The sequence below is a fragment of the Schistocerca gregaria genome, unplaced genomic scaffold (genome assembly GCF_023897955.1).
Source record: "Schistocerca gregaria isolate iqSchGreg1 unplaced genomic scaffold, iqSchGreg1.2 ptg000198l, whole genome shotgun sequence".
Lineage (NCBI taxonomy): Eukaryota > Metazoa > Arthropoda > Insecta > Orthoptera > Acrididae > Schistocerca > Schistocerca gregaria.
Genome location: NW_026061736.1, coordinates 4,723,734 through 4,795,822, shown reverse-complemented (window position 1 = coordinate 4,795,822; position 72,089 = coordinate 4,723,734).

The window sequence follows — 72,089 nt, the reverse complement described above, 5'->3', positions numbered from 1 at the left end:
TAATAGCCAGTAAGAAGTAGTACAATTCAAGTTATAGGTATCGATTATTGACTTTTTAGCTGGCTTTGGTACCTTGGACATGAGCTAGGACCTTATGATTCTGCATGAAAGGAGGACTAGCAGCCCAGTTGCACGGGAGAATGTGAAAAGTGTTCATATGTAGTAAAAACCTAAGAAATCCGGCAGTTTCCGCCATTTGGTATCGAATCGACTTAAAGCCAGATCGTCACATTGGCCGCTCTTCTCTCTGAAACGGTTGTACTTATTGTCTGCAAAGCTATGTCGCGTGCTGCGGTATGCGGAGACACTAAAAGCACCATAGTAGAACACAGATGAAGCTTCTAAGTTGATGTAATAGCCAGTAAGAAGTAGTACAATTCAAGTTTTAGGTATCGATTGTTGACTTTTTACCCTTCTTTGGTGCCTTGGGCATGAGCTAGGAACTTAAGATTTTACATGATAGGAGGTCTAGCAGCCGCGTTGCACGTGAGAATGTGAAAAGTGTTCATATGTAGTAAAAACCTGAGAAATCCGTCCGTTTTCCTCATTTGTTATCGAATCGACTTAAAGCCAGATCGTCACGTTGGGCGCTCTACTCTCTAAAACGGTTGTACTTATCGTCTGCAAAGCTATGTCGCGTGCTGCGGTATGCGGAGCCACTAAAAGCACCATAGTAGAACACAGATGAAGCTTCTAAGTTGATGTAATGGCCAGTAAGAAGTAGTACAATTCAAGTTTTAGGTATCGATTATTGACTTTTAGCTGGCTTTGGTGCCTTGGACATGAGCTAGGACCTTAAAATTCTGCATGAAAGGACGACTAACAGCCAAGTTGCACGGAAGAATGAGAAAAGTGTTCATATATAGTAAAAACTTGAGAAATCCGTCCGTTTTCGTCATTTGTTATCGAATCGACTTAAAGCCAGATCGTCACATTGGCCGCTCTTCTCTCTGAAACGGTTGTACTTATCGTCTGCAAAGCTATGTCGCGTGCAGCGGTATGTGGAGACACTAAAAGCACCATAGTAGAAGACAGATGAAGCTTCCAAGTTGATGTAATAGCCAGTAACAAGTAGTACAATTCAAGTTTTAGGTATCGATTATTGACTTTTTAGCTGTCTTTTGTGCCTTGGACATGAGCTAGGACCTTAAGATTCTTCATTAATGGAGGACTAGCAGCCGAGTTGCACGGGAGAATGTGAAAAGTGTTCATATGTAGTAAAAGCCTGAGAAATCCGTCCGTGTTCGACATTTGTTATCGAATCGACTTAAAGCCAGATCGTCACATTTGCCGCTCTTCTCTCTGAAACGGTTGTACTTATCGTCTGCAAAGCTATGTCGCGTGCTGCGGTATGCGGAGACACTAAAAGCACCATAGTAGAACACAGATGAAGCTTCTAAGTTGATGTAATAGTCAGTAAGAAGTAGTACAATTCAAGTTTTAGGTATTGATTATTGACTTTTTAGCTGGCTTTGGTGATTTGGACATGAGCTAGGACCTTAAGATTCTGCATGAAAGGAGGACTAGCAGCCGAGTTGCACGGGAGAAAGTGAAAAGTGTTCATATGTAGTAAAAACCAGAGAAATCCGTCTGTTTTCCTCATTTGTTATCGAATCGACTTAAAGCCAGGTCGTCACATTGTGCGCTCTACTCTCTAAAACGGTTGTACTTATCGTCTGCAAAGCTATGTCTCGTGCTGCGGTATGCGGAGACACTAAAAGCACCATAGTAGAACACAGATGAAGCTTCTAAGTTGATGTAATAGCCAGTAAGAAGTAGTACAATTCAAGTTATAGGTATCGATTATTGACTTTTTAGCTGGCTTTTGTGCCTTGGACATGAGCTAGGACCTTAAAATTCTGCATGAAAGGACGACTAACAGCCAAGTTGCACGGAAGAATGTGAAAAGTGTTAATATATAGTAAAAACCTGAGAAATACGACCGTTTTTGTCATTTGTTATCGAATCGACTTAAAGCCAGATCGTCACATTGGCCACTCTTCTCTCTGAAACGGTTGTACTTATCGTCTGCAAAGCTATGTCGCGTGCTGCGGTATGCGGAGAGACTAAAAGCATCATAGTAGAACACAGATGAAGCTTCTAAGTTGATGTAATAGCCAGTAAGAAGTAGTACAATCCAAGTTTTAGGTATCGATTATTGACTTTTTAGCTGCCCTTGGTGCCTTGGACATGAGCTAGGACCTTAAGATTCTGCATGAATGGAGGACTAGCAGCCGAGTTGCAGGGGAGAATGTAAAAAGTGTTCATATGTAGTAAAAGCCTGAGAAATCCATTCGTTATCGTCATTTGTTATCGAATCGACTTAAAGCCAGATCGTCACCTTAGCCGCTCTTCTCTCTGAAACGGTTGTACTTATCGACTGCAAAGCTATGTCGCGTGCTGCGGTATGCGGAGACACTAAAAGCACCATAGTAGAACACAGATGAAGCTTCTAATTTATGTAATAGTCAGTAAGAAGTAGTACAATTCAAGTTTTAAGTATCGATTATTGACTTTTTAGCTCGCTTTGGTACCTTGGACATGAGCTAGGACCTTATGATTCTGCATGAAAGGAGGACTAGCAGCCCAGTTTCATGGGAGAATGTGAAAAGTGTTCATATGTAGTAAAAACCTAAGAAATCCGTCCGTTTCCGCCATTTGTTATCGAATCGACTTAAAGCCAGATCGTCACATTGGCCGCTCTTCTCTCTGAAACGGTTGTACTTATCGTCTGCAAAGCTATGTCGCGTGCTGCGGTATGTGGAGACACTAAAAGCACCATAGTAGAACACAGATGAAGCTTCTAAGCTGATGTAATAACCAGTAAGAAGTAGTACAATTCATGTTATAGGTATTGATTATTGACTTCTTAGCTTGCTTTGGTGACTTGAACATGAGCTAGGACCTTAAGATTCTGCATGAAAGGAGGACTAGCAGCCGAGTTGCACTGGAGAATGTGGAAAATGTTCATATGTAGTAAAAACCTGAGAAATCCTTACGTTTTCGTCATTTGTTATCGAATTGACTTAAAGCCAGATCGTCACATTGGCCGCTCTTCTCTCTGAAACGGTTGTACTTATCGTCTGCAAAGCTATGTCGCGTGCTGCGGTATGCGGAGACACTAAAAGCACCATAGTAGAACACAGATGAAGCTTCTAAGTTGATGTAATAGCCAGTAAGAAGTAGTACAATTCAAGTTTTAGGTATCGATTATTGACTTTTTAGCTGGCTTTGGTGTCTTGGACATGAGCTAGGGCCTTAAGATTCTGCATGAAAGGAGGACTAGCAGCCGAGTTGCGAGGGAGAAAGTGAAAAGTGTTCATATGTAGTAAAAACCTGAGAAATCCGTCCGTTTTCGTCATTTGTTATCGAATCGACGTAAAGCCAGATCGTCACATTGGCCGCTCTTCTCTCTGAAACAGTTGTACTTATCGTCTGCAAAGCTATGTCGCGTGCTGCGGTATTCGGAGACACTAAAAGCACCATAGTAGATCACAGATGAAGCTTCTAAGTTGATGTAATAGACAGTAAGAAGTAGTACAATTCAAGTTTTAGGTATCGATTATTGACTTTTTAGCTGGCTTTGGTGCCTTGGAGAGGAGCTAGGACCTTACGATTCTGCATGAAAGGAGGACTAGCAGCCGAGTTGCGGGGGAGAATGTAAAAAGTGTTTATATGTATTAAAAACCTGAGAAATCCGTTCGTTATCGTCATTTGTTATCGAATCGCCTTAAAGCCAGATCGGCACATTAGCCGCTCTTCTCCTTGAAACGGTTGTACTTATCGACTGCAAAGCTATGTCGCGTGCTGCGATATGCGGAGACACTAAAAGCACCATAGTAGAACACAGATGAAGCTTCTAAGATGATGTAATAGTCAGTAAGATGTAGTACAATTCAAGTTTTAGGTATCGATTATTGACTTTTTAGCTGTCTTTGGTGCCTTGGACATGAGTTAGGACCTTAAGATTCTGCATGAAAGGAGGTCTAGCAGCCGAGTTGTACGGGAGAATGTGAATAGTGTTCATATGTAGTAAAAACCTGAGAAATCCGTCCGTTTTCGTCATTTGTTATCGAATCGACTTAAAGCCAGATCGTCACATTGGCCGCTCTTCTCTCTGAAACGGTTGTACTTATCTTCTGCAAAGCTATGTCGCGTGCTGCGGTATGTGGAGACACTAAAAGCACCATGGTAGAACACAGATGAAGCCTCTAAGTTGATGTAATAGCCAGTAAGAAGTAGTACAATTCAAGTTTTAGGTATCGATTATTGACTTTTTAGCTGGCTTTGGTGCCTTGGACATGAGCTAGGACTTTAAGATTGTGCATGAAAGGAGGACTAGCAGCCGAGTTGCACGGGAGAATGTGAAAAGTGTTCATATGTAGTAAAAACCTGATAAATCCGTCCGATTTCGTCATTTTTATCGAATCGACTTAAAGCCAGATCGTCACATTGGCCGCTCTTCTCTCTGAAACGGTTGTACTTACCGTCTGCAAAGCTATGTCGCGTGCTGCGGTATGCGGAGACACTAAAAGCATCATAGTAGAACACAGATGAAGCTTCTAAGTTGATGTAATAGCCAGTAAGAAGTAGTACAATTCAAGTTTTAGGTATCGATTATTGACTTTTTAGCTGGCTTTGGTGCCTTGGCCATGAGCTAGGACCTTAAGATTCTGCATGAAAGGAGGACTAGCAGCCGAGTTGCAGGGGAGAATGTAAAAAGTGTTCATATGTAGTAAAAACCTGAGAAATCCGTTCGTTATCGTCATTTGTTATCGAATCGACTTAAAGCCAGATCGTCACATTGCCCGCTCTTCTCTCTGAAACGGTTGTACTTATCGACTGCAAAGCTATGTCGCGTGCTGCGGTATGCGGAGACACTAAAAGCACCATAGTAGAACACAGATGAAGCTTCTAAGATGATGTAATAGTCAGTAAGAAGTAGTACAATTCAAGTTTTAAGTATCGATTATTGACTTTTTAGCTGGCTTTGGTACCTTGGACATGAGCTAGGACCTTATGATTCTGCATGAAAGGAGGACTAGCAGTCCAGTTGCATGGGAGAATGTGAAAAGTGTTCATATGTAGTAAAAACCTAAGAAATCCGTCGGTTTCCGCCATTTGTTATCGAATCGACTTAAAGCCAGATCGTCACATTGGCCGTTCTTCTCTCTGAAACGGTTGTACTTATCTTCTGCAAAGCTATGTCGCGTGCTGCGGTATGTGGAGACACTAAAAGCACCATGGTAGAACACAGATGAAGCCTCTAAGTTGATGTAATAGCCAGTAAGAAGTAGTACAATTCAAGTTTTAGGTATCGATTATTCACTTTTTAGCTGGCTTTGGTGCCTTGGACATGAGCTAGGACTTTAAGATTGTGCATGAAAGGAGGACTAGCAGCCGAGTTGCACGGGAGAATGTGAAAAGTGTTCATATGTAGTAAAAACCTGATAAATCCGTCCGATTTCGTCATTTGTTATCGAATCGACTTAAAGCCAGATCGTCACATTGGCCGCTCTTCTCTCTGAAACGGTTGTACTTACCGTCTGCAAAGCTTGTCGCGTGCTGCGGTATGCGGAGACACTAAAAGCATCATAGTAGAACACAGATGAAGCTTCTAAGTTGATGTAATAGCCAGTAAGAAGTAGTACAATTCAAGTTTTAGGTATCGATTATTGACATTTTAGCTGGCTTTGGTGCCTTGTACATGAGCTAGGACCTTAAGATTCTGCATGAAAATAGGACTAGCAGCCGAGTTGCAGGGGAGAATGTAAAAAGTGTTCATATGTAGTAAAAACCTGAGAAATCCGTTCGTTATCGCCATTTGTTATCGAATCGACTTAAAGCCAGATCGTCACATTGGCCGCACTTCTCTCTGAAACGGTTGTACGTATCGTCTGCAAAGCTATGTCGCGTGCTGCGGTATGTGGAGACACTAAAAGCACCATAGTAGAACACAGATGAAGCTTCTAAGCTGATGTAATAGCCAGTAAGAAGTAGTACAATTCATGTTATAGGTATCGATTATTGACTTCTTAGCTTGCTTTGGTGACTTGAACATGAGCTAGGACCTTAAGATTCTGCATGAAAGGAGGACTAGCAGCCGAGTTGCAGGGGAGAATGTAAAAAGTGTTTATATGTTTTAAAAACCTGAGAAATCCGTTCGTTATCGTCATTTGTTATCGAATCGCCTTAAAGCCAGATCGTCACATTAGCCGCTCTTCTCTCTGAAACGATTGTACTTATCGACTGCAAAGCTATGTCGCGTGCTGCGATATGCGGAGACACTAAAAGCACCATAGTAGAACACAGATGAATCTTCTAAGATGATGTAATAGTCAGTAAGATGTAGTACAATTCAAGTTTTAAGTATCGATTATTGACTTTTTAGCTGTCTTTGGTGCCTTGGACATGAGTTAGGACCTTAAGATTCTGCATGAAAGGAGGTCTAGCAGCCGAGTTGTACGGGAGAATGTGAAAAGTGTTCATATGTAGTAAAAACCTGAGAAATCCGTCCGTTTTCGTCATTTGTTATCGAATCGACTTAAAGCCAGATCGTCACATTGGCCGCACTTCTCTCTGAAACGGTTGTACTTATCTTCTGCAAAGCTATGTCGGGTGCTGCGGTATGTGGAGACACTAAAAGCACCATAGTAGAACACAGATGAAGATTCTAAGTTGATGTCATAGCCAGTAAGAAGTAGTACAATTCAAGTTTTAGGTATCGATTATTCACTTTTTAGCTGGCTTTGGTGCCTTGGACATGAGCTAGGACTTTAAGATTGTGCATGAAAGGAGGACTAGCAGCCGAGTTGCACGGGAGAATGTGAAAAGTGTTCATATGTAGTAAAAACCTGAGAAATCCGTCCGTTTTCGTCATTTGTTATCGAATCGACTTAAAGCCAGATCGTCACATTGGCCGCTCTTCTCTCTGAAACGGTTGTACTTAACGTCTGCAAAGCTATGTCGCGTGCTGCGGTATTCGGAGACACTAAAAGCATCATAGTAGAACACAGATGAAACTTCTAAGTTGATGTAATAGCCAGTAAGAAGTAGTACAATTCAAGTTTTAGGTATCGATTATTGACTTTTTAGGTGGCTTTGGTGCCTTGGACATGAGCTACGACCTTAAGATTCTGCATGAAAGGAGGACTAGCAGCCGAGGTGAACGGGAGAATGTAAAAAGTGTTCATATGTAGTAAAAACCTGAGAAATCCGTTCGTTATCGTCATTTGTTATCGAATCGACTTAAAGCCAGATCGTCACTTTAGCAGCTCTTCTCTCTGAAACGGTTGTACGTATCGTCTGCAAAGCTATGTCGCGTGCTGCGGTATGTGGAGACACTAAAAGCACCATAGTAGAACACAGATGAAGCTTCTAAGCTGATGTAATAGCCAGTAAGAAGTAGTACAATTCATGTTATAGGTATCGATTATTGACTTCTTAGCTTGCTTTGGTGACTTGAACATGAGCTAGGACCTTAAGATTCTGCATGAAAGGAGGACTAGCAGCCGAGTTGCACTGGAGAATGTGGAAAATGTTCATATGTAGTAAAAACCTGAGAAATCCTTACGTTTTCGTCATTTGTTATCGAATCGACTTAAAGCCAGATCGTCACATTGGCCGCTCTTCTCTCTGAAATGGTTGTACTTATCTTCTGCAAAGCTATGTCGCGTGCTGCGGTATGTGGAGACACTAAAAGCACCATAGTAGAACACAGATGAAGCATCTAAGTTGATGTAATAGCCAGTAAGAAGTAGTACAATTCAAGGTTTAGGTATCGATTATTCACCTTTTAGCTGGCTTTGGTGCCTTGGACATGAGCGAGGACTTTAAGATTGTGCATGAAAGGAGGACTAGCAGCCGAGTTGCACGGGAGAATGTGAAAAGTGTTCATATGTAGTAAAAACCTGAGAAATCCGTCCGTTTTCGTCATTTGTTATCGAATCGACTTAAAGCCAGATCGTCACATTGGCCGCTCTTCTCTCTGAAACGGTTGTACTTACCGTCTGCAAAGCTATGTCGCGTGCTGCGGTATGCGGAGACACTAAAAGCACCATAGTAGAACACAGATGGAGCTTCTAAGATGATGTAATAGTCAGTAAGAAGTAGTACAATTCAAGTTTTAAGTATCGATTATTGACTTTTTAGCTGGCTTTGGTACCTTGGACATGAGCTAGGACCTTATGATTCTGCATGAAAGGAGGACTAGCAGTCCAGTTGCATGGGAGAATGTGAAAAGTGTTCATATGTAGTAAAAACCTAAGAAATCCGTCCGTTTCCGCCATTTGTTATCGAATCGACTTAAAGCCAGATCGTCACATTGGCCGCTCTTCTCTCTGAAACGGTTGTACGTATCGTCTGCAAAGCTATGTCGCGTGCTGCGGTATGTGGAGACACTAAAAGCACCATAGTAGAACACAGATGAAGCTTCTAAGCTGATGTAATAGCCAGTAAGAAGTAGTACAATTCATGTTATAGGTATCGATTATTGACTTCTTAGCTTGCTTTGGTGACTTGAACATGAGCTAGGACCTTAAGATTCTGCATGAAAGGAGGACTAGCAGCCGAGTTCACTGGCGAATGTGGAAAATGTTCTTATGTAGTAAAAACCTGAGAAATCCTTACGTTTTCGTCATTTGTTATCGAATTGACTGTAAAGCCAGATCGTCACATAGGCCGCTCTTCTCTCTGAAACGGTTGTACTTATCTTCTGCAAAGCTATGTCGGGTGCTGCGGTATGTGGAGACACTAAAAGCACCATAGTAGAACACAGATGAAGCTTCTAAGTTGATGTAATAGCCAGTAAGAAGTAGTACAATTCAAGTTTTAGGTATCGATTATTCACTTTTTAGCTGGCTTTGGTGCCTTGGACATGAGCTAGGACTTTAAGATTGTGCATGAAAGGAGGACTAGCAGCCGAGTTGCACGGGAGAATGTGAAAAGTGTTCATATGTAGTAAAAACCTGAGAAATCCGTCCGTTTTCGTCATTTGTTATCGAATCGACTTAAAGCCAGATCGTCACATTGGCCGCTCTTCTCTCTGAAACGGTTGTACTTATCTTCTGCAAAGCTATGTCGGGTGCTGCGGTATGTGGAGACACTAAAAGCACCATAGTAGAACACAGATGAAGCTTCTAAGTTGATGTAATAGCCAGTAAGAAGTAGTACAATTCAAGTTTTAGGTATCGATTATTCACTTTTTAGCTGGCTTTGGTGCCTTGGACATGAGCTAGGACTTTAAGATTGTGCATGAAAGGAGGACTAGCAGCCGAGTTGCACGGGAGAATGTGAAAAGTGTTCATATGTAGTAAAAACCTGAGAAAGCCGTCCGTTTTCGTCATTTGTTATCGAATCGACTTAAAGCCAGATCGTCACATTGGCCGCTCTTCTCTCTGAAACGGTTGTACTTAACGTCTGCAAAGCTATGTCGCGTGCTGCGGTTTTCGGAGACACTAAAAGCATCATAGTAGAACACAGATGAAACTTCTAAGTTGATGTAATAGCCAGTAAGAAGTAGTACAATTCAAGTTTTAGGTATCGATTATTGACTTTTTAGGTGGCTTTGGTGCCTTGGACATGAGCTACGACCTTAAGATTCTGCATGAAAGGAGGACTAGCAGCCGAGGTGAACGGGAGAATGTAAAAAGTGTTCATATGTAGTAAAAACCTGAGAAATCCGTTCGTTATCGTCATTTGTTATCGAATCGACTTAAAGCCAGATCGTCACTTTAGCAGCTCTTCTCTCTGAAACGGTTGTACGTATCGTCTGCAAAGCTATGTCGCGTGCTGCGGTATGTGGAGACACTAGAAGCACCGTAGTAGAACACAGATGAAGCTTCTAAGCTGATGTAATAGCCAGTAAGAAGTAGTACAATTCATGTTATAGGTATCGATTATTGACTTCTTAGCTTGCTTTGGTGACTTGAACATGAGCTAGGACCTTAAGATTCTGCATGAAAGGAGTACTAGCAGCCGAGTTCACTGGAGAATGTGGAAAATGTTCATATGTAGTAAAAACCTGAGAAATCCTTACGTTTTCGTCATTTGTTATCGAATTGACTTAAAGCCAGATCGTCACATAGGCCGCTCTTCTCTCTGAAACGGTTGTACTTATCGTCTGCAAAGCTATGTCGCGTGCTGCGGTATGCGGAGACACTAAAAGCACCATAGTAGAACACAGATGAAGCTTCTAAGTTGATGTAATAGCCAGTAAGAAGTAGTACAATTCAAGTTTTAGGTATCGATTATTGACTTTTTAGCTGGCTTTGGTGTCTTGGACATGAGCTAGGGCCTTAAGATTCTGCATGAAAGGAGGACTAGCAGCCGAGTTGCGAGGGAGAAAGTGAAAAGTGTTCATATGTAGTAAAAACCTGAGAAATCCGTCCGTTTTCGTCATTTGTTATCGAATCGACTTAAAGCCAGATCGTCACATTGGCCTCTCTTCTCTCTAAAACGGTTGTACTTATCTTCTGCAAAGCTATGTCGCGTGCTGCGGTATGTGGAGACACTAAAAGCACCATAGTAGAACACAGATGAAGCTTCTAAGTTGATGTAATAGCCAGTAAGAAGTAGTACAATTCAAGTTTTAGGTATCGATTATTCACTTTTTAGCTGGCTTTGGTGCCTTGGACATGAGCTAGGACTTTAAGATTGTGCATGAAAGGATGACTAGCAGCCGAGTTGCACGGGAGAATGTGAAAAGTGTTCATATGTAGTAAAAACCTGAGAAATCCGTCCGTTTTCGTCATTTGTTATCGAATCGACTTAAAGCCAGATCGTCACATTGGCCGCTCTTCTCTCTGAAACGGTTGTACTTACCGTCTGCAAAGCTATGTCGCGTGCTGCGGTATGCGGAGACACTAAAAGCACCATAGTAGAACACAGATGAAGCTTCTAAGATGATGTAATAGTCAGTAAGAAGTTGTACAATTCAAGTTTTAAGTATCGATTATTGACTTTTTAGCCGGCTTTGGTGCCTTGGACATGAGCTAGGACTTTAAGATTGTGCATGAAAGGAGGACTAGCAGCCGAGTTGCACGGGAGAATGTGGAAAATGTTCATTTGTAGTAAAAACCTGAGAAATCCTTACGTTTTCGTCATTTGTTATTGAATTGACTTAAAGCCAGATCGTCACATTGGCCGCTCTTCTCTCTGAAACGGTTGTACTTATCGTGTGAAAGCTATGTCGCGTGCTGCGATATGCGGAGACACTAAAAGCACCATAGTAGAACACAGATGAAGCTCTAAGTTGATGTAATAGCCAGTAAGAAGTAGTACAATTCAAGTTTTAGGTATCGATTATTGACTTTTTAGCTGTCTTTGGTGTCTTGGACATGAGCTAGGGCCTTAAGATTCTGCATGAAAGGAGGACTAGCAGCCGAGTTGCGAGGGAGAAAGTGAAAAGTGTTCATATGTAGTAAAAACCTGAGAAATCCGTCCGTTTTCGTCATTTGTTATCGAATCGACATAAGCCAGATCGTCACATTGGCCGCTCTTCTCTCTGAAACAGTTGTACTTATCGTCTGCAAAGCTATGTCGCGTGCTGCGGTATGCGGAGACACTAAAAGCACCATAGTAGATCACAGATGAAGCTTCTAAGTTGATGTAATAGGCAGTAAGAAGTAGTACAATTCAAGTTTTAGGTATCGATTATTGACTTTTTAGCTGGCTTTGGTGCCTTGGAGAGGAGCTAGGACCTTAAGATTCTGCATGAAAGGAGGACTAGCAGCCGAGTTGCACGGGAGAATGTGAAAAGTGTTCATATGTAGTAAAAACCTGAGAAATCCGTCCGTTAACGTCATTTGTTATCGAATCGACTGAATGCCAGATCGTCACATCGGCCGCTCTTCTCTCTGAAACGGTTGTACTTATCGTCTGCAAAGCTATGTCGCGTGCTGCGATATGCGGAGACACTAAAAGCACCATAGTAGAACACAGATGAAGCTCTAAGTTGATGTAATAGCCAGTAAGAAGTAGTACAATTCAAGTTTTAGGTATCGATTATTGACTTTTTAGCTGTCTTTGGTGTCTTGGACATGAGCCAGGGCCTTAAGATTCTGCATGAAAGGAAGACTAGCAGCCGAGTTGCGAGGGAGAAAGTGAAAAGTGTTCATATGTAGTAAAAACCTGAGAAATCCGTCCGTTTTCGTCATTTGTTATCGAATCGACATAAGCCAGATCGTCACATTGGCCGCTCTTCTCTCTGAAACAGTTGTACTTATCGTCTGCAAAGCTATGTCGCGTGCTGCGGTATGCGGAGACACTAAAAGCACCATAGTAGATCACAGATGAAGCTTCTAAGTTGATGTAATAGGCAGGAAGAAGTAGTACAATTCAAGTTTTAGGTATCGATTATTGACTTTTTAGCTGGCTTTGGTGCCTTGGAGAGGAGCTAGGACCTTAAGATTCTGCATGAAAGGAGGACTAGCAGCCGAGTTGCACGGGAGAATGTGAAAAGTGTTCATATGTAGTAAAAACCTGAGAAATCCGTCCGTTAACGTCATTTGTTATCGAATCGACTGAAAGCCAGATCGTCACATCGGTAGCTCTTCTCTCTGAAACTGTTGTACTTATCGTCTGCAAAGCTATGTCGCATGCTGCGGTATGCGGAGACACTAAAATCACCATAGTAGAACACAGATGAAGCTTCTAAGTTGAAGTAATATCCAGAAAGATGTAGTACAATTCAAGTCTTAGGTATCGATTATTGACTTTTTACCATTCTTTGGTGCCTTGGACATGAGCTAGGACCTTAAAATTCTGCATGAACGGAGGACTAGAAGCCGAGTTGCAGGGGAGAATGTAAAAAGTGTTCATATGTAGTAAAAACCTGAGAAATCCGTTCGTTATCGTCATTTGTTATCGAATCGCCTTAAAGCCAGATCGTCACATTAGCCGCTCTTCTCTCTGAAACGGTAGTACTTATCGACTGCAAAGCTATGTCGCGTGCTGCGATATGCGGAGACACTAAAAGCACCATAGTAGAACACAGATGAAGCTTCTAAGATGATGTAATAGTCAGTAAAATGTTGTACAATTCAAGTTATAGGGATCGTTTATTGACTTTTTAGCTGTCTTTGGTGCCTTGGACATGAGTTAGGACCTTAAGATTCTGCATGAAAGGAGGTCTAGCAGCCGAGTTGTACGGGAGAATGTGAAAAGTGTTCATATGTAGTAAAAACCTGAGAAATCCGTCCGTTTTCGTCATTTGTTATCGAATCGACTTAAAGCCAGATCGTCACATTGGCCGCTCTTCTCTCTGAAACGATTGTACTTATCTTCTGCAAAGCTATGTCGCGTGCTGCGGTATGTGGAGACACTAAAAGCACCATAGTAGAACACAGATGAAGCTTCTAAGTTGATGTAATAGCCAGTAAGAAGTAGTACAATTCAAGTTTTAGGTATCGACTATTCACTTTTTAGCTGGCTTTGGTGCCTTGGACATGAGCTAGGACTTTAAGATTGTGCATGAAAGGAGGACTAGCAGCCGAGTTGCACGGGGGAATGTGAAAAGTGTTCATATGTAGTAAAAACCAGAGAAATCCGTCCGTTTTCGTCATTTAATATCGAATCGACTTAAAGCCAGATCGTCACATTAGCCGCAATTCTCTCTGAAACGGTTGTACTTATCGACTGCAAAGCTATGTCGCGTGCAGCGGTATGCGGAGACACTAAAAGCACCATAGTAGAACACAGATGAAGCTTCTAAGTTGATGTAATAGCCAGTAAGAAGTAGTACCATTCAAGTTTTAGGTATCGATTATTCACTTTTTAGCTGGCTTTGGTGCCTTGGACATGAGCTAGGACCTTAAGATTCTGCATGAAAGGAGGACTAGCAGCCGAGTTGCACGGGAGAATGTGAAAAGTGTTCATATGTAGTAAAAACCTGAGAAATCCGTCCGTTTTCGTCATTTGTTATCGAATCGACTTAAAGCCAGATCGTCACATTGGCCGCTCTTCTCTCTGAAACGGTTGTACTTATCGTCTGCAAAGCTATGTCGCGTACTGCGGTATGCGGAGACACTAAAAGCATCAAAGTAGAACACAGTTGAAGCTTGTAATTGATGTAATAGCCAGTAAGAAGTAGTACAATTCTAGTTTTAGGTATCGATTATTGACTTTTTAGCTGCCCTTGGTTCCTTGGACATGCGCTAGGACCTTAAGATTCTGCATGAAAGGAGGACTAGCAGCCGAGTTGCACGGGAGAATGTAAAAAGTGTTCATATGTAGTAAAAACCTGTGAAATCCGTCCGTTATCGTCATTTGTTATCGAATCGACTTAAAGCAAGATCGTCACATTAGCCGCTCTTCTCTCTGAAACGGTTGTACTTATCGACTGCAAATCTATGTCGCGTGCTGGGGTACGCGGAGACACTAAAAGCACCATAGTAGAACACAGATGAAGCTTCTAAGATGATGTAATAGTCAGTAAGAAGTACACAATTCAAGTTTTAAGTATCGATTATTGACTTTTTAGCTGACTTTGGTGCCTTGGACATGAGTTAGGACCTTAAGATTCTGCATGAAAGGAGGTCTAGCAGCCGAGTTGTACGGGAGAATGTGAAAAGTGTTCATATGTAGTAAAAACCAGAGAAATCCGTCCGTTTTCGTCATTTGTTATCGAATCGACTTCAAGCCAGATCGTCACATTAGCCGCTATTCTCTCTGAAACGGTTCTACTTATCGACTGCAAAGCCAATGTCGCGTGCAGCGGTATGCGGAGACACTAAAAGCACCATAGTAGTACACAGATGAAGCTTCTAAGTTGATGTAATAGCCAGTAAGAAGTAGTACCATTCAAGTTTTAGGTATCGATTATTGACATTTTAGCTGGCTTTGGTGCATTGGACATGAGCTAGGACCTTAACATTCTGCATGAAAGGAGGACTAGCAGCCGAGTTGCACGGGAGAATGTGAAAAGTGTTCATATGTAGTAAAAACCGGAGAAATCCGTCCGTGTTCGACATTTGTTATCAAATCGACTTAAAGCCAGATCGTCACATTGGCCGCTCTTCCCTCTGAAACGGATGTACTTATCGTCTGCAAAGGTATGTCGAGTGCTGCGGTTTGCGGAGACACTAAAAGCACCATAGTAAAACACAGATGAAGCTTCCAAGTTGATGTAATAGCCAGTAAGAAGTAGTACATTTCAAGTTTTAAGTATCGATTGTTGACTTCTTACCCTTCTTTGGTGCCTTGGGCATGAGCTAGGAACTTAAGATTTTGCATAATAGGAGGTCTAGCAGCCGCGTTGCACGTGAGAATGTGAAAAGTGTTCATATGTAGTAAAAACCTGAGAAATCGGTCCGTTTCCGTCATTTTTTGTCGAATCGACTTAAAGCCAGATCGTCACATTGGCCGCTCTTCTCTCTGAAACAGTTGTACTTATCGTCTGCAAAGCTATGTCGCGTGCTGCGGTATGCGGAGACACTAAAAGCATCATAGTAGATCACAGATGGAGCTTCTAAGGTGATGTAATAGCCAGTAAGAAGTAGTACAATTCAAGTTTTAGGTATCGATTATTGACTTTTTAGCTGCCCTTGGTGCCTTGGACATGAGCTAGGACCTTAAGATTCTGCATGAAAGGAGGACTAGCAGCCGAGTTGCACGGGAGAATGTGAAAAGTGTTCATATGTAGTAAAAACCAGAGAAATCCGTCCGTTTTCGTCATTTAATATCGACTCGAATTAAAGCCAGATCGTCACATTAGCCGCAATTCTCTCTGAAACGGTTGTACTTATCGACTGCAAAGCTATGTCGCGTGCAGCGGTATGTGGACACACTATAAGCACCATAGTAGAACACAGATGAAGCTTCTAAGTTGATGTAATAGCCAGTAAGAAGTAGTACCATTCAAGTTTTAGGTATCGATTATTCACTTTTTAGCTGGCTTTGGTGCCTTGGACATGAGCTAGGACCTTAAGACTCTGCATGAAAGGAGGACTAGCAGCCGAGTTGCACGGGAGAATGTGAAAAGTGTTCATATGTAGTAAAAACCTGAGAAATCCGTCCGTTTTCGTAATTTGTTATCGAATCGACTTAAAGCCAGATCGTCACATTGGCCGCTCTTCTCTCTGAAACGGTTGTACTTATCGTCTGGAAAGCTATGTCGCGTGCTACGGTATGCGGAGACACTAAAAGCATCATAGTAGAACACAGATGAAGCTTGTAATTGATGTAATAGCCAGTAAGATGTAGTACAATTCAAGTTTAAGGTATCGATTATTGACTTTTTAGCTGCCCTTGGTTCCTTGGACATGCGCTAGGACCTTAAGATTCTGCATGAAAGGAGGACTAGCAGCGGAGTTGCACGGGAGAATGTAAAAAGTGTTTATATGTAGTAAAAACCTGTGAAATCTGTCCGTTATCGTCATTTGTTATCGAATCGACTTAAAGCAAGATCGTCACATTAGCCGCTCTTCTCTCTGAAACGGTTGTACTTATCGACTGCAAATCTATGTCGCGTGCTGCGGTACGCGGAGACACTAAAAGCACCATAGTAGAACACAGATGAAGCTTCTAAGATGATGTAATAGTCAGTAAGAAGTAGTACAATTCAAGTTTTAAGTATCGATTATTGACTTTTTAGCTGACTTTGGTGCCTTGGACATGAGTTAGGACCTTAAGATTCTGCATGAAAGGAGGTCTAGCAGCCGAGTTGTACGGGAGAATGTGAAAAGTGTTCATATGTAGTAAAAACCAGAGAAATCCGTCCGTTTTCGTCATTTGTTATCGAATCGACTTCAAGCCAGATCGCCACATTAGCCGCCATTCTCTCTGAAACGGTTGTACTTATCGACTGCAAAGCCAATGTCGCGTGCAGCGGTATGCGGAGACACTAAAAGCACCATAGTAGTACACAGATGAAGCTTCTAAGTTGATGTAATAGCCAGTAAGAAGTAGTACCATTCAAGATTTAGGTATCGATTATTGACATTTTAGCTGGCTTTGGTGCCTTGGACATGAGCTAGGACCTTAACATTCGGCATGAAAGGAGGACTAGCAGCCGAGTTGCACGGGAGAGAGTGAAAAGTGTTCATATGTAGTGAAAACCAGAGAAATCCGTCCGTGTTCGACATTTGTTATCAAATCGACTTAAAGCCAGATCGTCACATTGGCCGCTCTTCTCTCTGAAACGGTTGTACTTATCGTCTGCAAAGCTATGTCGAGTGCTGCGGTTTGCGGAGACACTAAAAGCACCATAGTAAAACACAGATGAAGCTTCCAAGTTGATGTAATAGCCAGTAAGAAGTAGTACAATTCAAGTTTTAAGTATCGATTGTTGACTTCTTACCCTTCTTTGGTGTCTTGGGCAAGAGCTAGGAACTTAAGATTTTGCATAATAGGAGGTCTAGCAGCCGCGTTGCACGTGAGAATGTGAAAAGTGTTCATATGTAGTAAAAACCTGAGAAATCGGTCCGTTTTCGTCATTTTTTGTCGAATCGACTTAAAGCCAGAACGTCACATTGGCCGCTCTTCTCTCTGAAACAGTTGTACTTATCGTCTGCAAAGCTATGTCGCGTGCTGCGGTATGCGGGGACACTAAAAGCATCATAGTAGAACACAGATGAAGCTTCTAAGATGATGTAATAGTCAGTAAGAAGTAGTACAATTCAAGTTTTAAGTATCGATTATTGACTTTTTAGCTGACTTTGGTGCCTTGGACATGAGCTACGACCTTAAGATTCTGCATGAAAGGAGGTCTAGCAGCCGAGTTGTACGGGAGAATGTGAAAAGTGTTCATATGTAGTAAAAACCTGAGAAATCCGTCCGTTTTCGTCATTTGTTATCGAATCGACTTAAAGCCAGATCGTCACATTAGCCGCAATTCTCTCTGAAACGGTTGTACTTATCGACTGCAAAGCTATGTCGCGTGCTGCGGTATGCGGAGACACTAAAAGCACCATAGTAGAACACAGATGAAGCTTCTATGTTGATGTAATAGCCAGTAAGAAGTAGTACCATTCAAGTTTTAGATATCGATTATTGACTTTTTAGCGGGCTTTGGTGCCTTGGACATGAGCTAGGACCTTAAAATTCTGCATGAAAGGAGGACTAGCAGCCGGGTTGCACGGGAGAATGTGAAAAGTGTTCATATGTAGTAAAAACCAGAGAAATCCGTCCGTGTTCGACATTTGTTATCGAATCGACTTTAAGCCAGATCGTCACATTGGCCGCTCTTCTCTCTGAAACGGTTGTACTTTTCGTCTGCAAAGCTATGTCGAGTGCTGCGGCATGCGGAGACACTAAAAGCACCATAGTAGAACACAGATGAAGCTTCTAAGTTGATGTAATAGCCAGTATGAAGTAGTACAATTCAAGTTTTAAGTATCGATTGTTGACTTTTTACCCCTCTTTGGTGCCTTGGGCATGAGCTAGGAACTTAAGATTTTGCATGATAGGAGGTCTAGCAGCCGCATTGCACGTGAGAATGAGAAAAGTGTTCATATGTAGTAAAATCCTGTGAAATCCGTCCGTTTTCGTCATTTGTTGTCGAATCGACTTAAAGCCAGATCGTCACATTGGCCGCTCTTCTCTTTGAAACGGTGGTACTTATCGTCTGCAAAGCTACGTGTCGTGCTGCGGTATGCGGAGACACTAAAAGCACCATAGTAGAACACAGATGAAGCTTCTAAGTTGATGTAATAGCCAGTAAGAAGTAGTACAATTCAAGTTGTAGGTATCGATTATTGACTTTCTAGCTGGCTTTGGTGCCTTGGACATGAGCTAGGACCTTAAGATTCTGCATGAAAGGAGGACTAGCAGCCGAGTTGAACGGGAGAATGTGAAAAGTGTTCATATGTAGTAAAAACCTGAGAAATCCGTCCGTTTTCGTCATTTGTTATCGAATCGACGTAAAGCCAGATCGTCACATTGGCCGCTCTTCTCTCTGAAACAGTTGTACTTATCGTCTGCAAAGCTATGTCGCGTGCTGCGGTATGCGGAGACACTAAAAGCACCATAGTAGAACGCAGATGAAGCTTCTAAGATTATGTAATAGTCATTAAGAAGTAGTACAATTCCAGTTTTAGGTATCCATTATTGACTTTTTAGCTGGCTTTGGTGCCTTGGACATGAGTTAGGACCTTAAGATTCTGCATGAAAGGAGGTCTAGAAGCCGAGTTGTACGGGAGAATGTGAAAAGTGTTCATATGTAGTAAAAACCTGAGAAATCCGTCCGTTTTCGTCATCTGTTATCGAATCGACTTAAAGCCAGATCGTCACATTGGCCGCTCTTCTCTCTGAAACATTTGTACTTATCTTGTGCAAAGCTATGCCGCGTGCTGCGGTATGCGGAGACACTAAAAGCACCATAGTAGAACACAGATGAAGCTTCTAAGTTGATGTAATAGCCAGTAAGATGTAGTACCATTCAAGTTTTAGGTACCGATTGTTGACTTTTTAGCTGTCTTTGGTGCCTTAGACATGAGCTAGGACCTTAAGATTCTGCATGAAAGGAGGACTAGCAGCCGAGTTGCACGGGAGAATGTGAAAAGTGTTCATATGTAGTAAAAACCAGAGAAATCCGTCCGTGTTCAACATTTGTTATCGAATCGACTTAAAGCCAGATCGTCACATTGGCCGCTCTTCTCTCTGAAACGGTTGTACTTATCGTCTGCAAAGCTATGTCGAGTGCTGCGGCATACGGAGACACTAAAAGCACCATAGTAGAACACAGATGAAGCTTCTAAGTTGATGTAATAGCCAGTAAGAAGTAGTACAATTCAAGTTTTAAGTATCGATTGTTGACTTCTTACCCTTCTTTGGTGCCTTGGGCATGAGCTAGGAACTTAAGATTTTGCATGATAGGAGGTCTAGCAGCCGCGTTGCACGTGAGAATGTGAAAAGTGTTCATATGTAGTAAAAACCTGATAAATCCGTTCGTTATCGTCATTCGTTATCGAATCGACTTAAAGCCAGATCGTCACATTAGCCGCTCTTCTCTCTGAAACGGTTGTACTTATCGACTGCAAAGCTATGTCGCGTGCTGCGGTATGCGGAGACACTAAAAGCACCATAGTAGAACACAGATGAAGCTTCTAAGTTGATGTAATAGCCAGTAACAAGTAGTACCATTCAAGTTTTAGGTATCGATTATTAACTTTTTAGCTAGCTTTGGTGCCTTGGACATGAGATAGGACCTTAAGATTCTGCATGAAAGGAGGCCTAGCAGCCGAGTTGCACGGGAGAATGTGAAAAGTGTTCATATGTAGTAAAAACCAGAGAAATCCGTCCGTGTTCGACATTTGTTATCGAATCGACTTAAAGCCAGATCGTCACATTCACCGCTCTTCTCTCTCAAACGGTTGTACTTATCGACTGCAAAGCTATGTCGCGTGCTGCGGTATGCGGAGACACTAAAAGCACCATAGTAGAACACAGATGAAGCTTCTAAGATGATGTAATAGCCAGTAAGAATTAGTACAATACCAGTTTTGGGTATCGATTATTGACTTATAGCTGGCTTTGGTGACTTGGGCATGAGCTAGGAACTTACGATTTTGCATGATAGGAGGTCTAGCAGCCGCGTTGCACGTGAGAATGTGAAATGTGTTCATATGTAGTAAAAACCAGAGAAATCCGTCCATTTTCGTCATTTGTTATCGAATCGACTTAAAGCCAGATCGTCACATTGGCCACTCTTCTCTCTGAAACGGTTGTACTTCTCGTCTGCAAAGCTATGTTGCGTGCTGCGGTATGCGGAGTCAGTAAAAGAACCATAGTAGAACACAGATGAAGCTTCTAAGTTGATGTAATAGAAAGTAAGAAGTAGTACAATTCAAGTTTTAGGTTTTGAATATGGACTTTTTAGCTGGCTTTGTTGCCTTGGACATGAGCTAGGGCCTTCAGATTCTGCATGAAAGGAGGACTAGCAGCCGAGTTGCACGGGAGAATGTGAAAACTGTTCATATGTAGTAAAAACCTGAGACATCCGTCCGTTTTCGTCATTTGTTATCGAATCGACTTAAAGCCAGATCGTCACATTGGCCGCTCTTCTCTCTGAAACGGTTGTACTTCTCGTCTGCAAAGCTATGTCGCGCTCTGCGATATGCGGAGTATGTAAAAGCACCATAGTAGAACACAGATGAAGCTTCTAAGTTGATGTAATAGCCAGTAAGATATAGTACAATTCAAGTTTTAGGTATCGATTATTGACTTTTTAGCTGGCGTTGGTGCGTTGGACATGAGCTAGGACCTTAAGATTGTGCATGAAAGAAGGATTAGCAGCGGAGTTGCACGGGAGAATATGAAAAGTGTTCATATGTAGTAAAAACCTAGAAATCCGTCCGTTTTCGTCATTTGTTATCGAATCGACTTAAAGCCACATCGTCACATTGGCCGCTATTCTCTCTGAAACGGAACACAGATGAAGCTTCTAAGTTGATGTAATAGCCAGTAAGATATAGTACAATTCAAGTTTTAGGTATCGATTATTGACTTTTTAGCTGGCGTTGGTGCGTTGGACATGAGCTAGGACCTTAAGATTGTGCATGAAAGAAGGATTAGCAGCGGAGTTGCACGGGAGAATATGAAAAGTGTTCATATGTAGTAAAAACCTAGAAATCCGTCCGTTTTCGTCATTTGTTATCGAATCGACTTAAAGCCACATCGTCACATTGGCCGCTATTCTCTCTGAAACGGTTGTACTTATCGTCTGCAAAGCTATGTCGCGTGCTGCGGTATTCTGAAACACTAAAAGCACCATAGTAGAACACAGATGAAGTTTCTAAGTTGATGTAATAGCCAGGAAGAAGTAGTATAATTCAAGTTTTAGGTATGGATTAAGACTTTATAGCTGGCTTTGGTGCCCTCGACATGAGCTAGGACCTTAACATTCTGCATAAAAGGAGGACTAGCAGCTTATTTGCACGGGAGAATGCGAAAAGTGTTCAAATGTAGAAAAAACCTGAGAAACACGTCAGTTTTCGTCATTTGTTATCGATTCGACTTAAAGCCAGATCGTCACATTGGCCGCTCTTCTCTCTGAAACGATTGTACTAATCGATTTCATAGCTATGTCGCGTGCTGCGGTATGCGGAGACACTAAAAGCAGCATAGTAGAACACAGATGAAGCTTCTAAGTTGATGTAATAGCCAGTAAGTAGTAGTACAATTCAAGTTTTAGGTATCGATTATTGACTTTTTAGCTGGCTTTGGTGCCTTGGACATGAGCTAGGACCTTTAGATTCTGCATGAAAGGAGGATTAGCAGCGGAGTTGCACGGGAGAATGTGAAAAGTGTTCATATGAAGTAAAAACCTGAGACATCAGTCCGTTTTCGTCATTTGTTATCGAATCGACTTAAAGCCAGATCGTCACATTGGCCGCTCTTCTCTCTGAAACGGTTGTACTTATCGTCTGCAAAGCTATATCGCGTGCTGCGGTATGCGGAGACAGTAAAAGCACCATAGTAGAACACAGATGAAGCTTCTAAGTTAATGTAATAGCCAGTAAGATATATAGTAGAATTCAAGTTTTAGGTATCGATTATTGACTTTTTAGCTGGCTTTGGTGCCTTGGACATGAGCTAGGACCTTAAGATTCTGCATGAAAGGAGGATTAGCAGCGGAGTTGCACGGGAGAATATGAAAAGTGTTCATATGTAGTAAAAACCTAGAAATCCGTCCGTTTTCATCATTTGTTATCGAATCGACTTAAAGCCAGATCGTCACATTGGCCGCTCTTCTCTCTGAAACGGTTGTACTTATCGTCTGCAAAGCTATGTCGCGTGCTGCGGTATGCGGAGACAGTAAAATCACCATAGTGGAACACAGAGGAAGCTTCTATGTTGATGTAATAGCCAGTAAGTAGTAGTACAATTCAAGTTTTAGGTATCGATTATTGATTTTTATCTGGCTTTGGTGCCTTGGACATGAGCTAGGACCTTAAGATTCTGCATGAAAGGAGGACTAGCAGCCGATTTGCATGGGAGAATGTGAAAAGTGTTCATATGTAGTAAAAACCTGAGAAATCCGTCCGTTTTCTTCATTTGTTATCGAATCGACTTAAAGCCAAATCGTCACATTGGCCGCTCTTCTCTCTGAAACGGTTGTACTTATCGATTTCAAAGCTATGTCGCGTGCTGCGGTATGCGGAGACACTAAAAGCACCATAGTAGAACATAGATGAAGCTTCTAAGTTGATGTAATAGCCAGTAAGAAGTAGTACAATTCAAGTTTTAGGTATTGATTATTGACTTTTTATCTGGCTTTGGTGCTTTGGACATGAGCTAGGACCTTATGATTCTGCATGAAAGGAGGACTAGCAGCCGAGTTGCACGGGAGAATTTGAAAAGTTTTCATCTGTAGTAAAAACCTGAGAAATCCGTCGTCTTCGTCATTTGTTATCGAATCTACTGAAAGCCAGATCGTCACAGTGGCCGCTCTTCTCTCTGAAACGCTTGTACTTATCGTCTGCAAAGCTATGTCGCGTGCTGCGGTATGCGGAGACACTAAAAGCACCATAGTAGAACACAGATGAAGCTTCTAAGTTGATGTAATAGGCAGTAAGAAGTAGTACAATTCAAAGTTTAGGTATCGATTAATGACGTTTTAGCCGGCTTTGGTGCATTGGACGTGAGCTAGGACCTTATGATTCTGCATGAAAGGAGGACTTGCAGCCGAGTTGCACGGGAAAATGTGAAAAGTGTTCAAATGTAGTAAAAACCTGAGAAATCCGTCCGTCTTCGTCATTTGTTATCGAATCGACTTAAAGCCAGATCGTCACATTGGCCGCTCTTCTCTCTGAAACGGTTGTACTTCTCGTCTGCAAAGCTATGTCGCGATCTGCGATATGTGGAGACCGTAAAAGCACCATAGTAGAACACAGATGAAGCTTCTAAGTTGATGTAATAGCCAGTAAGATATAGTACAATTCAAGTTTTAGGTATCGATTATTGACTTTTTAGATGGCTTTGGTGCGTTGGACATGAGCTAGGACATTAAGTTTGTGCATGAAAGATGGATTAGCAGCGGAGTTGCACGGGAGAATATGAAAAGTGTTCATATGTAGTAAAAACCTAGAAATCCGTCCGTTTTCGTCATTTGTTATCGAATCGTCTTAAAGCCAGATCGTCACATTGGCCGCTATTCTCTCTGAAACGCTTGTACTTATCGTCTGCAAAGCTATGTCGCGTGCTGCGGTATTCTGAAACACTAAAAGCACCATAGTAGAACACAGATGAAGCTTCTAAGTTGATGTAATAGCCAATAAGAAGTAGTATAATTCAAGTTTTAGGTATGGATTAAGACTTTATAGCTGGCTTTGGTGCCCTCGACATGAGCTAGGACCTTAACATTCTGCATGAAAGGAGGACTAGCAGCTTATTTGCACGGGAGAATATGAAAAGTGCTCATATGTAGAAAAACCTAGAAATCCGTCCGTTTTCGTCATTTGTTATCGAATCGACTTAAAGCCAGATCGTCACATTGGCCGCCCTTCTCTCTGAAACGGTTGTACTTATCGTCTGCAAAGCTATGTCGCGTGCTGCGGTATGTGGAGAGAGTAAAAGCACCATAGTAGAACAAAGATGAAGCTTCTAAGTTGATGTAATAGCCAGTAAGAAGTAGTAGAATTCAAGTTTTAGGTATCGATTATTGACTTTTTAGCTGGCTTTGGTGCCTTGGACATGAGACAGGACCTTAGGTTTCTGCATTAAAGGAGGACTAGCAGCTGAGTTGCACGGGAGAATATGAAAAGTATTCATATGTAGTAAAAGCCTGAGACATTTGTCCGTTTTCATCATTTGTTATCGAATCGACTTAAAGCCAGATCGTCAAACTGGCCGCTCTTCTCTCTGGAACGGTTGTACTTCTCGTCTGCAAAGCTATGTTGCGTGCTGCGGTATGCGGAGACAGTAAAAGAACCATAGTAGAACACAGATGAAGCTTCTAAGTTGATGTAATAGCCAGTAAGAAGTAGTACAATTCAAGTTTTAGGTTTTGAATATTGACTTTTTAGCTGGCTTTGTTGCCTTGGACATGAGCTAGGGCCTTTAGATTCTGCATGAAAGGAGGACTAGCAGCCGAGTTGCACGGGAGAATGTGAAAAGTGTTCATATGTAGTACAAACCTGAGAAATCGGTCCGTTTTCGTCATTTGTTATCGAATCGACTTAAAACCAGATCGTCACAATGGCCGCCCTTCTCTCTGAAACGGTTCTACTTATCGTCTGCAAAGCTATATCGCGTGCTGCGGTATGCGGAGACACTAAAATCACCATAGTAGATCACAGATGAAGCTTCTAAGTTGATGTAAAAACCAGTAAGAAGTAGTCCAATTCAAGATTTAGGTATCGATTATTGACTTTGTAGCTGGCTTTGGTACCTTGGACATGAGCTAGGACCTTATGATTCTGCATGAAAGGAGGACTTGCAGCCGAGTTGCACGGGAAAATGTGAAAAGTGTTCATATGTAGTAAAAACCTGAGAAATCCGTCCGTTTTCGTCATTTGTTATCGAATCGACTTAAAGCCAGATCGTCACATTGGCCGCTCTTCTCTCTGAAACGGTTGTACTTCTCGTCTGCAAAGCTATGTCGCGCTCTGCGATATGCGGAGTATGTAAAAGCACCATAGTAGAACACAGATGAAGCTTCTAAGTTGATGTAATAGCCAGTAAGATATAGTACAATTCAAGTTTTAGGTATCGATTATTGACTTTTTAGCTGGCGTTGGTTGCGTTGGACATGAGCTAGGACCTTAAGATTGTGCATGAAAGAAGGATTAGCAGCGGAGTTGCACGGGAGAATATGAAAAGTGTTCATATGTAGTAAAAACCTAGAAATCCGTCCGTTTTCGTCATTTGTTATCGAATCGACTTAAAGCCACATCGTCACATTGGCCGCTATTCTCTCTGAAACGGTTGTACTTATCGTCTGCAAAGCTATGTCGCGTGCTGCGGTATTCTGAAACACTAAAAGCACCATAGTAGAACACAGATGAAGTTTCTAAGTTGATGTAATAGCCAGGAAGAAGTAGTATAATTCAAGTTTTAGGTATGGATTAAGACTTTATAGCTGGCTTTGGTGCCCTCGACATGAGCTAGGACCTTAACATTCTGCATAAAAGGAGGACTAGCAGCTTATTTGCACGGGAGAATGCGAAAAGTGTTCAAATGTAGAAAAAACCTGAGAAACACGTCAGTTTTCGTCATTTGTTATCGATTCGACTTAAAGCCAGATCGTCACATTGGCCGCTCTTCTCTCTGAAACGGTTGTACTAATCGATTTCATAGCTATGTCGCGTGCTGCGGTATGCGGAGACACTAAAAGCAGCATAATAGAACACAGATGAAGCTTCTAAGTTGATGTAATAGCCAGTAAGAAGTAGTACAATTCAAGTTTTAGGTATCGATTATTGACTTTTTAGCTGGCTTGGTGCCTTGGACATGAGCCAGGACCTTAACATTCTGCATGAAAGAAGGACTAGCAGCCAATTTGCACAGGAGAATGTGAAAAGTGTTCATATGTAGTAAAAACCTGAGACATTTGTCCGTTTTCGTCATTTGTTATCGAATCGACTTAAAGCCAGATCGTCACATTGGCCGCCCTTCTCTCTGAACAAGTTGTAGTTATCGTCTGGAAAGCTATGTCGCGTGCTGCGGTATGCGGACACACTAAAAGCACCATAGTAGAACACAGATGAAGCTTCTAAGTTGATGTAATAGCCAGTAAGTAGTAGTACAATTCAAGTTTTATGTATCGATTATTGACTTTTTAGCTGGCTTTGGTGCCTTGGACATGAGCTAGGACCTTTAGATTCTGCATGAAAGGAGGATTAGCAGCGTCGTTGCACGGGAGAATGTGAAAAGTGTTCATATGAAGTAAAAACCTGAGACATCAGTCCGTTTTCGTCATTTGTTATCGAATCGACTTAAAGCCAGATCGTCACATTGGCCGCTCTTCTCTCTGAAACGGTTGTACTTATCGTCTGCAAAGCTATGTCGCGTGCTGCGGTATGCGGAGACAGTAAAAGCACCATAGTAGAACACAGATGAAGCTTCTAAGTTAATGTAATAGCCAGTAAGATATATAGTAGAATTCAAGTTTTAGGTATCGATTATTGACTTTTTAGCTGGCTTTGGTGCCTTGGACATGAGCTAGGACCTTAAGATTCTGCATGAAAGGAGGATTAGCAGCGGAGTTGCACGGGAGAATATGAAAAGTGTTCATATGTAGTAAAAACCTAGAAATCCGTCCGTTTTCATCATTTGTTATCGAATCGACTTAAAGCCAGATCGTCACATTGGCCGCTCTTCTCTCTGAAACGGTTGTACTTATCGTCTGCAAAGCTATGTCGCGTGCTGCGGTATGCGGAGACAGTAAAATCACCATAGTGGAACACAGAGGAAGCTTCTATGTTGATGTAATAGCCAGTAAGTAGTAGTACAATTCAAGTTTTAGGTATCGATTATTGACTTTTTATCTGGCTTTGGTGCCTTGGACATGAGCTAGGACCTTAAGATTCTGCATGAAAGGAGGACTAGCAGCCGATTTGCATGGGAGAATGTGAAAAGTGTTCATATGTAGTAAAAACCTGAGAAATCCGTCCGTTTTCTTCATTTGTTATCGAATCGACTTAAAGCCAGATCGTCACATTGGCCGCTCTTCTCTCTGAAACGGTTGTACTTATCGATTTCAAAGCTATGTCGCGTGCTGCGGTATGCGGAGACACTAAAAGCGCCATAGTAGAACATAGATGAAGCTTCTAAGTTGATGTAATAGGCAGTAAGAAGTAGTACAATTCAAGTTTTAGGTATCGATTATTGACTTTTTATCTGGCTTTGGTGCTTTGGACATGAGCTAGGACCTTATGATTCTGCATGAAAGGAGGACTAGCAGCCGAGTTGCACGGGAGAATTTGAAAAGTTTTCATCTGTAGTAAAAACCTGAGAAATCCGTCGTCTTCGTCATTTGTTATCGAATCTACTGAAAGCCAGATCGTCACAGTGGCCGCTCTTCTCTCTGAAACGCTTGTACTTATCGTCTGCAAAGCTATGTCGCGTGCTGCGGTATGCGGAGACACTAAAAGCACCATAGTAGAACACAGATGAAGCTTCTAAGTTGATGTAATAGGCAGTAAGAAGTAGTACAATTCAAAGTTTAGGTATCGATTAATGACGTTTTAGCCGGCTTTGGTGCATTGGACGTGAGCTAGGACCTTATGATTCTGCATGAAAGGAGGACTTGCAGCCGAGTTGCACGGGAAAATGTGAAAAACGTTCAAATGTAGTAAAAACCTGAGAAATCCGTCCGTTTTCGTCATTTGTTATCGAATCGACTTAAAGCCAGATCGTCACATTGGCCGCTCTTCTCTCTGAAACGGTTGTACTTCTCGTCTGCAAAGCTATGTCGCGATCTGCGATATGTGGAGACCGTAAAAGCACCATAGTAGAACACAGATGAAGCTTCTAAGTTGATGTAATAGCCAGTAAGATATAGTACAATTCAAGTTTTAGGTATCGATTATTGACTTTTTAGATGGCTTTGGTGCGTTGGACATGAGCTAGGACATTAAGTTTGTGCATGAAAGATGGATTAGCAGCGGAGTTGCACGGGAGAATATGAAAAGTGTTCATATGTAGTAAAAACCTAGAAATCCGTCCGTTTTCGTCATTTGTTATCGAATCGTCTTAAAGCCAGATCGTCACATTTTCCGCTATTCTCTCTGAAACGCTTGTACTTATCGTCTGCAAAGCTATGTCGCGTGCTGCGGTATTCTGAAACACTAAAAGCACCATAGTAGAACACAGATGAAGCTTCTAAGTTGATGTAATAGCCAATAAGAAGTAGTATAATTCAAGTTTTAGGTATGGATTAAGACTTTATAGCTGGCTTTGGTGCCCTCGACATGAGCTAGGACCTTAACATTCTGCATGAAAGGAGGACTAGCAGCTTATTTGCACGGGAGAATGTGAAAAGTGTTCATATGTATTAAAAACCTGAGGAACACGTCAGTTTTCGTCCTTTGTTATCGAATCGACTTAAAGCCAGATCGTCACATTGGCCGCTCTTCTCTCTGAAACGGTTGTACTAATCGATTTCGTAGCTATGTCGCGTGCTGCGGTATGCGGAGACACTAAAAGCACCATAGTAGAACACAGATGAAGCTTCTAAGTTGATGTAATAGCCAGTAAGAAGTAGTACAATTAAAGTTTTAGGTATCGGTTATTGACTTTTTACCCTTCTTTGGTGCCTTGGACATGAGCTAGGAACTTAACATTTTTCATGAAAGGAGGACTAGCAGCCGAGTTGCACGGGAGAATGTGAAAAGTGTTCATATGTAGTAAAAACCTGAAAATCCGTCCGTTTTAGTCATTTGTTATCGAATCGAATTAAAGCCAGATCGTCACATTGGCCGCTCTTCTCTCTGAAACGGTTGTACTTATCGTCTGCAAAGCTATGTCGCGTGCTGCGGTATGCGGAGACACTAAAAGCACCATAGTAGAACACAGATGAAGCTTCTAAGTTGATGTAATACCCAGTAAGAAGTAGTAAAATTCAAGTTTTAGGTATCGATTATTGACTTTTTAGCTGGCTTTGGTGCCTTGGACATGAGCTAGGACCTTAAGATTCTGCATGAGAGGAGGACTAGCAGCCGATTTGCACGGGAGAATGTGAAAAGTGTTCATATGTAGTAAAAACCTGAGAAATCCGTCCGTTTTGGTCATTTGTTATCGAATCGACTTCAAGCCAGATCGTCCCATTGGCCACTCTTCTCTCTGCAAAAGTTGTACTTATCGTCTGCAAAGCTATGTCGCGTGCTGCGGTATGCGGACACACTAAAAGCACCATAGTAGAACACAGATGAGGCTTCTAAGTTGATGTAATAGCCAGTAAGAAGTAATACAATTCAAGTATTATGTATCGATTATTGACATTTTAGCTGGCTTTGGTACATTGGACATGAGCTAGGACCTTAAGATTCTCCATGAAAGGAGTACTAGCAGCCGAGTTGCACGGGAGAATGTGAATAGTGTTCATATGTAGTAAAAACCTGAGACATCCGTCCGTTTTCGTCATTTGTTATCGAATCGACTTAAAGCCAGATCGTCACATTGGCCGCTCTTCTCTCTAAAACGGTTGTACTTATCGTCTGCAAAGCTATGTGGCGTGCTGCGGTATGCGGAGACAGTAAAAGCACCATAGTAGAACACAGATGAAGCTTCTAAGTTGATGTAATAGCCAGGAAGATATAGTACAATTCATGTTTTAGGTATCGATTATTTACTTTTTAGCTGGCTTTGGTGCCTTGGACATGAGCTAGGACCTTAAGATTCTGCATGAAAGGAGGATTAGCAGCGGAGTTACACGGGAGAATATGAAAAGTGTTCATATGTAGTAAAAACCTGAGACATCCGTCCGTTTTCGTCATTTGTTATCAAATCGACTTGAAGCCAGATGGTCACATTGGCCGCTCTTCTCTCTGAAACGGTTGTACTTCTCGTCTGCAAAGCTATGTCGCGTGCTGCGGTATGCTGAGACACTAAAAGCACCATAGTAGAACACAGATGAAGCTTCTAAGTTGATGTAATAGCCAGTAAGAAGTAGTACAATTCAAGTTTTAGGTATTGAATATTGACTTTTTAGCTGGCTTTGGTGCCTTGGACTTGAGCTAGGACCTTAAGATTCTGCATGAAAGGAGGACTAGCAGCCGAGTTGCACGGGAGAATGTGAAAAGTGTTCATATGTAGTAAAAACCTGAAAATCCGTCCGTTTTAGTCATTTGTTATCGAATCGAATTAAAGCCAGATCGTCACATTGGCCGCTCTTCTCTCTGAAACGGTTGTACTTATCGTCTGCAAAGCTATGTCGCGTGCTGCGGTATGCGGAGACACTAAAAGCACCATAGTAGAACACAGATTAAGCTCCTAAGTTGATGTAATACCCAGTAAGAAGTAGTAAAATTCAAGTTTTAGGTATCGATTATTGACTTTTTAGCTGGCTTTGGTGCCTTGGACATGAGCTAGGACCTTAACATTCTGCATGTAAGGAGGACTAGCAGCCGAGTTGCACGGGAGAATGTGAAAAGTGTTCATATGTAGTAAAAACCTGAGAAATCCGTCCGTTTTCGTCATTTGTTATCGAATCGACTTAAAGCCAGATTGTCACATTGGCCGCTCTTCTCTCTGAAACGCTTGTACCTATCGTCTGCAAAGCTATGTCGCGTGCTGCGGTATGCGGAGACACTAAAATCACCAGAGTAGAACACAGATGAAGCATCTAAATTGACGTAATAGCCAGTAAGAAGTAATCCAATTCAAGTTTTAGGTATCGATTATTGACTTTTTAGCTGGCTTTGGTGCCTTGGACATGAGCTAGGACCTTAAGATTCTGCATGAGAGGAGGACTAGCAGCCGATTTGCACGGGAGAATGTGAAAAGTGTTCATATGTAGTAAAAACCTGAGAAATCCGTCCGTTTTGGTCATTTGTTATCGAATCGACTTCAAGCCAGATCGTCCCATTGGCCACTCTTCTCTCTGCAAAAGTTGTACTTATCGTCTGCAAAGCTATGTCGCGTGCTGCGGTATGCGGACACACTAAAAGCACATAGTAGAACACAGATGAGGCTTCTAAGTTGATGTAATAGCCAGTAAGAAGTAATACAATTCAAGTATTATGTATCGATTATTGACATTTTAGCTGGCTTTGGTACATTGGACATGAGCTAGGACCTTAAGATTCTCCATGAAAGGAGTACTAGCAGCCGAGTTGCACGGGAGAATGTGAATAGTGTTCATATGTAGTAAAAACCTGAGACATCCGTCCGTTTTCGTCATTTGTTATCGAATCGACTTAAAGCCAGATCGTCACATTGGCCGCTCTTCTCTCTAAAACGGTTGTACTTATCGTCTGCAAAGCTATGTGGCGTGCTGCGGTATGCGGAGACAGTAAAAGCACCATAGTAGAACACAGATGAAGCTTCTAAGTTGATGTAATAGCCAGGAAGATATAGTACAATTCATGTTTTAGGTATCGATTATTTACTTTTTAGCTGGCTTTGGTGCCTTGGACATGAGCTAGGACCTTAAGATTCTGCATGAAAGGAGGATTAGCAGCGGAGTTACACGGGAGAATATGAAAAGTGTTCATATGTAGTAAAAACCTGAGACATCCGTCCGTTTTCGTCATTTGTTATCAAATCGACTTGAAGCCAGATCGTCACATTGGCCGCTCTTCTCTCTGAAACGGTTGTACTTCTCGTCTGCAAAGCTATGTCGCGTGCTGCGGTATGCTGAGACACTAAAAGCACCATAGTAGAACACAGATGAAGCTTCTAAGTTGATGTAATAGCCAGTAAGAAGTAGTACAATTCAAGTTTTAGGTATTGAATATTGACTTTTTAGCTGGCTTTGGTGCCTTGGACTTGAGCTAGGACCTTAAGATTCTGCATGAAAGGAGGACTAGCAGCCGAGTTGCACGGGAGAATGTGAAAAGTGTTCATATGTAGTAAAAACCTGAGAAATCGGTCCGTTTTCGTTATTTGGTATCGAACCGACTTAAAGCCAGATCGTCACATTGGCCGCTCTTCTCTCTGAAACGGTTGTACTTATCGTCTGCAAAGCTATGTCGCGTGCTGCGGTATGCGGAGACACTAAAATCACCATAGTAGAACACAGATGAGGCTTCTAAGTTGATGTAATATCCAGTAAGAAGTAATCCAATTCAAGTTTTTGGTATCGATTATTGACTTTTTAACTGGCTTTGGTACCTTGGACATGAGCTAGGACCTTAAGATTCTGCATGAAAGGAGGACTAGCAGCCGAGTTGCACGGGAGAATGTGAATAGTGTTCATATGTAGTAAAAACCTGAGACATCTGTCCGTTTTCGTCATTTGTTATCGAATCGACTTAAAGCCAGATCGTCACATTGGCCGCTCTTCTCTCTGAAACGGTTGTACTTCTCGTGTGCAAAGCTATGTCGCGTGCTGCGGTATGCTGAGACACTAAAAGCACCATAGTAGAACACAGATGAAGCTTCTAAGTTGATGTATAGCCAGGAAGAAGTAGTACAATTCAAGTTTTAGGTATCGATTATTGACTTTTTAGCTGGATTTGGTGCCTTGGACATGAGCTAGGACCTTATGATTCTGCATGAAAGGAGGACTAGCAGCCGATTTGCACGGGAGAATGTGAAAAGTGTTCATATGTAGTATTAACCTGAGAAATCCGTCAGTTTTCGTCATTTGTTATCGAATCGACTTAAAGCCAGATGGTCACATTGTCCGCTCTTCTCTCTGAAACGGTTGTACTTAACGTCTGCAAAGCTATGTCGCGTGCTGCGGTATGCGGAGACACTAAAATCACCATAGAAGAACACAGGTGAGGCTTCTAAGTTGATGTAATAGCCAGTAAGAAGTAATCCAATTCAAGTTTTAGGTATCGATTATTGACTTTTTAGCTGGCTTTGGTGCCTTGGACATGAGCTAGGACCTTAAGATTCTGCATGAAAGGAGGACTAGCAGCCCAGTTGCACGGGAGAATGTGAAATGTGTTCATATGTAGTAAAAACCTAAGAAATCCGTCCGTTTTCGTCATTTGTTATCGAATCTACTTAAAGCCAGATCGTCACAGTGGCCGCTCTTTTCTCTGAAACGCTTGTACTTATCGTCTGCAAAGCTATGTCGCGAGCTGCGGTATGCGGAGACACTAAAAGCACCATAGTAGAACACATATGAAGCTTCTAAGTTGATGTAATAGCCAGTAAGAAGTAGTACAATTCAAGTTTTAGGTATTGAATATTGACTTTTTAGCTGGCTTTGGTGCCTTGGACATGAGCTATCACCTTAAGATTCTGCATAAAAGGAGGACTAGCAGCCGAGTTGCACGGGAGAATGTGAAAAGTGTTCATATGTAGTAAAAACCTAAGAAATCGGTCCGTTTTCGTCATTTGTTATCGAACCGACTTAAAGCAAGATCGTCACATTGGCCGCTCTTCTCTCTGAAACGGTTGTACTTATCCTCTGCAAAGCTATGTCGCGTGCTGCGGTATGCTGAGACACTAAAAGCACCATAGTAGAACACAGATGAAGCTTCTAAGTTGATGTAGTAGCCAGGAAGAAGTAGTACAATTCAAGTTTTAGGTATCGATTATTGACTTTTTAGCTGGCTTTGGTGCCTTGGACATGAGCTAGGACCTTATGATTCTGCATGAAAGGAGGATTAGCAGCCGATGTGCACGGGAGAATGTGAAAAGTGTTCATATGTAGTAAAAACCTGAGAAATCCGTCCGTTTTCGTCATTTGTTATCGAATCGACTTAAAGCTAGATCGTCATATTGGCCGCTCTTCTCTCTGAAACGGTTGTACTTATCCTCTGCAAAGCTATGTCGCTTGCTGCGGTATGCGGAGACACTAAAATCACCATAGTAGAACACAGACGAGGTTTCTAAGTTGATGTAATAGCCAGTAAGAAGTAATACAATTCCAGTATCAGGTATCGATTATTGACTTTTTAGCTGGCTTTGGTACCTTGGACATGAGCTAGGACCTTAAGATTCTACATGAAAGGAGGACTAGCAGCCGAGTTGCACGGGAGAATGTGAATTGTGTTCATATGTAGTAAAAACCTGAGAAATACGTCCGTTTTCGTCATTTGTTATCGAATCGACTTAAAGCCAGATCGTCACATTGGCCGCACTTCTCTCTGAAACGGTTGTACTTATCGTCTGCAAAGCTATGTGGCGTGCTGCCGTATGCGGAGACAGTAAAAGCACCATAGTAGAACACAGATGAAGCTTCTAAGTTGATGTAATAGCCAGGAAGATATAGTACAATTCATGTTTTAGGTATCGATTATTTACTTTTTAGCTGGCTTTGGTGCCTTGGACATGAGCTAGGACCTTAAGATTCTGCATGAAAGGAAGATTAGCAGCGGAGTTACACGGGAGAATATGAAAAGTGTTCATATGTAGTAAAAACCTGAGACATCCGTCCGTTTTCGTCATTTGTTATCAAATCGACTTGAAGCCAGATCGTCACATTGGCCGCTCTTCTCTCTGATACGGTTGTACTTCTCGTCTGCAAAGCTATGTCGCGTGCTGCGGTATGCTGAGACACTAAAAGCACCATAGTAGAACACAGATGAAGCTTCTAATTTGATGTAATAGCCAGTAAGAAGTAGTACAATTCAAGTTTTAGGTATTGAATATTGACTTTTTAGCTGGCTTTGGTGCCTTGGACTTGAGCTAGGACCTTAAGATTCTGCATGAAAGGAGGACTAGCAGCCGAGTTGCACGGGAGAATGTGAAAAGTGTTCATATGTAGTAAAAACCTGAGAAATCGGTCCGTTTTCGTTATTTGGTATCGAACCGACTTAAAGCCAGATCGTCACATTGGCCGCTCTTCTCTCTGAAACGGTTGTACTTATCGTCTGCAAAGCTATGTCGCGTGCTGCGGTATGCGGAGACACTAAAATCACCATAGTAGAACACAGATGAGGCTTCTAAGTTGATGTAATAGCCAGTAAGAAGTAATACAATTCAAGTATTATGTATCGATTATTGACATTTTAGCTGGCTTTGGTACATTGGACATGAGCTAGGACCTTAAGATTCTCCATGAAAGGAGGACTAGCAGCCGAGTTGCACGGGAGAATGTGAATAGTGTTCATATGTAGTAAAAACCTGAGACATCCGTCCGTTTTCGTCATTTGTTATCGAATCGACTTAAAGCCAGATCGTCACATTGGCCGCTCTTCTCTCTGAAACGGTTGTACTTATCGTCTGCAAAGCTATGTGGCGTGCTGCGGTATGCGGAGACAGTAAAAGCACCATAGTAGAACACAGATGAGGCTTCTAAGTTGATGTAATAGCCAGTAAGAAGTAATACAATTCAAGTATTATGTATCGATTATTGACATTTTAGCTGGCTTTGGTACATTGGACATGAGCTAGGACCTTAAGATTCTGCATGAAAGGAGGACTAGCAGCCGAGTTGCACGGGAGAATGTGAATAGTGTTCATATGTACTAAAAACCTGAGACATCCGTCCGTTTTCGTCATTTGTTATCGAATCGACTTAAAGCCAGATCGTCACATTGGCCGCTCTTCTCTCTGAAACGGTTGTACTTCTCGTCTGCAAAGCTATGTCGCGTGCTGCGGTATGCTGAGACACTAAAAGCACCATAGTAGAACACAGATGAAGCTTCTAAGTTGATGTAATAGCCAGGAAGAAGTAGTACAATTCAAGTTTTAGGTATCGATTATTGACTATTTAGCTGGCTTTGATGCCTTGGACATGAGCTAGGACCTTATGATTCTGCATGAAAGGAGGACTAGCAGCCGATTTGCACGGGAGAATGTGAAAAGTGTTCATATGTAGTATTAACCTGAGAAATCCGTCAGTTTTCGTCATTTGTTATCGAATCGACTTAAAGCCAGATCGTCACATTGTCCGCTCTTCTCTCTGAAACGCTTGTACTTATCGTCTGCAAAGCTATGTCGCGAGCTGCGGTATGCGGAGACACTAAAAGCACCATAGTAGAACACATATGAAGCTTCTAAGTTGATGTAATAGCTAGTAAGAAGTAGTACAATTCAAGTTTTAGGTATTGAATATTGACTTTTTAGCTGGCTTTGGTGCCTTGGACATGAGCTATCACCTTAAGATTCTGCATAAAAGGAGGACTAGCAGCCGAGTTGCACGGGAGAATGTGAAAAGTGTTCATATGTAGTAAAAACCTAAGAAATCGGTCCGTTTTCGTCATTTGTTATCGAACCGACTTAAAGCAAGATCGTCACATTGGCCGCTCTTCTCTCTGAAACGGTTGTACTTATCCTCTGCAAAGCTATGTCGCGTGCTGCGGTATGCGGAGACACTAAAATCACCATAGTAGAACACAGATGAGGCTTCTAAGTTGATGTAATAGCCAGTAAGAAGTAATACAATTCAAGTATCAGGTATCGATTATTGACTTTTTAGCTGGCTTTGGTACCTTGGACATGAGCTAGGACCTTAAGATTCTACATGAAAGGAGGACTAGCAGCCGAGTTGTACGGGAGAATGTGAATTGTGTTCATATGTAGTAAAAACCTGAGAAATACGTCCGTTTTCGTCATTTGTTATCGAATCGACTTAAAGCCAGATCGTCACATTGGCCGCTCTTCTCTCTGAAACGGTTGTACTTATCGATTGCAAAGCTATGTCGCGTGCTGCGGTATGCGGAGACACTAAAAGCACCATAGTAGAACACAGATGATGCTTCTAAGTTAATGTAATAGCCAGGAAGATATAGTACAATTCATGTTTTACGTATCGATTATTTACTTTTTAGCTGGCTTTGGTGCCTTGGACATGAGCTAGGCCCTTATGATTCTGCATGAAAGAAAATTAGCAGCGGAGTTCCACGGGAGAATATGAAATGTGCTCATATGTAGTAAAAACCTAGAAATCCGTCCGTTTTCGTCATTTGTTATCGAATCGACTTAACGCCAGATCGTCACATTGGCCGATCTTCTCTCTGAAACGGTTGTACTTACCGTCTGCAAAGCTATGTCGCGTGCTGCGGTATGCTGAGACACTAAAAGCACCATAGTAGAACACAGATGAAGCTTCTAAGTTGATGTAGTAGCCAGGAAGAAGTAGTACAATTCAAGTTTTAGGTATCGATTATTGACTTTTTAGCTGGCTTTGGTGCCTTGGACATGAGCTAGGACCTTATGATTCTGCATGAAAGGAGGATTAGCAGCCGATTTGCACGGGAGAATGTGAAAAGTGTTCATATGTAGTAAAAACCTGAGAAATCCGTCCGTTTTCGTCATTTGTTATCGAATCGACTTAAAGCTAGATCGTCATATTGGCCTCTCTTCTCTCTGAAACGGTTGTACTTATCCTCTGCAAAGCTATGTCGCGTGCTGCGGTATGCGGAGACACTAAAATCACCATAGTAGAACACAGATGAGGCTTCTAAGTTGATGTAATAGCCAGTAAGAAGTAATACAATTCCAGTATCAGGTATCGATTATTGACTTTTTAGCTGGCTTTGGTACCTTGGACATGAGCTAGGACCTTAAGATTCTACATGAAAGGAGGACTAGCAGCCGAGTTGCACGGGAGAATGTCAATTGTGTTCATATGTAGTAAAAACCTGAGAAATACGTCCGTTTTCGTCATTTGTTATCGAATCGACTTAAAGCCAGATCGTCACATTGGCCGCTCTTCTCTCTGAAACGGTTGTACTTATCGTCTGCAAAGCTATGTGGCGTGCTGCGGTATGCGGAGACAGTAAAAGCACCATAGTAGAACACAGATGAAGCTTCTAAGTTGATGTAATAGCCAGGAAGATATAGTACAATTCATGTTTTAGGTATCGATTATTTACTTTTTAGCTGGCTTTGGTGCCTTGGACATGAGCTAGGACCTTAAGATTCTGCATGAAAGGAGGATTAGCAGCGGAGTTACACGGGAGAATATGAAAAGTGTTCATATGTAGTAAAAACCTGAGACATCCGTCCGTTTTCGTCATTTGTTATCAAATCGACTTGAAGCCAGATCGTCACATTGGCCGCTCTTCTCTCTGAGACGCTTGTACTTCTCGTCTGCAAAGCTATGTCGCATGCTGCGGTATGCTGAGACACTAAAAGCACCATAGTAGAACACAGATGAAGCTACTAAGTTGATGTAATAGCCAGTAAGAAGTAGTACAATTCAAGTTTTAGGTATTGAATATTGACTTTTTAGCTGGCTTTGGTGCCTTGGACTTGAGCTAGGACCTTAAGATTCTGCATGAAAGGAGGACTAGCAGCCGAGTTGCACGGGAGAATGTGAAAAGTGTTCATATGTAGTAAAAACCTGAGAAATCGGTCCGTTTTCGTTATTTGGTATCGAACCGACTTAAAGCCAGATCGTCACATTGGCCGCTCTTCTCTCTGAAACGGTTGTACTTATCGTCTGCAAAGCTATGTCGCGTGCTGCGGTATGCGGAGACACTAAAATCACCATAGTAGAACACAGATGAGGCTTCTAAGTTGATGTAATAGCCAGTAAGAAGTAATACAATTCAAGTATTATGTATCGATTATTGACATTTTAGCTGGCTTTGGTACATTGGACATGAGCTAGGACCTTATGATTCTGCATGAAAGGAGGACTAGCAGCCGATTTGCACGGGAGAATGTGAAAAGTGTTCATATGTAGTATTAACCTGAGAAATCCGTCAGTTTTCGTCATTTGTTATCGAATCGACTTAAAGCCAGATCGTCACATTGTCCGCTCTTCTCTCTGAAACGGTTGTACTTAACGTCTGCAAAGCTATGTCGCGTGCTGCGGTATGCGGAGACACTAAAATCACCATAGTAGAACACAGGTGAGGCTTCTAAGTTGATGTAATAGCCAGTAAGAAGTAATCCAATTCAAGTTTTAGGTATCGATTATTGACTTTTAAGCTGGCTTTGGTGCCTTGGACATGAGCTAGGACCTTAAGATTCTGCATGGAAGGAGGACTAGCAGCCCAGTTGCACGGGAGAATGTGAAAAGTGTTCATATGTAGTAAAAACCTAAGAAATCCGTCCGTTTTCGTCATTTGTTATCGAATCTACTTAAAGCCAGATCGTCACAGTGGCCGCTCTTTTCTCTGAAACGCTTGTACTTATCGTCTGCAAAGCTATGTCGCGAGCTGCGGTATGTGGAGACACTAAAAGCACCATAGTAGAACACATATGAAGCTTCTAAGTTGATGTAATAGCCAGTAAGAAGTAGTACAATTCAAGTTTTAGGTATTGAATATTGACTTTTTAGCTGGCTTTGGTGCCTTGGACATGAGCTATCACCTTAAGATTCTGCATAAAAGGAGGACTAGCAGCCGAGTTGCACGGGAGAATGTGAAAAGTGTTCATATGTAGTAAAAACCTAAGAAATTGGTCCGTTTTCGTCATTTGTTATCGAACCGACTTAAAGCAAGATCGTCACATTGGCCGCTCTTCTCTCTGAAACGGTTGTACTTATCCTCTGCAAAGCTATGTCGCGTGCTGCGGTATGCGGAGACACTAAAATCACCATAGTAGAACACAGATGAGGCTTCTAAGTTGATGTAATAGCCAGTAAGAAGTAATACAATTCAAGTATCAGGTATCGATTATTGACTTTTTAGCTGGCTTTGGTACCTTGGACATGAGCTAGGACCTTAAGATTCTACATGAAAGGAGGACTAGCAGCCGAGTTGTACGGGAGAATGTGAATTGTGTTCATATGTAGTAAAAACCTGAGAAATACGTCCGTTTTCGTCATTTGTTATCGAATTGACTTAAAGCCAGATCGTCACATTGGCCGCTCTTCTCTCTGAAACGGTTGTACTTATCGATTGCAAAGCTATGTCGCGTGCTGCGGTATGCGGAGACACTAAAAGCACCATAGTAGAACACAGATGAAGCTTCTAAGTTGATGTAATAGCCAGTAAGAAGTAGTACAATTCAAGTTTTAGGTATCGATTATTGACTTTTTAGCTGGCTTTGGTGCCTTGGACATGATCTAGGACCTTAAGATTCTGCATGAAAGGAGGACTAGCAGCCGAGTTGCACGGAAGAATGTGAAAAGTGTTCATATGTAGTAAAAACCTGAGAAATCCGTCCGTTTTGGTCATTTGTTATCGAATCGACTTCAAGCCAGATCGTCTAATTGGCCGCTCTTCTCTCTGCAAAAGTTGTACTTATCGTCTGCAAAGCTATGTTGCGTGCTGCGGTATGCGGACACACTAAAAGCACCGTAGTAGAACACAGATGAAGCTTCTAAGTTGATGTAATAGCCAGGAAGATATAGTACAATTCATGTTTTACGTATCGATTATTTACTTTTTAGCTGGCTTTGGTGCCTTGGACATGAGCTAGGACCTTATGATTCTGCATGAAAGGAAATTAGCAGCGGAGTTCCACGGGAGAATATGAAATGTGCTCATATGTAGTAAAAACCTAGAAATCCGTCCGTTTTCGTCATTTGTTATCGAATCGACTTAAAGCCAGATCGTCACATTGGCCGATCTTCTCTCTGAAACGGTTGTACTTACCGTCTGCAAAGCTATGTCGCGTGCTGCGGTATGCTGAGACACTAAAAGCACCATAGTAGAACACAGATGAAGCTTCAAAGTTGATGTAGTAGCCAGGAAGAAGTAGTACAATTCAAGTTTCAGGTATCGATTATTGACTTTTTAGCTGGCTTTGGTGCCTTGGACATGAGCTAGGACCTTATGATTCTGCATGAAAGGAGGATTAGCAGCCGATTTGCACGGGAGAATGTGAAAAGTGTTCATATGTAGTAAAAACCTGAGAAATCCGTCCGTTTTCGTCATTTGTTATCGAATCGACTTAAAGCTAGATCGTCATATTGGCCGCTCTTCTCTCTGAAACGGTTGTACTTATCGATTGCAAAGCTATGTCGCGTGCTACGGTATGCGGAGACACTAAAAGCACCATAGTAGAACACAGATAAAGCTTCTAAGTTGATGTAATAGCCAGTAAGAAGTAGTACAATTAAAGTTTTAGGTATCGATTATTGACTTTTTAGCTGGCTTTGGTAGCTTGGACATGAGCTAGGACCTTAAGATTCTGCATGAAAGGAGGACTAGCAGCAAAGTTGCACGGGAGAAGGTGAAAAATGTTAGTATGTAGTAAAAACCTGAGACATCCGTCCGTTTACGTCATTTGTTATCGAATCTACTTAAAGCCAGATCGTCACATTGGCCGCTCTTCTCTCTGAAACGGTTGTACTTATCGTCTGCAAAGCTATGTCGCGTGCTGCGGTATGCGGAGACAGTAAAAGCACCATAGTAGAACACAGATGAAGCTTCTAAGTTGATCTAATAGCCAGTAAGAAGTAGTACAATTCAAATTTTAGGTATCGATTATTGACTTTTAGCTGGCTTTGGTGCCTTGGACAGAGCTAGGACCCTAAGATTCTGCATGAAAGGAGGATTAGCAGCGGAGTTGCACGGGAGAATATGAAAAGTGTTCATATGTAGTAAAAATCTAGAAATCCGTCCGTTTTCGTCATTTGTTATCGAATCGACTTAAAGCCAGATCGTCACATTGTCCGCTCTTCTCTCTGAAACGGTTGTACTTATCGATTGCAAAGCTATGTCGCGTGCTGCGGTATGCGGAGACACTAAAAGCAACATAGTAGAACACAGATGAAGCTTCTAAGTTGATGTAATAGCCAGTAAGAAATAGTACAATTCATGTTTTAGGTATCGATTATTGACTTTTTAGCTGGCTTTGGTGCCTTGGACATGAGCTAGGACCTTATGAATCTGCATGAAAGGAGGGCTAGCAGCCGATTTACACGAGAGAATGTGAAAAGTGTTTATATGTAGTAAAAAACTGAGAAATCGGTCCGTTTTCGTCATTTGTTATCGAATCGACTTCAAGTCAGATCGTCACATTGGCCGCTCTTCTCTCTGAAACGGTTGTACTTATCGTCTGCAAAGCTATGTCGCGTGCTGCGGTATGCGGAGACACTAAAAGCACCACAGTAGAACACAGATGAAGCTTCTAAGTTGATGTAATAGCCAGTAAGAAATAGTACAATTCAAGTTTTAGGTATCGATTATTGACTTTTTAGCTGGCTTTGGTGCCTTGGACATGAGCTAGGACCTTATGATTCTGCATGAAAGGAGGGCTAGCAGCCGATTTGCACGAGAGAATGTGAAAAGTGTTCATATGTAGTAAAAAACTGAGAAATCGGTCCGTTTGCGTCATTTGTTATCGAATCGACTTCAAGCCAGATCGTCACATTGGCCGCTCTTCTCTCTGAAACGGTTGTACTTATCGTCTGCAAAGCAATGTCGCGTGCTGCGGTATGCGGAGACACTAAAAGCACCATAGTAGAACACAGATGAAGCTTCGAAGTTGATGTAATAGCCAGTAAGAAGTAGTACAATTCAAGTTTTAGGTATCGATTATTGACTTTTTAGCTGGCTTTGTTGCCTTGGACATGAGCTAGGACCTTAAGAGTCTGCATGAAAGGAGGACTAGCAGCCTAGTTGCACGGGAAAATGTGAAAAGTGTTCATATGTAGTAAAAACCTGAGAAATCCGTCCGTGTTGGTCATTTGTTATCGAATCGACTTAAAGCCAGATCGTAACATTGGCCGCTCTTCTCTCTGAAACACTTGTACTTATCGTCTGCTAAGCTATGTCGCGTGCTGCGGTATGCTGAGACACTAAAAGCACCATAGTAGAACACAGATGAAGCTTCTAAGTTGATGTAATAGCCAGTAGGAAGTAGTACAATTCAAGTTTTAGGTATTGAATATTGACTTTTTAGCTGGCTTTGGTGCCTTGGACATGAGCTAGGACCTTAAGATTCTGCATGAAAGGAGGACGAGGAGCCAAGTTGCACGGGAGAATGTGAAAAGTGTTCATATGTAGTAAAAACGTGAGAAATCGGTCCGTTTTCGTCACTTGTTATCGAATCGACTTAAAGCCAGATCGTCTCATTGGCCGCTCATCTCTCTGAAACGGTTGTACTTATCGTCTGCAATGCTATGTCGCGTGCTGGGGTATGCGGAGACACTAAAAGCACCATAGTAGAACACAGATGAAGCTTCTAAGTTGATGTAGTAGCCAGGAAGAAGTAGTACAATTCAAGTTTTAGGTATCGATTATTGACTTTTTAGCTGGCTTTGGTGCCTTGGACATGAGCTAGGACCTTATGATTCTGCATGAAAGGAGGACTAGCAGCCGATTTGCACGGGAGAATGTGAAAAGTGTTCATATGTAGTAAAAACCTGAGAAATCCGTCCGTTTTCGTCATTTGTTATCGAATCGACTTAAAGCTAGATCGTCATATTGGCCGCTCTTCTCTCTGAAACGGTTGTACTTATCGATTGCAAAGCTATGTCGCGTGCTGCGGTATGCGGAGACACTAAAAGCACCATAGTAGAACACAGATGAAGCTTCTAAGTTGATGTAATAGCCAGTAAGAAGTAGTACAATTAAAGTTTTAGGTATCGATTATTGACTTTTTAGCTGGCTTTGATAGCTTGGACATGAGGTAGGACCTTAAGATTCTGCATGAAAGGAGGACTAGCAGCAAAGTTGCACGGGAGAAGGTGAAAAATGTTAGTATGTAGTAAAAACCTGAGACATCCGTCCGTTTACGTCATTTGTTATCGAATCTACTTAAAGCCAGATCGTCACATTGGCCGCTCTTCTCTCTGAAACGGTTGTACTTATCGTCTGCAAAGCTATGTCGCGTGCTGCGGTATGCGGAGACAGTAAAAGCACCATAGTAGAACACAGATGAAGCTTCTAAGTTGATCTAATAGCCAGTAAGAAGTAGTACAATTCAAATTTTAGGTATCGATTATTGACTTTTAGCTGGCTTTGGTGCCTTGGACATGAGCTAGGACCTTAAGATTCTGCATGAAAGGAGGATTAGCAGCGGAGTTGCACGGGAGAATATGAAAAGTGTTCATATGTAGTAAAAATCTAGAAATCCGTCCGTTTTCGTCATTTGTTATCGAATCGACTTAAAGCCAGATCGTCACATTGGCCGATCTTCTCTCTGAAACGGTTGTACTTACCGTCTGCAAAGCTATGTCGCGTGCTGCGGTATGCTGAGACACTAAAAGCACCATAGTAGAACACAGATGAAGCTTCTAAGTTGATGTAGTAGCCAGGAAGAAGTAGTACAATTCAAGTTTTAGGTATCGATTATTGACTTTTTAGCTGGCTTTGGTGCCTTGGACATGAGCTAGGACCTTATGATTCTGCATGAAAGGAGGATTAGCAGCCGATTTGCACGGGAGAATGTGAAAAGTGTTCATATGTAGTAAAAACCTGAGAAATCCGTCCGTTTTCGTCATTTGTTATCGAATCGACTTAAAGCTAGATCGTCATATTGGCCTCTCTTCTCTCTGAAACGGTTGTACTTATCCTCTGCAAAGCTATGTCGCGTGCTGCGGTATGCGGAGACACTAAAATCACCATAGTAGAACACAGATGAGGCTTCTAAGTTGATGTAATAGCCAGTAAGAAGTAATACAATTCCAGTATCAGGTATCGATTATTGACTTTTTAGCTGGCTTTGGTACGTTGGACATGAGCTAGGACCTTAAGATTCTACATGAAAGGAGGACTAGCAGCCGAGTTGCACGGGAGAATGTCAATTGTGTTCATATGTAGTAAAAACCTGAGAAATACGTCCGTTTTCGTCATTTGTTATCGAATCGACTTAAAGCCAGATCGTCACATTGGCCGCTCTTCTCTCTGAAACGGTTGTACTTATCGTCTGCAAAGCTATGTGGCGTGCTGCGGTATGCGGAGACAGTAAAAGCACCATAGTAGAACACAGATGAAGCTTCTAAGTTGATGTAATAGCCAGGAAGATATAGTACAATTCATGTTTTAGGTATCGATTATTTACTTTTTAGCTGGCTTTGGTGCCTTGGACATGAGCTAGGACCTTAAGATTCTGCATGAAAGGAGGATTAGCAGCGGAGTTACACGGGAGAATATGAAAAGTGTTCATATGTAGTAAAAACCTGAGACATCCGTCCGTTTTCGTCATTTGTTATCAAATCGACTTGAAGCCAGATCGTCACATTGGCCGCTCTTCTCTCTGAAACGCTTGTACTTCTCGTCTGCAAAGCTATGTCGCATGCTGCGGTATGCTGAGACACTAAAAGCACCATAGTAGAACACAGATGAAGCTACTAAGTTGATGTAATAGCCAGTAAGAAGTAGTACAATTCAAGTTTTAGGTATTGAATATTGACTTTTTAGCTGGCTTTGGTGCCTTGGACTTGAGCTAGGACCTTAAGATTCTGCATGAAAGGAGGACTAGCAGCCGAGTTGCACGGGAGAATGTGAAAAGTGTTCATATGTAGTAAAAACCTGAGAAATCGGTCCGTTTTCGTTATTTGGTATCGAACCGACTTAAAGCCAGATCGTCACATTGGCCGCTCTTCTCTCTGAAACGGTTGTACTTATCGTCTGCAAAGCTATGTCGCGTGCTGCGGTATGCGGAGACACTAAAATCACCATAGTAGAACACAGATGAGGCTTCTAAGTTGATGTAATAGCCAGTAAGAAGTAATACAATTCAAGTATTATGTATCGATTATTGACATTTTAGCTGGCTTTGGTACATTGGACATGAGCTAGGACCTTATGATTCTGCATGAAAGGAGGACTAGCAGCCGATTTGCACGGGAGAATGTGAAAAGTGTTCATATGTAGTATTAACCTGAGAAATCCGTCAGTTTTCGTCATTTGTTATCGAATCGACTTAAAGCCAGATCGTCACATTGTCCGCTCTTCTCTCTGAAACGGTTGTACTTAACGTCTGCAAAGCTATGTCGCGTGCTGCGGTATGCGGAGACACTAAAATCACCATAGTAGAACACAGGTGAGGCTTCTAAGTTGATGTAATAGCCAGTAAGAAGTAATCCAATTCAAGTTTTAGGTATCGATTATTGACTTTTAAGCTGGCTTTGGTGCCTTGGACATGAGCTAGGACCTTAAGATTCTGCATGGAAGGAGGACTAGCAGCCCAGTTGCACGGGAGAATGTGAAAAGTGTTCATATGTAGTAAAAACCTAAGAAATCCGTCCGTTTTCGTCATTTGTTATCGAATCTACTTAAAGCCAGATCGTCACAGTGGCCGCTCTTTTCTCTGAAACGCTTGTACTTATCGTCTGCAAAGCTATGTCGCGAGCTGCGGTATGCGGAGACACTAAAAGCACCATAGTAGAACACATATGAAGCTTCTAAGTTGATGTAATAGCCAGTAAGAAGTAGTACAATTCAAGTTTTAGGTATTGAATATTGACTTTTTAGCTGGCTTTGGTGCCTTGGACATGAGCTATCACCTTAAGATTCTGCATAAAAGGAGGACTAGCAGCCGAGTTGCACGGGAGAATGTGAAAAGTGTTCATATGTAGTAAAAACCTAAGAAATTGGTCCGTTTTCGTCATTTGTTATCGAACCGACTTAAAGCAAGATCGTCACATTGGCCGCTCTTCTCTCTGAAACGGTTGTACTTATCCTCTGCAAAGCTATGTCGCGTGCTGCGGTATGCGGAGACACTAAAATCACCATAGTAGAACACAGATGAGGCTTCTAAGTTGATGTAATAGCCAGTAAGAAGTAATACAATTCAAGTATCAGGTATCGATTATTGACTTTTTAGCTGGCTTTGGTACCTTGGACATGAGCTAGGACCTTAAGATTCTACATGAAAGGAGGACTAGCAGCCGAGTTGTACGGGAGAATGTGAATTGTGTTCATATGTAGTAAAAACCTGAGAAATACGTCCGTTTTCGTCATTTGTTATCGAATTGACTTAAAGCCAGATCGTCACATTGGCCGCTCTTCTCTCTGAAACGGTTGTACTTATCGATTGCAAAGCTATGTCGCGTGCTGCGGTATGCGGAGACACTAAAAGCACCATAGTAGAACACAGATGAAGCTTCTAAGTTGATGTAATAGCCAGTAAGAAGTAGTACAATTCAAGTTTTAGGTATCGATTATTGACTTTTTAGCTGGCTTTGGTGCCTTGGACATGATCTAGGACCTTAAGATTCTGCATGAAAGGAGGACTAGCAGCCGAGTTGCACGGAAGAATGTGAAAAGTGTTCATATGTAGTAAAAACCTGAGAAATCCGTCCGTTTTGGTCATTTGTTATCGAATCGACTTCAAGCCAGATCGTCTAATTGGCCGCTCTTCTCTCTGCAAAAGTTGTACTTATCGTCTGCAAAGCTATGTTGCGTGCTGCGGTATGCGGACACACTAAAAGCACCGTAGTAGAACACAGATGAAGCTTCTAAGTTGATGTAATAGCCAGGAAGATATAGTACAATTCATGTTTTACGTATCGATTATTTACTTTTTAGCTGGCTTTGGTGCCTTGGACATGAGCTAGGACCTTATGATTCTGCATGAAAGGAAATTAGCAGCGGAGTTCCACGGGAGAATATGAAATGTGCTCATATGTAGTAAAAACCTAGAAATCCGTCCGTTTTCGTCATTTGTTATCGAATCGACTTAAAGCCAGATCGTCACATTGGCCGATCTTCTCTCTGAAACGGTTGTACTTACCGTCTGCAAAGCTATGTCGCGTGCTGCGGTATGCTGAGACACTAAAAGCACCATAGTAGAACACAGATGAAGCTTCAAAGTTGATGTAGTAGCCAGGAAGAAGTAGTACAATTCAAGTTTCAGGTATCGATTATTGACTTTTTAGCTGGCTTTGGTGCCTTGGACATGAGCTAGGACCTTATGATTCTGCATGAAAGGAGGATTAGCAGCCGATTTGCACGGGAGAATGTGAAAAGTGTTCATATGTAGTAAAAACCTGAGAAATCCGTCCGTTTTCGTCATTTGTTATCGAATCGACTTAAAGCTAGATCGTCATATTGGCCGCTCTTCTCTCTGAAACGGTTGTACTTATCGATTGCAAAGCTATGTCGCGTGCTACGGTATGCGGAGACACTAAAAGCACCATAGTAGAACACAGATAAAGCTTCTAAGTTGATGTAATAGCCAGTAAGAAGTAGTACAATTAAAGTTTTAGGTATCGATTATTGACTTTTTAGCTGGCTTTGGTAGCTTGGACATGAGCTAGGACCTTAAGATTCTGCATGAAAGGAGGACTAGCAGCAAAGTTGCACGGGAGAAGGTGAAAAATGTTAGTATGTAGTAAAAACCTGAGACATCCGTCCGTTTACGTCATTTGTTATCGAATCTACTTAAAGCCAGATCGTCACATTGGCCGCTCTTCTCTCTGAAACGGTTGTACTTACCGTCTGCAAAGCTATGTCGCGTGCTGCGGTATGCGGAGACAGTAAAAGCACCATAGTAGAACACAGATGAAGCTTCTAAGTTGATCTAATAGCCAGTAAGAAGTAGTACAATTCAAATTTTAGGTATCGATTATTGACTTTTAGCTGGCTTTGGTGCCTTGGACAGAGCTAGGACCCTAAGATTCTGCATGAAAGAGGATTAGCAGCGGAGTTGCACGGGAGAATATGAAAAGTGTTCATATGTAGTAAAAATCTAGAAATCCGTCCGTTTTCGTCATTTGTTATCGAATCGACTTAAAGCCAGATCGTCACATTGTCCGCTCTTCTCTCTGAAACGGTTGTACTTATCGATTGCAAAGCTATGTCGCGTGCTGCGGTATGCGGAGACACTAAAAGCAACATAGTAGAACACAGATGAAGCTTCTAAGTTGATGTAATAGCCAGTAAGAAATAGTACAATTCAAGTTTTAGGTATCGATTATTGACTTTTTAGCTAGCTTTGGTGCCTTGGACATGAGCTAGGACCTTATGAATCTGCATGAAAGGAGGGCTAGCAGCCGATTTACACGAGAGAATGTGAAAAGTGTTTATATGTAGTAAAAAACTGAGAAATCGGTCCGTTTTCGTCATTTGTTATCGAATCCACTTCAAGTCAGATCGTCACATTGGCCGCTCTTCTCTCTGAAACGGTTGTACTTATCGTCTGCAAAGCTATGTCGCGTGCTGCGGTATGCGGAGACACTAAAAGCACCATAGTAGAACACAGATGAAGCTTCTAAGTTGATGTAATAGCCAGTAAGAAATAGTACAATTCAAGTTTTAGGTATCGATTATTGACTTTTTAGCTGGCTTTGGTGCCTTGGACATGAGCTAGGACCTTATGATTCTGCATGAAAGGAGGGCTAGCAGCCGATTTGCACGAGAGAATGTGAAAAGTGTTCATATGTAGTAAAAAACTGAGAAATCGGTCCGTTTGCGTCATTTGTTATCGAATCGACTTCAAGCCAGATCGTCACATTGGCCGCTCTTCTCTCTGAAACGGTTGTACTTATCGTCTGCAAAGCAATGTCGCGTGCTGCGGTATGCGGAGACACTAAAAGCACCATAGTAGAACACAGATGAAGCTTCGAAGTTGATGTAATAGCCAGTAAGAAGTAGTACAATTCAAGTTTTAGGTATCGATTATTGACTTTTTAGCTGGCTTTGTTGCCTTGGACATGAGCTAGGACCTTAAGATTCTGCATGAAAGGAGGACTAGCAGCCTAGTTGCACGGGAAAATGTGAAAAGTGTTCATATGTAGTAAAAACCTGAGAAATCCGTCCGTGTTGGTCATTTGTTATCGAATCGACTTAAAGCCAGATCGTAACATTGGCCGCTCTTCTCTCTGAAACACTTGTACTTATCGTCTGCTAAGCTATGTCGCGTGCTGCGGTATGCTGAGACACTAACAGCACCATAGTAGAACACAGATGAAGCTTCTAAGTTGATGTAATAGCCAGTAGGAAGTAGTACAATTCAAGTTTTAGGTATTGAATATTGACTTTTTAGCTGGCTTTGGTGCCTTGGACATGAGCTAGGACCTTAAGATTCTGCATGAAAGGAGGACGAGGAGCCAAGTTGCACGGGAGAATGTGAAAAGTGTTCATATGTAGTAAAAACCTGAGAAATCGGTCCGTTTTCGTCACTTGTTATCGAATCGACTTAAAGCCAGATCGTCTCATTGGCCGCTCATCTCTCTGAAACGGTTGTACTTATCGTCTGCAAAGCTATGTCGCGTGCTGGGGTATGCGGAGACACTAAAAGCACCATAGTAGAACACAGATGAAGCTTCTAAGTTGATGTAGTAGCCAGGAAGAAGTAGTACAATTCAAGTTTTAGGTATCGATTATTGACTTTTTAGCTGGCTTTGGTGCCTTGGACATGAGCTAGGACCTTATGATTCTGCATGAAAGGAGGACTAGCAGCCGATTTGCACGGGAGAATGTGAAAAGTGTTCATATGTAGTAAAAACCTGAGAAATCCGTCCGTTTTCGTCATTTGTTATCGAATCGACTTAAAGCTAGATCGTCATATTGGCCGCTCTTCTCTCTGAAACGGTTGTACTTATCGATTGCAAAGCTATGTCGCGTGCTGCGGTATGCGGAGACACTAAAAGCACCATAGTAGAACACAGATGAAGCTTCTAAGTTGATGTAATAGCCAGTAAGAAGTAGTACAATTAAAGTTTTAGGTATCGATTATTGACTTTTTAGCTGGCTTTGATAGCTTGGACATGAGGTAGGACCTTAAGATTCTGCATGAAAGGAGGACTAGCAGCAAAGTTGCACGGGAGAAGGTGAAAAATGTTAGTATGTAGTAAAAACCTGAGACATCCGTCCGTTTACGTCATTTGTTATCGAATCTACTTAAAGCCAGATCGTCACATTGGCCGCTCTTCTCTCTGAAACGGTTGTACTTATCGTCTGCAAAGCTATGTCGCGTGCTGCGGTATGCGGAGACAGTAAAAGCACCATAGTAGAACACAGATGAAGCTTCTAAGTTGATCTAATAGCCAGTAAGAAGTAGTACAATTCAAATTTTAGGTATCGATTATTGACTTTTAGCTGGCTTTGGTGCCTTGGACATGAGCTAGGACCTTAAGATTCTGCATGAAAGGAGGATTAGCAGCGGAGTTGCACGGGAGAATATGAAAAGTGTTCATATGTAGTAAAAATCTAGAAATCCGTCCGTTTTCGTCATTTGTTATCGAATCGACTTAAAGCCAGATCGTCACATTGGCCGATCTTCTCTCTGAAACGGTTGTACTTACCGTCTGCAAAGCTATGTCGCGTGCTGCGGTATGCTGAGACACTAAAAGCACCATAGTAGAACACAGATGAAGCTTCTAAGTTGATGTAGTAGCCAGGAAGAAGTAGTACAATTCAAGTTTTAGGTATCGATTATTGACTTTTTAGCTGGCTTTGGTGCCTTGGACATGAGCTAGGACCTTATGATTCTGCATGAAAGGAGGATTAGCAGCCGATTTGCACGGGAGAATGTGAAAAGTGTTCATATGTAGTAAAAACCTGAGAAATCCGTCCGTTTTCGTCATTTGTTATCGAATCGACTTAAAGCTAGATCGTCATATTGGCCTCTCTTCTCTCTGAAACGGTTGTACTTATCCTCTGCAAAGCTATGTCGCGTGCTGCGGTATGCGGAGACACTAAAATCACCATAGTAGAACACAGATGAGGCTTCTAAGTTGATGTAATAGCCAGTAAGAAGTAATACAATTCCAGTATCAGGTATCGATTATTGACTTTTTAGCTGGCTTTGGTACGTTGGACATGAGCTAGGACCTTAAGATTCTACATGAAAGGAGGACTAGCAGCCGAGTTGCACGGGAGAATGTCAATTGTGTTCATATGTAGTAAAAACCTGAGAAATACGTCCGTTTTCGTCATTTGTTATCGAATCGACTTAAAGCCAGATCGTCACATTGGCCGCTCTTCTCTCTGAAACGGTTGTACTTATCGTCTGCAAAGCTATGTCGCGTGCTGCGGTATGCGGAGACAGTAAAAGCACCATAGTAGAACACAGATGAAGCTTCTAAGTTGATGTAATAGCCAGGAAGATATAGTACAATTCATGTTTTAGGTATCGATTATTTACTTTTTAGCTGGCTTTGGTGCCTTGGACATGAGCTAGGACCTTAAGATTCTGCATGAAAGGAGGATTAGCAGCGGAGTTACACGGGAGAATATGAAAAGTGTTCATATGTAGTAAAAACCTGAGACATCCGTCCGTTTTCGTCATTTGTTATCAAATCGACTTGAAGCCAGATCGTCACATTGGCCGCTCTTCTCTCTGAAACGGTTGTACTTCTCGTCTGCAAAGCTATGTCGCGTGCTGCGGTATGCTGAGACACTAAAAGCACCATAGTAGAACACAGATGAAGCTACTAAGTTGATGTAATAGCCAGTAAGAAGTAGTACAATTCAAGTTTTAGGTATTGAATATTGACTTTTTAGCTGGCTTTGGTGCCTTGGACTTGAGCTAGGACCTTAAGATTCTGCATGAAAGGAGGACTAGCAGCCGAGTTGCACGGGAGAATGTGAAAAGTGTTCATATGTAGTAAAAACCTGAGAAATCGGTCCGTTTTCGTTATTTGGTATCGAACCGACTTAAAGCCAGATCGTCACATTGGCCGCTCTTCTCTCTGAAACGGTTGTACTTATCGTCTGCAAAGCTATGTCGCGTGCTGCGGTATGCGGAGACACTAAAATCACCATAGTAGAACACAGATGAGGCTTCTAAGTTGATGTAATAGCCAGTAAGAAGTAATACAATTCAAGTATTATGTATCGATTATTGACATTTTAGCTGGCTTTGGTACATTGGACATGAGCTAGGACCTTAAGATTCTGCATGAAAGGAGGACTAGCAGCCGAGTTGCACGGGAGAATGTGAATAGTGTTCATATGTACTAAAAACCTGAGACATCCGTCCGTTTTCGTCATTTGTTATCGAATCGACTTAAAGCCAGATCGTCACATTGGCCGCTCTTCTCTCTGAAACGGTTGTACTTCTCGTCTGCAAAGCTATGTCGCGTGCTGCGGTATGCTGAGACACTAAAAGCACCATAGTAGAACACAGATGAAGCTTCTAAGTTGATGTAATAGCCAGGAAGAAGTAGTACAATTCAAGTTTTAGGTATCGATTATTGACTATTTAGCTGGCTTTGATGCCTTGGACATGAGCTAGGACCTTATGATTCTGCATGAAAGGAGGACTAGCAGCCGATTTGCACGGGAGAATGTGAAAAGTGTTCATATGTAGTATTAACCTGAGAAATCCGTCAGTTTTCGTCATTTGTTATCGAATCGACTTAAAGCCAGATCGTCACATTGTCCGCTCTTCTCTCTGAAACGGTTGTACTTAACGTCTGCAAAGCTATGTCGCGTGCTGCGGTATGCGGAGACACTAAAATCACCATAGTAGAACACAGGTGAGGCTTCTAAGTTGATGTAATAGCCAGTAAGAAGTAATCCAATTCAAGTTTTAGGTATCGATTATTGACTTTTAAGCTGGCTTTGGTGCCTTGGACATGAGCTAGGACCTTAAGATTCTGCATGGAAGGAGGACTAGCAGCCCAGTTGCACGGGAGAATGTGAAAAGTGTTCATATGTAGTAAAAACCTAAGAAATCCGTCCGTTTTCGTCATTTGTTATCGAATCTACTTAAAGCCAGATCGTCACAGTGGCCGCTCTTTTCTCTGAAACGCTTGTACTTATCGTCTGCAAAGCTATGTCGCGAGCTGCGGTATGCGGAGACACTAAAAGCACCATAGTAGAACACATATGAAGCTTCTAAGTTGATGTAATAGCCAGTAAGAAGTAGTACAATTCAAGTTTTAGGTATTGAATATTGACTTTTTAGCTGGCTTTGGTGCCTTGGACATGAGCTATCACCTTAAGATTCTGCATAAAAGGAGGACTAGCAGCCGAGTTGCACGGGAGAATGTGAAAAGTGTTCATATGTAGTAAAAACCTAAGAAATTGGTCCGTTTTCGTCATTTGTTATCGAACCGACTTAAAGCAAGATCGTCACATTGGCCGCTCTTCTCTCTGAAACGGTTGTACTTATCCTCTGCAAAGCTATGTCGCGTGCTGCGGTATGCGGAGACACTAAAATCACCATAGTAGAACACAGATGAGGCTTCTAAGTTGATGTAATAGCCAGTAAGAAGTAATACAATTCAAGTATCAGGTATCGATTATTGACTTTTTAGCTGGCTTTGGTACCTTGGACATGAGCTAGGACCTTAAGATTCTACATGAAAGGAGGACTAGCAGCCGAGTTGTACGGGAGAATGTGAATTGTGTTCATATGTAGTAAAAACCTGAGAAATACGTCCGTTTTCGTCATTTGTTATCGAATTGACTTAAAGCCAGATCGTCACATTGGCCGCTCTTCTCTCTGAAACGGTTGTACTTATCGATTGCAAAGCTATGTCGCGTGCTGCGGTATGCGGAGACACTAAAAGCACCATAGTAGAACACAGATGAAGCTTCTAAGTTGATGTAATAGCCAGTAAGAAGTAGTACAATTCAAGTTTTAGGTATCGATTATTGACTTTTTAGCTGGCTTTGGTGCCTTGGACATGATCTAGGACCTTAAGATTCTGCATGAAAGGAGGACTAGCAGCCGAGTTGCACGGAAGAATGTGAAAAGTGTTCATATGTAGTAAAAACCTGAGAAATCCGTCCGTTTTGGTCATTTGTTATCGAATCGACTTCAAGCCAGATCGTCTAATTGGCCGCTCTTCTCTCTGCAAAAGTTGTACTTATCGTCTGCAAAGCTATGTTGCGTGCTGCGGTATGCGGACACACTAAAAGCACCGTAGTAGAACACAGATGAAGCTTCTAAGTTGATGTAATAGCCAGGAAGATATAGTACAATTCATGTTTTACGTATCGATTATTTACTTTTTAGCTGGCTTTGGTGCCTTGGACATGAGCTAGGACCTTATGATTCTGCATGAAAGGAAATTAGCAGCGGAGTTCCACGGGAGAATATGAAATGTGCTCATATGTAGTAAAAACCTAGAAATCCGTCCGTTTTCGTCATTTGTTATCGAATCGACTTAAAGCCAGATCGTCACATTGGCCGATCTTCTCTCTGAAACGGTTGTACTTACCGTCTGCAAAGCTATGTCGCGTGCTGCGGTATGCTGAGACACTAAAAGCACCATAGTAGAACACAGATGAAGCTTCAAAGTTGATGTAGTAGCCAGGAAGAAGTAGTACAATTCAAGTTTCAGGTATCGATTATTGACTTTTTAGCTGGCTTTGGTGCCTTGGACATGAGCTAGGACCTTATGATTCTGCATGAAAGGAGGATTAGCAGCCGATTTGCACGGGAGAATGTGAAAAGTGTTCATATGTAGTAAAAACCTGAGAAATCCGTCCGTTTTCGTCATTTGTTATCGAATCGACTTAAAGCTAGATCGTCATATTGGCCGCTCTTCTCTCTGAAACGGTTGTACTTATCGATTGCAAAGCTATGTCGCGTGCTACGGTATGCGGAGACACTAAAAGCACCATAGTAGAACACAGATAAAGCTTCTAAGTTGATGTAATAGCCAGTAAGAAGTAGTACAATTAAAGTTTTAGGTATCGATTATTGACTTTTTAGCTGGCTTTGGTAGCTTGGACATGAGCTAGGACCTTAAGATTCTGCATGAAAGGAGGACTAGCAGCAAAGTTGCACGGGAGAAGGTGAAAAATGTTAGTATGTAGTAAAAACCTGAGACATCCGTCCGTTTACGTCATTTGTTATCGAATCTACTTAAAGCCAGATCGTCACATTGGCCGCTCTTCTCTCTGAAACGGTTGTACTTATCGTCTGCAAAGCTATGTCGCGTGCTGCGGTATGCGGAGACAGTAAAAGCACCATAGTAGAACACAGATGAAGCTTCTAAGTTGATCTAATAGCCAGTAAGAAGTAGTACAATTCAAATTTTAGGTATCGATTATTGACTTTTAGCTGGCTTTGGTGCCTTGGACAGAGCTAGGACCCTAAGATTCTGCATGAAAGGAGGATTAGCAGCGGAGTTGCACGGGAGAATATGAAAAGTGTTTATATGTAGTAAAAATCTAGAAATCCGTCCGTTTTCGTCATTTGTTATCGAATCGACTTAAAGCCAGATCGTCACATTGTCCGCTCTTCTCTCTGAAACGGTTGTACTTATCGATTGCAAAGCTATGTCGCGTGCTGCGGTATGCGGAGACACTAAAAGCAACATAGTAGAACACAGATGAAGCTTCTAAGTTGATGTAATAGCCAGTAAGAAATAGTACAATTCAAGTTTTAGGTATCGATTATTGACTTTTTAGCTGGCTTTGGTGCCTTGGACTTGAGCTAGGACCTTATGAATCTGCATGAAAGGAGGGCTAGCAGCCGATTTACACGAGAGAATGTGAAAAGTGTTTATATGTAGTAAAAAACTGAGAAATCGGTCCGTTTTCGTCATTTGTTATCGAATCGACTTCAAGTCAGATCGTCACATTGGCCGCTCTTCTCTCTGAAACGGTTGTACTTATCGTCTGCAAAGCTATGTCGCGTGCTGCGGTATGCGGAGACACTAAAAGCACCATAGTAGAACACAGATGAAGCTTCTAAGTTGATGTAATAGCCAGTAAGAAATAGTACAATTCAAGTTTTAGGTATCGATTATTGACTTTTTAGCTGGCTTTGGTGCCTTGGACATGAGCTAGGACCTTATGATTCTGCATGAAAGGAGGGCTAGCAGCCGATTTGCACGAGAGAATGTGAAAAGTGTTCATATGTAGTAAAAAACTGAGAAATCGGTCCGTTTGCGTCATTTGTTATCGAATCGACTTCAAGCCAGATCGTCACATTGGCCGCTCTTCTCTCTGAAACGGTTGTACTTATCGTCTGCAAAGCAATGTCGCGTGCTGCGGTATGCGGAGACACTAAAAGCACCATAGTAGAACACAGATGAAGCTTCTAAGTTGATGTAATAGCCAGTAAGAAGTAGTACAATTCAAGTTTTAGGTATCGATTATTGACTTTTTAGCTGGCTTTGTTGCCTTGGACATGAGCTAGGACCTTAAGATTCTGCATGAAAGGAGGACTAGCTGCCTAGTTGCACGGGAAAATGTGAAAAGTGTTCATATGTAGTAAAAACCTGAGAAATCCGTCCGTGTTGGTCATTTGTTATCGAATCGACTTAAAGCCAGATCGTAACATTGGCCGCTCTTCTCTCTGAAACACTTGTACTTATCGTCTGCTAAGCTATGTCGCGTGCTGCGATATGCTGAGACACTAAAAGCACCATAGTAGAACACATATGAAGCTTCTAAGTTGATGTAATAGCCAGTAGGAAGTAGTACAATTCAAGTTTTAGGTATTGAATATTGACTTTTTAGCTGGCTTTGGTGCCTTGGACATGAGCTAGGACCTTAAAATTCTGCATGAAAGGAGGACGAGGAGCCAAGTTGCACGGGAGAATGTGAAAAGTGTTCATATGTAGTAAAAACCTGAGAAATCGGTCCGTTTTCGTCACTTGTTATCGAATCGACTTAAAGCCAGATCGTCTCATTGGCCGCTCATCTCTCTGAAACGGTTGTACTTATCGTCTGCAAAGCTATGTCGCGTGCTGGGGTATGCGGAGACACTAAAAGCACCATAGTAGAACACAGATGAAGCTTCTAAGTTGATGTAGTAGCCAGGAAGAAGTAGTACAATTCAAGTTTTAGGTATCGATTATTGACTTTTTAGCTGGCTTTGGTGCCTTGGACATGAGCTAGGACCTTATGATTCTGCATGAAAGGAGGACTAGCAGCCGATTTGCACGGGAGAATGTGAAAAGTGTTCATATGTAGTAAAAACCTGAGAAATCCGTCCGTTTTCGTCATTTGTTATCGAATCGACTTAAAGCTAGATCGTCATATTGGCCGCTCTTCTCTCTGAAACGGTTGTACTTATCGATTGCAAAGCTATGTCGCGTGCTGCGGTATGCGGAGACACTAAAAGCACCATAGTAGAACACAGATGAAGCTTCTAAGTTGATGTAATAGCCAGTAAGAAGTAGTACAATTAAAGTTTTAGGTATCGATTATTGACTTTTTAGCTGGCTTTGATAGCTTGGACATGAGGTAGGACCTTAAGATTCTGCATGAAAGGAGGACTAGCAGCAAAGTTGCACGGGAGAAGGTGAAAAATGTAAGTATGTAGTAAAAACCTGAGACATCCGTCCGTTTACGTCATTTGTTATCGAATCTACTTAAAGCCAGATCGTCACATTGGCCGCTCTTCTCTCTGAAACGGTTGTACTTATCGTCTGCAAAGCTATGTCGCGTGCTGCGGTATGCGGAGACAGTAAAAGCACCATAGTAGAACACAGATGAAGCTTCTAAGTTGATCTAATAGCCAGTAAGAAGTAGTACAATTCAAATTTTAGGTATCGATTATTGACTTTTAGCTGGCTTTGGTGCCTTGGACATGAGCTAGGACCTTAAGATTCTGCATGAAAGGAGGATTAGCAGCGGAGTTGCACGGGAGAATATGAAAAGTGTTCATATGTAGTAAAAATATAGAAATCCGTCCGTTTTCGTCATTTGTTATCGAATCGACTTAAAGCCAGATCGTCACATTGTCCGCTCTTCTCTCTGAAACGGTTGTACTTATCGATTGCAAAGCTATGTCGCGTGCTGCGGTATGCGGAGACACTAAAAGCAACATAGTAGAACACAGATGAAGCTTCTAAGTTGATGTAATAGCCAGTAAGAAATAGTACAATTCAAGTTTTAGGTATCGATTATTGACTTTTTAGCTGGCTTTGGTGCCTTGGACATGAGCTAGGACCTTATGAATCTGCATGAAAGGAGGGCTAGCAGCCGATTTACACGAGAGAATGTGAAAAGTGTTTATATGTAGTAAAAAACTGAGAAATCGGTCCGTTTTCGTCATTTGTTATCGAATCGACTTCAAGTCAGATCGTCACATTGGCCGCTCTTCTCTCTGAAACGGTTGTACTTATCGTCTGCAAAGCTATGTCGCGTGCTGCGGTATGCGGAGACACTAAAAGCACCATAGTAGAACACAGATGAAGCTTCTAAGTTGATGTAATAGCCAGTAAGAAATAGTACAATTCAAGTTTTAGGTATCGATTATTGACTTTTTAGCTGGCTTTGGTGCCTTGGACATGAGCTAGGACCTTATGATTCTGCATGAAAGGAGGGCTAGCAGCCGATTTGCACGAGAGAATGTGAAAAGTGTTCATATGTAGTAAAAAACTGAGAAATCGGTCCGTTTGCGTCATTTGTTATCGAATCGACTTCAAGCCAGATCGTCACATTGGCCGCTCTTCTCTCTGAAACGGTTGTACTTATCGTCTGCAAAGCAATGTCGCGTGCTGCGGTATGCGGAGACACTAAAAGCACCATAGTAGAACACAGATGAAGCTTCTAAGTTGATGTAATAGCCAGTAAGAAGTAGTACAATTCAAGTTTTAGGTATCGATTATTGACTTTTTAGCTGGCTTTGTTGCCTTGGACATGAGCTAGGACCTTAAGATTCTGCATGAAAGGAGGACTAGCAGCCTAGTTGCACGGGAAAATGTGAAAAGTGTTCATATGTAGTAAAAACCTGAGAAATCCGTCCGTGTTGGTCATTTGTTATCGAATCGACTTAAAGCCAGATTGTAACATTGGCCGCTCTTCTCTCTGAAACACTTGTACTTATCGTCTGCTAAGCTATGTCGCGTGCTGCGGTATGCTGAGACACTAAAAGCACCATAGTAGAACACAGATGAAGCTTCTAAGTTGATGTAATAGCCAGTAGGAAGTAGTACAATTCAAGTTTTAGGTATTGAATATTGACTTTTTAGCTGGCTTTGGTGCCTTGGACATGAGCTAGGACCTTAAAATTCTGCATGAAAGGAGGACGAGGAGCCAAGTTGCACGGGAGAATGTGAAAAGTGTTCATATGTAGTAAAAACCTGAGAAATCGGTCCGTTTTCGTCACTTGTTATCGAATCGACTTAAAGCCAGATCGTCTCATTGGCCGCTCATCTCTCTGAAACGGTTGTACTTATCGTCTGCAAAGCTATGTCGCGTGCTGGGGTATGCGGAGACACTAAAAGCACCATAGTAGAACACAGATGAAGCTTCTAAGTTGATGTAGTAGCCAGGAAGAAGTAGTACAATTCAAGTTTTAGGTATCGATTATTGACTTTTTAGCTGGCTTTGGTGCCTTGGACATGAGCTAGGACCTTATGATTCTGCATGAAAGGAGGACTAGCAGCCGATTTGCACGGGAGAATGTGAAAAGTGTTCATATGTAGTAAAAACCTGAGAAATCCGTCCGTTTTCGTCATTTGTTATCGAATCGACTTAAAGCTAGATCGTCATATTGGCCGCTCTTCTCTCTGAAACGGTTGTACTTATCGATTGCAAAGCTATGTCGCGTGCTGCGGTATGCGGAGACACTAAAAGCACCATAGTAGAACACAGATGAAGCTTCTAAGTTGATGTAATAGCCAGTAAGAAGTAGTACAATTAAAGTTTTAGGTATCGATTATTGACTTTTTAGCTGGCTTTGATAGCTTGGACATGAGGTAGGACCTTAAGATTCTGCATGAAAGGAGGACTAGCAGCAAAGTTGCACGGGAGAAGGTGAAAAATGTTAGTATGTAGTAAAAACCTGAGACATCCGTCCGTTTACGTCATTTGTTATCGAATCTACTTAAAGCCAGATCGTCACATTGGCCGCTCTTCTCTCTGAAACGGTTGTACTTATCGTCTGCAAAGCTATGTCGCGTGCTGCGGTATGCGGAGACAGTAAAAGCACCATAGTAGAACACAGATGAAGCTTCTAAGTTGATCTAATAGCCAGTAAGAAGTAGTACAATTCAAATTTTAGGTATCGATTATTGACTTTTAGCTGGCTTTGGTGCCTTGGACATGAGCTAGGACCTTAAGATTCTGCATGAAAGGAGGATTAGCAGCGGAGTTGCACGGGAGAATATGAAAAGTGTTCATATGTAGTAAAAATATAGAAATCCGTCCGTTTTCGTCATTTGTTATCGAATCGACTTAAAGCCAGATCGTCACATTGTCCGCTCTTCTCTCTGAAACGGTTGTACTTATCGATTGCAAAGCTATGTCGCGTGCTGCGGTATGCGGAGACACTAAAAGCAACATAGTAGAACACAGATGAAGCTTCTAAGTTGATGTAATAGCCAGTAAGAAATAGTACAATTCAAGTTTTAGGTATCGATTATTGACTTTTTAGCTGGCTTTGGTGCCTTGGACATGAGCTAGGACCTTATGATTCTGCATGAAAGGAGGGCTAGCAGCCGATTTGCACGAGAGAATGTGAAAAGTGTTCATATGTAGTAAAAAACTGAGAAATCGGTCCGTTTTCGTCATTTGTTATCGAATCGACTTCAAGCCAGATCGTCACATTGGCCGCTCTTCTCTCTGAAACGGATGTACTTATCGTCTGCAAAGCTATGTCGCGTGCTGCGGTATGCGGAGACACTAAAAGCACCATAGTAGAACACAGATGAAGCTTCTAAGTTGATGTAATAGCCAGTAAGAAGTAGTACAATTCAAGTTTTAGGTATCGATTATTGACTATTTAGCTGGCTTTGATGCCTTGGACATGAGCTAGGACCTTATGATTCTGCATGAAAGGAGGACTAGCAGCCGATTTGCACGGGAGAATGTGAAAAGTGTTCATATGTAGTATTAACCTGAGAAATCCGTCAGTTTTCGTCATTTGTTATCGAATCGACTTAAAGCCAGATCGTCACATTGTCCGCTCTTCTCTCTGAAACGGTTGTACTTAACGTCTGCAAAGCTATGTCGCGTGCTGCGGTATGCGGAGACACTAAAATCACCATAGTAGAACACAGGTGAGGCTTCTAAGTTGATGTAATAGCCAGTAAGAAGTAATCCAATTCAAGTTTTAGGTATCGATTATTGACTTTTAAGCTGGCTTTGGTGCCTTGGACATGAGCTAGGACCTTAAGATTCTGCATGGAAGGAGGACTAGCAGCCCAGTTGCACGGGAGAATGTGAAAAGTGTTCATATGTAGTAAAAACCTAAGAAATCCGTCCGTTTTCGTCATTTGTTATCGAATCTACTTAAAGCCAGATCGTCACAGTGGCCGCTCTTTTCTCTGAAACGCTTGTACTTATCGTCTGCAAAGCTATGTCGCGAGCTGCGGTATGCGGAGACACTAAAAGCACCATAGTAGAACACATATGAAGCTTCTAAGTTGATGTAATAGCCAGTAAGAAGTAGTACAATTCAAGTTTTAGGTATTGAATATTGACTTTTTAGCTGGCTTTGGTGCCTTGGACATGAGCTATCACCTTAAGATTCTGCATAAAAGGAGGACTAGCAGCCGAGTTGCACGGGAGAATGTGAAAAGTGTTCATATGTAGTAAAAACCTAAGAAATTGGTCCGTTTTCGTCATTTGTTATCGAACCGACTTAAAGCAAGATCGTCACATTGGCCGCTCTTCTCTCTGAAACGGTTGTACTTATCCTCTGCAAAGCTATGTCGCGTGCTGCGGTATGCGGAGACACTAAAATCACCATAGTAGAACACAGATGAGGCTTCTAAGTTGATGTAATAGCCAGTAAGAAGTAATACAATTCAAGTATCAGGTATCGATTATTGACTTTTTAGCTGGCTTTGGTACCTTGGACATGAGCTAGGACCTTAAGATTCTACATGAAAGGAGGACTAGCAGCCGAGTTGTACGGGAGAATGTGAATTGTGTTCATATGTAGTAAAAACCTGAGAAATACGTCCGTTTTCGTCATTTGTTATCGAATTTGACTTAAAGCCAGATCGTCACATTGGCCGCTCTTCTCTCTGAAACGGTTGTACTTATCGATTGCAAAGCTATGTCGCGTGCTGCGGTATGCGGAGACACTAAAAGCACCATAGTAGAACACAGATGAAGCTTCTAAGTTGATGTAATAGCCAGTAAGAAGTAGTACAATTCAAGTTTTAGGTATCGATTATTGACTTTTTAGCTGGCTTTGGTGCCTTGGACATGATCTAGGACCTTAAGATTCTGCATGAAAGGAGGACTAGCAGCCGAGTTGCACGGAAGAATGTGAAAAGTGTTCATATGTAGTAAAAACCTGAGAAATCCGTCCGTTTTGGTCATTTGTTATCGAATCGACTTCAAGCCAGATCGTCTAATTGGCCGCTCTTCTCTCTGCAAAAGTTGTACTTATCGTCTGCAAAGCTATGTTGCGTGCTGCGGTATGCGGACACACTAAAAGCACCGTAGTAGAACACAGATGAAGCTTCTAAGTTGATGTAATAGCCAGGAAGATATAGTACAATTCATGTTTTACGTATCGATTATTTACTTTTTAGCTGGCTTTGGTGCCTTGGACATGAGCTAGGACCTTATGATTCTGCATGAAAGGAAATTAGCAGCGGAGTTCCACGGGAGAATATGAAATGTGCTCATATGTAGTAAAAACCTAGAAATCCGTCCGTTTTCGTCATTTGTTATCGAATCGACTTAAAGCCAGATCGTCACATTGGCCGATCTTCTCTCTGAAACGGTTGTACTTACCGTCTGCAAAGCTATGTCCCGTGCTGCGGTATGCTGAGACACTAAAAGCACCATAGTAGAACACAGATGAAGCTTCAAAGTTGATGTAGTAGCCAGGAAGAAGTAGTACAATTCAAGTTTCAGGTATCGATTATTGACTTTTTAGCTGGCTTTGGTGCCTTGGACATGAGCTAGGACCTTATGATTCTGCATGAAAGGAGGATTAGCAGCCGATTTGCACGGGAGAATGTGAAAAGTGTTCATATGTAGTAAAAACCTGAGAAATCCGTCCGTTTTCGTCATTTGTTATCGAATCGACTTAAAGCTAGATCGTCATATTGGCCGCTCTTCTCTCTGAAACGGTTGTACTTATCGATTGCAAAGCTATGTCGCGTGCTACGGTATGCGGAGACACTAAAAGCACCATAGTAGAACACAGATAAAGCTTCTAAGTTGATGTAATAGCCAGTAAGAAGTAGTACAATTAAAGTTTTAGGTATCGATTATTGACTTTTTAGCTGGCTTTGGTAGCTTGGACATGAGCTAGGACCTTAAGATTCTGCATGAAAGGAGGACTAGCAGCAAAGTTGCACGGGAGAAGGTGAAAAATGTTAGTATGTAGTAAAAACCTGAGACATCCGTCCGTTTACGTCATTTGTTATCGAATCTACTTAAAGCCAGATCGTCACATTGGCCGCTCTTCTCTCTGAAACGGTTGTACTTATCGTCTGCAAAGCTATGTCGCGTGCTGCGGTATGCGGAGACAGTAAAAGCACCATAGTAGAACACAGATGAAGCTTCTAAGTTGATCTAATAGCCAGTAAGAAGTAGTACAATTCAAATTTTAGGTATCGATTATTGACTTTTAGCTGGCTTTGGTGCCTTGGACAGAGCTAGGACCCTAAGATTCTGCATGAAAGGAGGATTAGCAGCGGAGTTGCACGGGAGAATATGAAAAGTGTTCATATGTAGTAAAAATCTAGAAATCCGTCCGTTTTCGTCATTTGTTATCGAATCGACTTAAAGCCAGATCGTCACATTGTCCGCTCTTCTCTCTGAAACGGTTGTACTTATCGATTGCAAAGCTATGTCGCGTGCTGCGGTATGCGGAGACACTAAAAGCAACATAGTAGAACACAGATGAAGCTTCTAAGTTGATGTAATAGCCAGTAAGAAAAAGTACAATTCAAGTTTTAGGTATCGATTATTGACTTTTTAGCTGGCTTTGGTGCCTTGGACATGAGCTAGGACCTTATGAATCTGCATGAAAGGAGGGCTAGCAGCCGATTTACACGAGAGAATGTGAAAAGTGTTTATATGTAGTAAAAAACTGAGAAATCGGTCCGTTTTCGTCATTTGTTATCGAATCGACTTCAAGTCAGATCGTCACATTGGCCGCTCTTCTCTCTGAAACGGTTGTACTTATCGTCTGCAAAGCTATGTCGCGTGCTGCGGTATGCGGAGACACTAAAAGCACCATAGTAGAACACAGATGAAGCTTCTAAGTTGATGTAATAGCCAGTAAGAAATAGTACAATTCAAGTTTTAGGTATCGATTATTGACTTTTAAGCTGGCTTTGGTGCCTTGGACATGAGCTAGGACCTTAAGATTCTGCATGGAAGGAGGACTAGCAGCCCAGTTGCACGGGAGAATGTGAAAAGTGTTCATATGTAGTAAAAACCTAAGAAATCCGTCCGTTTTCGTCATTTGTTATCGAATCTACTTAAAGCCAGATCGTCACAGTGGCCGCTCTTTTCTCTGAAACGCTTGTACTTATCGTCTGCAAAGCTATGTCGCGAGCTGCGGTATGCGGAGACACTAAAAGCACCATAGTAGAACACATATGAAGCTTCTAAGTTGATGTAATAGCCAGTAAGAAGTAGTACAATTCAAGTTTTAGGTATTGAATATTGACTTTTTAGCTGGCTTTGGTGCCTTGGACATGAGCTATCACCTTAAGATTCTGCATAAAAGGAGGACTAGCAGCCGAGTTGCACGGGAGAATGTGAAAAGTGTTCATATGTAGTAAAAACCTAAGAAATTGGTCCGTTTTCGTCATTTGTTATCGAACCGACTTAAAGCAAGATCGTCACATTGGCCGCTCTTCTCTCTGAAACGGTTGTACTTATCCTCTGCAAAGCTATGTCGCGTGCTGCGGTATGCGGAGACACTAAAATCACCATAGTAGAACACAGATGAGGCTTCTAAGTTGATGTAATAGCCAGTAAGAAGTAATACAATTCAAGTATCAGGTATCGATTATTGACTTTTTAGCTGGCTTTGGTACCTTGGACATGAGCTAGGACCTTAAGATTCTACATGAAAGGAGGACTAGCAGCCGAGTTGTACGGGAGAATGTGAATTGTGTTCATATGTAGTAAAAACCTGAGAAATACGTCCGTTTTCGTCATTTGTTATCGAATTTGACTTAAAGCCAGATCGTCACATTGGCCGCTCTTCTCTCTGAAACGGTTGTACTTATCGATTGCAAAGCTATGTCGCGTGCTGCGGTATGCGGAGACACTAAAAGCACCATAGTAGAACACAGATGAAGCTTCTAAGTTGATGTAATAGCCAGTAAGAAGTAGTACAATTCAAGTTTTAGGTATCGATTATTGACTTTTTAGCTGGCTTTGGTGCCTTGGACATGATCTAGGACCTTAAGATTCTGCATGAAAGGAGGACTAGCAGCCGAGTTGCACGGAAGAATGTGAAAAGTGTTCATATGTAGTAAAAACCTGAGAAATCCGTCCGTTTTGGTCATTTGTTATCGAATCGACTTCAAGCCAGATCGTCTAATTGGCCGCTCTTCTCTCTGCAAAAGTTGTACTTATCGTCTGCAAAGCTATGTTGCGTGCTGCGGTATGCGGACACACTAAAAGCACCGTAGTAGAACACAGATGAAGCTTCTAAGTTGATGTAATAGCCAGGAAGATATAGTACAATTCATGTTTTACGTATCGATTATTTACTTTTTAGCTGGCTTTGGTGCCTTGGACATGAGCTAGGACCTTATGATTCTGCATGAAAGGAAATTAGCAGCGGAGTTCCACGGGAGAATATGAAATGTGCTCATATGTAGTAAAAACCTAGAAATCCGTCCGTTTTCGTCATTTGTTATCGAATCGACTTAAAGCCAGATCGTCACATTGGCCGATCTTCTCTCTGAAACGGTTGTACTTACCGTCTGCAAAGCTATGTCGCGTGCTGCGGTATGCTGAGACACTAAAAGCACCATAGTAGAACACAGATGAAGCTTCAAAGTTGATGTAGTAGCCAGGAAGAAGTAGTACAATTCAAGTTTCAGGTATCGATTATTGACTTTTTAGCTGGCTTTGGTGCCTTGGACATGAGCTAGGACCTTATGATTCTGCATGAAAGGAGGATTAGCAGCCGATTTGCACGGGAGAATGTGAAAAGTGTTCATATGTAGTAAAAACCTGAGAAATCCGTCCGTTTTCGTCATTTGTTATCGAATCGACTTAAAGCTAGATCGTCATATTGGCCGCTCTTCTCTCTGAAACGGTTGTACTTATCGATTGCAAAGCTATGTCGCGTGCTACGGTATGCGGAGACACTAAAAGCACCATAGTAGAACACAGATAAAGCTTCTAAGTTGATGTAATAGCCAGTAAGAAGTAGTACAATTAAAGTTTTAGGTATCGATTATTGACTTTTTAGCTGGCTTTGGTAGCTTGGACATGAGCTAGGACCTTAAGATTCTGCATGAAAGGAGGACTAGCAGCAAAGTTGCACGGGAGAAGGTGAAAAATGTTAGTATGTAGTAAAAACCTGAGACATCCGTCCGTTTACGTCATTTGTTATCGAATCTACTTAAAGCCAGATCGTCACATTGGCCGCTCTTCTCTCTGAAACGGTTGTACTTATCGTCTGCAAAGCTATGTCGCGTGCTGCGGTATGCGGAGACAGTAAAAGCACCATAGTAGAACACAGATGAAGCTTCTAAGTTGATCTAATAGCCAGTAAGAAGTAGTACAATTCAAATTTTAGGTATCGATTATTGACTTTTAGCTGGCTTTGGTGCCTTGGACAGAGCTAGGACCCTAAGATTCTGCATGAAAGGAGGATTAGCAGCGGAGTTGCACGGGAGAATATGAAAAGTGTTCATATGTAGTAAAAATCTAGAAATCCGTCCGTTTTCGTCATTTGTTATCGAATCGACTTAAAGCCAGATCGTCACATTGTCCGCTCTTCTCTCTGAAACGGTTGTACTTATCGATTGCAAAGCTATGTCGCGTGCTGCGGTATGCGGAGACACTAAAAGCAACATAGTAGAACACAGATGAAGCTTCTAAGTTGATGTAATAGCCAGTAAGAAAAAGTACAATTCAAGTTTTAGGTATCGATTATTGACTTTTTAGCTGGCTTTGGTGCCTTGGACATGAGCTAGGACCTTATGAATCTGCATGAAAGGAGGGCTAGCAGCCGATTTACACGAGAGAATGTGAAAAGTGTTTATATGTAGTAAAAAACTGAGAAATCGGTCCGTTTTCGTCATTTGTTATCGAATCGACTTCAAGTCAGATCGTCACATTGGCCGCTCTTCTCTCTGAAACGGTTGTACTTATCGTCTGCAAAGCTATGTCGCGTGCTGCGGTATGCGGAGACACTAAAAGCACCATAGTAGAACACAGATGAAGCTTCTAAGTTGATGTAATAGCCAGTAAGAAATAGTACAATTCAAGTTTTAGGTATCGATTATTGACTTTTTAGCTGGCTTTGGTGCCTTGGACATGAGCTAGGACCTTATGATTCTGCATGAAAGGAGGGCTAGCAGCCGATTTGCACGAAAGAATGTGAAAAGTGTTCATATGTAGTAAAAAACTGAGAAATCGGTCCGTTTGCGTCATTTGTTATCGAATCGACTTCAAGCCAGATCGTCACATTGGCCGCTCTTCTCTCTGAAACGGTTGTACTTATCGTCTGCAAAGCAATGTCGCGTGCTGCGGTATGCGGAGACACTAAAAGCACCATAGTAGAACACAGATGAAGCTTCTAAGTTGATGTAATAGCCAGTAAGAAGTAGTACAATTCAAGTTTTAGGTATCGATTATTGACTTTTTAGCTGGCTTTGTTGCCTTGGACATGAGCTAGGACCTTAAGATTCTGCATGAAAGGAGGACTAGCAGCCTAGTTGCACGGGAAAATGTGAAAAGTGTTCATATGTAGTAAAAACCTGAGAAATCCGTCCGTGTTGGTCATTTGTTATCGAATCGACTTAAAGCCAGATCGTAACATTGGCCGCTCTTCTCTCTGAAACACTTGTACTTATCGTCTGCTAAGCTATGTCGCGTGCTGCGGTATGCTGAGACACTAAAAGCACCATAGTAGAACACAGATGAAGCTTCTAAGTTGATGTAATAGCCAGTAGGAAGTAGTACAATTCAAGTTTTAGGTATTGAATATTGACTTTTTAGCTGGCTTTTGTGCCTTGGACATGAGCTAGGACCTTAAGATTCTGCATGAAAGGAGGACGAGGAGCCAAGTTGCACGGGAGAATGTGAAAAGTGTTCATATGTAGTAAAAACCTGAGAAATCGGTCCGTTTTCGTCATTTGTTATCGAATCGACTTAAAGCCAGATCGTCTCATTGGCCGCTCATCTCTCTGAAACGGTTGTACTTATCGTCTGCAAAGCTATGTCGCGTGCTGGGGTATGCGGAGACACTAAAAGCACCATAGTAGAACACAGATGAAGCTTCTAAGTTGATGTAGTAGCCAGGAAGAAGTAGTACAATTCAAGTTTTAGGTATCGATTATTGACTTTTTAGCTGGCTTTGGTGCCTTGGACATGAGCTAGGACCTTATGATTCTGCATGAAAGGAGGACTAGCAGCCGATTTGCACGGGAGAATGTGAAAAGTGTTCATATGTAGTAAAAACCTGAGAAATCCGTCCGTTTTCGTCATTTGTTATCGAATCGACTTAAAGCTAGATCGTCATATTGGCCGCTCTTCTCTCTGAAACGGTTGTACTTATCGATTGCAAAGCTATGTCGCGTGCTGCGGTATGCGGAGACACTAAAAGCACCATAGTAGAACACAGATGAAGCTTCTAAGTTGATGTAATAGCCAGTAAGAAGTAGTACAATTAAAGTTTTAGGTATCGATTATTGACTTTTTAGCTGGCTTTGATAGCTTGGACATGAGGTAGGACCTTAAGATTCTGCATGAAAGGAGGACTAGCAGCAAAGTTGCACGGGAGAAGGTGAAAAATGTTAGTATGTAGTAAAAACCTGAGACATCCGTCCGTTTACGTCATTTGTTATCGAATCTACTTAAAGCCAGATCGTCACATTGGCCGCTCTTCTCTCTGAAACGGTTGTACTTATCGTCTGCAAAGCTATGTCGCGTGCTGCGGTATGCGGAGACAGTAAAAGCACCATAGTAGAACACAGATGAAGCTTCTAAGTTGATCTAATAGCCAGTAAGAAGTAGTACAATTCAAATTTTAGGTATCGATTATTGACTTTTAGCTGGCTTTGGTGCCTTGGACATGAGCTAGGACCTTAAGATTCTGCATGAAAGGAGGATTAGCAGCGGAGTTGCACGGGAGAATATGAAAAGTGTTCATATGTAGTAAAAATATAGAAATCCGTCCGTTTTCGTCATTTGTTATCGAATCGACTTAAAGCCAGATCGTCACATTGTCCGCTCTTCTCTCTGAAACGGTTGTACTTATCGATTGCAAAGCTATGTCGCGTGCTGCGGTATGCGGAGACACTAAAAGCAACATAGTAGAACACAGATGAAGCTTCTAAGTTGATGTAATAGCCAGGAAGATATAGTACAATTCAAGTTTTAGGTATCGATTATTGACTTTTTAGCTGGCTTTGGTGCCTTGGACATGAGCTAGGACCTTATGATTCTGCATGAAAGGAGGGCTAGCAGCCGATTTGCACGAGAGAATGTGAAAAGTGTTCATATGTAGTAAAAAACTGAGAAATCGGTCCGTTTTCGTCATTTGTTATCGAATCGACTTCAAGCCAGATCGTCACATTGGCCGCTCTTCTCTCTGAAACGGATGTACTTATCGTCTGCAAAGCTATGTCGCGTGCTGCGGTATGCGGAGACACTAAAAGCACCATAGTAGAACACAGATGAAGCTTCTAAGTTGATGTAATAGCCAGTAAGAAGTAGTACAATTCAAGTTTTAGGTATCGATTATTGACTTTTTAGCTGGCTTTGTTGCCTTGGACATGAGCTAGGACCTTAAGATTCTGCATGAAAGGAGGACTAGCAGCCGAGTTGCACGGGAAAATGTGAAAAGTGTTCATATGTAGTAAAAACCTGAGAAATCCGTCCGTTTTGGTAATTTGTTATCGAATCGACTTAAAGCCAGATCGTAACATTGGCCGCTCTTCTCTCTGAAACACTTGTACTTATCGTCTGCTAAGCTATGTCGCGTGCTGCGGTATGCTGAGACACTAAAAGCACCATAGTAGAACACAGATGAAGCTTCTAAGTTGATGTAATAGCCAGTAAGAAGTAGTACAATTCAAGTTTTAGGTATCGATTATTGACTTTTTAGCTGGCTTTGTTGCCTTGGACATGAGCTAGGACCTTAAGATTCTGCATGAAAGGAGGACTAGCAGCCGAGTTGCACGGGAAAATGTGAAAAGTGTTCATATGTAGTAAAAACCTGAGAAATCCGTCCGTTTTGGTAATTTGTTATCGAATCGACTTAAAGCCAGATCGTAACATTGGCCGCTCTTCTCTCTGAAACACTTGTACTTATCGTCTGCTAAGCTATGTCGCGTGCTGCGGTATGCTGAGACACTAAAAGCACCATAGTAGAACACAGATGAAGCTTCTAAGTTGATGTAATAGCCAGTAAGAAGTAGTACAATTCAAGTTTTAGGTATTGAATTTTGACTTTTTAGCTGGCTTTGGTGCCTTGGACATGGGCTAGGACCTTAAGATTCTGCATGAAAGGAGGACGAGGAGCCAAGTTGCACGGGAGAATGTGAAAAGTGTTCATATGTAGTAAAAACCTGAGAAATCGGTCCGTTTTCGTCACTTGTTATCGAATCGACTTAAAGCCAGATCGTCTCATTGGCCGCTCTTCTCTCTGAAACGGTTGTACTTATCGTCTGCAAAGCTATGTCGCGTGCTGGGGTATGCGGAAACACTAAAATCACCATAGTAGAACACAGATGAAGCTTATAAGTTGATGTAATAGCCAGTAAGAAGTAGTACAATTCAAGTTTTAGGTATCGATTATTGACTTTTCAGCTG